Source organism: Chanodichthys erythropterus, chromosome 21, assembly GCF_024489055.1.
Source record: "Chanodichthys erythropterus isolate Z2021 chromosome 21, ASM2448905v1, whole genome shotgun sequence".
Lineage (NCBI taxonomy): Eukaryota > Metazoa > Chordata > Actinopteri > Cypriniformes > Xenocyprididae > Chanodichthys > Chanodichthys erythropterus.
Window position 1 is genome coordinate 34091944 of NC_090241.1, and position 60948 is coordinate 34152891.

General features: G+C 36.0%; 2 protein-coding genes across 4 annotated transcripts; both read right to left on the reverse strand.

Annotated features, from left to right (window-relative positions):
• Window positions 1-37468: 37468 nt before the first annotated feature.
• hyal1 (hyaluronidase 1) lies at window positions 37469-47127 on the reverse strand. Of its 2 annotated transcripts, none has more exons than XM_067374390.1 (4): window positions 47033-47125; window positions 43073-44018; window positions 42890-42979; window positions 37469-39253 (listed from the first exon to the last, which is right to left on the reverse strand). In XM_067374390.1, the coding sequence occupies exons 2-4, from the start codon at window positions 43991-43993 to the stop codon at window positions 38897-38899; spliced, it is 1368 nt and encodes a 455-aa protein (XP_067230491.1). In that variant the 5' UTR covers window positions 43994-44018; window positions 47033-47125; the 3' UTR covers window positions 37469-38896. The 2 variants fall into 2 exon arrangements, with proteins under 2 accessions (XP_067230491.1, XP_067230490.1); XM_067374389.1 differs by having other exon boundaries at window positions 37471-39253; window positions 47003-47127.
• An 854-nt stretch (window positions 47128-47981) lies between these two features.
• Window positions 47982-60466, reverse strand: hyal2a (hyaluronidase 2a). Of its 2 annotated transcripts, none has more exons than XM_067373510.1 (4): window positions 60215-60466; window positions 57435-58397; window positions 54721-54810; window positions 47982-51908 (listed from the first exon to the last, which is right to left on the reverse strand). In XM_067373510.1, exons 2-4 carry the CDS (start codon window positions 58374-58376, stop codon window positions 51519-51521), a joined length of 1422 nt encoding a protein of 473 aa, XP_067229611.1. In that variant the 5' UTR covers window positions 58377-58397; window positions 60215-60466; the 3' UTR covers window positions 47982-51518. The 2 variants fall into 2 exon arrangements, with proteins under 2 accessions (XP_067229611.1, XP_067229612.1); XM_067373511.1 differs by having other exon boundaries at window positions 57435-58400.
• Window positions 60467-60948: the final 482 nt, after the last annotated feature.

The following is a 60948-nucleotide window of genomic DNA, read 5'->3' on the forward strand; positions in this document are numbered from 1 at the left end:
CACCACTATAGTGTTGCCAGTGTGACTGAACTTGATCTGGCATGACTACTCATGCCACCAGCTACATTTCAATATCATTTATCACTCTCAGCCAAGTAAGGACCAGGGTACTACTTCATTTGTTTAGATTTACTGCACGGTATTACCATCAATTCCATTACCTTCACATTTAATTTTTATAAACTATATAACATTTGAATAGCAACAATATCAACCTGCTAGTAGCCCCTGCTAGTAGATGTTGTAATTACACCATTCTGCTGGCTAAAAAATAAAATAAAATAATACAATTTCATTATACTATAGCGGCTGACTATTTTTTCATTTTCATTTTAAACTATTGCTTTACCACAGCGACCAATATCACATAAAAAGCAGTTGCAATTACAATTCTAAATCAGCTCTGATGATTTCGGATGCCTCAAACCCATTATAACAGAGACAGCTGTTGCTCAGTTTTCTTACAGGCTAAGGTCAAACCGCCACAAAAACAAACACACACAAACAAACAAATAAACCTGAAGCTATGCCCATGGTTGGCCGCGGTACCCCAAGAGCCGGAGATCTGACAGATTGCACTCTGGGTTATGGAGCCATCAGCATCTCTCGTACTGGCTGGTGTAAGTAACACAATCTGGTGTCTAATTTCCACCAGCTGTTCACCAAGCCACTGGAGAGGAGCGGGTAGCGACCAGGGCAAAACACCTTGATGATCCGCGGCCAAAGAGATGACAATGAATTTTTCATACTGAGCAGATCGCATTAAAGAGAGACATGAGAGCGCTTAGCAAGAGGAGGAGTGGAACCCAAGCAGATGGATGGGGACAAATACACACAGCGATGTAAACACACACTGCTGGGTGTCGATACATACAGTCGCACACAACACATTAGCAAACAGCAGCTAGAGAACAAGAGATGTATGGAGGAGCTTGCACACATTCAGTCCATTGTTTATTTTGGTATATACTGATGGAATTGTTAATATAATTGAATTCAAAACACTTCAGCAACTGCATAGTAATGCCCCAGCAACCATCCATAACACCCTATCAACTGTTTAGCAATCCACTTCAAACGATTCAGAACATCTCAGCAACTGCATAGCAACGCCCCAGCAACAAGATAGCAATGCACTTGAAATTATTCAGCATAATTTAACAACTGTATTAAAAAAATGCTTGAGCAACCAATCAAAACACCAAAGGAATTGCATAGCAATGCACTTCAAATCATTCAGAACACTTCAGCAGCTGCATAGCAACACCCCAGTAACCACCCATAACACCCTAGCAGCTGGATGGCAATCATTAATTTATCAACTGTCCAAAAAATTGCCCTTGCTACCACCCTGAACACCCTAGCAACTGAATGGCAATGCACTTAAAACCAGAAAACTTCAGCAATTGCATAGCAACACCCTAGCAACCACTCTACAGCAGTGCACTTAAAACTATTCAGCCATTTTAGCAATATAAACCCTAGCATCTACTCTTAACAAACTAGCAATCATACAGCAATGCGCTTCAGAACACTTCAGCACATGCATAGCAATGCCCTAGCAACCATAAAACCCTAGTAAGTGTATAGTAATACAGTTAAAACAATTCTGAACACTTCAGCAACTGCATAGTAACACCATAGCAACCGTATGGACGTAAAACCATTCTGAACACTTCAGCAACTGCATAGTAACACCCTAGCAACCGTATGGACTTAAAACCATTCTGAACACTTCAGCAACTGCATAGTAACACCCTAGCAACCGTATGGACTTAAAATCATTCTGAACACTTCAGCAACCGCATAGTAACTCCATAGCAACCGTATGGACTTAAAACCATTCTGAACACTTCAGCAACTGCATAGCAACACCCTAGCAACCGTATGGACTTAAAACCATTCTGAACACTTCAGCAACCGCATAGTAACTCCATAGCAACCGTATGGACTTAAAACCATTCTGAACACTTCAGCAACCGCATAGTAACTCCATAGCAACCATATGGACTTAAAACCATTCTGAACACTTCAGCAACTGCATAGTAACACCCTAGCAACCGTATGGACTTAAAACCATTCTGAACACTTCAGCACATGCATAGTAACTCCATAGCAACCGTATGGACTTAAAACCATTCTGAACACTTCAGCAACTGCATAGCAACACCCTAGCAACCGTATGGACTTAAAACCATTCTGAACACTTCAGCAACCGCATAGTAACTCCATAGCAACCATATGGACTTAAAACCATTCTGAACACTTCAGCAACTGCATAGTAACACCCTAGCAACCGTATGGACTTAAAACCATTCTGAACACTTCAGCACATGCATAGTAACTCCATAGCAACCGTATGGACTTAAAACCATTCTGAACACTTCAGCAACTGCATAGCAACACCCTAGCAACCGTATGGACTTAAAACCATTCTGAACACTTCAGCAACCGCATAGTAACTCCATAGCAACCGTATGGACTTAAAACCATTCTGAATACTTCAGCAACTGCATAGCAACACCCTACCAACCGTATGGACTTAAAACCATTCTGAACACTTCAGCAACTGCATAGTAACTCCATAGCAACCGTATAGACTTAAAACCATTCTGAACACTTCAGCAACTGCATAGCAACACCCTAGCAACCGTATGGACTTAAAACCATTCTGAACACTTCAGCAACTGCATAGCAACACCCTAGCAATCGTATAGACTTAAAACCATTCTGAACACTTCGGAAAATGCATAGCAACACCATAGCAACCATATCGACTTAAAACCATTCTGAACACTTCAGCAACTGCATAGCAACACCCTAGCAACCGTATGGACTTAAAACCACTCTGTACACTTCAGCAACTGCATAGCAGCACCATTACACATTATAGCAAAGTGACAATGAGTTTTAAAAGGGCAAGTGCTACTAAAATATTTAGAAAATATCAAAATGAATGCATAGCAACACCATAGCAATTTTTGCAATTGCATTTGGTACTGCATGTAGAGAAATTGAACATAGCAGCTTTAGTACAAATATATGTTTTCTTTCTCCCTCTATTTTCTAAGTGATGGCATGTTAAATGCTGATTGAAAAAGTCAAATGCTATTTGAATACCGCAGGCTGCAAATTCAGTAACAGTCTGAGTGATTACTTGCGGAATTGCAGAAGGAGGAAATTGTTTAATGCGTGAGCAACAGTGTAAATTCATAATGAAGCTGTGTGGGTGCGTGCCCTTAAACACGAAGGAAATGGAATACTGTAGACAGAACGTGCTCGATGAAGCTAATCTGAATGTGATATTAGGATGGCAGGAAACATACTAAAAAGAAAAGCCTATTGCGTGTGGCGTACCCTAGTGAGTGTGTTTGTGTGGTTTGGTCCCTTGTTAAGTGTATTTCCAGGGGTAAATTGAGTGTATGACACTGTATAATTCACTCGCTGAGCGGTGGGCCGCCTGCTTGGTCACACCAATTCAGTGAAACAGTGACTGCACAAAATCCATTCCACTAAATTTTCAGTTTATACAGCAATACATCCCATTAGACCACATCGCCTAGCAACAGTGACAAAATGCACTTATAGTAACATTGACATCACAGCATACATAAATTACATGATATACAATAGCAAAATAACACTGTAATTGCCCAATATGAATGTGTAATACTATTAAAAGCTGGTCCACAAAATTATTATATCTAGTATATGACTTTGAAATAAAATGGAAAATTAGTACAGGAACACTATATAAAATCTGATGTTTGTGGTTTTTAGTCCATATTTGTTAGATCTGAAGTGGTTTTCTATAAGTTATTAAGATAAAATTAACTTTATATACAATAATGCAGCATTTTAGAAAAGGAAGAATTTTGAGAGTTTTTTTAGCGATTTTTGTTATTTGTATGACAAAAATGCTATATATGAATGGTGTACAGTACATTTATTAATAAATATTAGTACAAATATAGTACAATATATTCTACTGACTAACCTTTTCATATTACAGGAGTATAATATCAAACCACATAATCAGACCATGATCCATGTCAGAAAAATAATAAAAGTCATATTTATGGAATATTTATGGAGAAAGATAAACCAAACCTTTCATGTTGAAATCAAATAAATAGCAATACAAAGCATCTGAATCGAGTACATCTGCAGAGTCATAAACACCACAATAAACAATCTGCCATTGTTGATTATGCTGGATATTTTCCCATCAATATTGTGAAGGATTCTGGATGATTGGTGAGTGTATATGGGGATACATGGGTCAAAGGGTCACCATTAACAGCCACTCACACAAGTGACAGTGGGACGCCACCTACAAACGATCTCTCAAACATAAAAACTGTGCTATCACTTCACACGTCATTAAACTGCACTGTGGTTTGTTGGAGCTCATATCGATTTTGCAAAGGCTACTTGGGCAAAGCAGGAGACTGATGTGCTGTATCACTCTAAATCATGGGGTGAGCCGGACGCTTATGAAAACAGCACCATTTCCCAGTATTATTAGAGCTGTGGTGCTCCGCGCCCTGGTTGATATGTGTGGCAGAGAGCGGAGTGATGTGTGTCCGAAACTGTCCAACGTGAAAAACAATCAAGCTAGCGGTAAAACAAGGGTGATTAGGCAGCTGCTTGTTGATTATGTTCAAAACAAAATGAAAAAAGCTGCTTTCACAAGCAGTGACACAAACAGACATAAAGGCACAAACAAATCTCAAATTTGCTGCTAATCTGGTTTTGCATAGATGTATACTGACATTCACTGCCAATGTGATATTTCCCAATGCTATGTGTGCCATTTAGTAGCTGTTGAAAAAAGTGAAGATATAATGAATACCATGATCAGGGTAAATTGCACTTATTTTGTCTTCTGAGAAGCATTTCAGTATCTTTGAAAAAGTAACTTAGATATTTTGTTGTAAATTTAAAAGTAATGAGTTACTTTTCTAGTTACTTGAAAAAAGTAATCTGATTACTCGAGTTACTTGTTGCGTTACCCCCAACACTGACTACTGGAATCAAAAGAAATGGATGTCAATGGAGGAGAGGCTTCACTATGTTGAATAAACTGCTTTTGTGAGGAAATAGCTCATCATTTAATGAATCGACAGCCCATCAGCTAATCTTCAACATGTTTGCTCTTAAACATACACTTTAAAATTAAAATTTCCTAATAATTTACTCACCCCCATGACATCCAAGATGTCCATGTCTTTCTTTCTTCAGTCGAAAAGAAATTAAGGTTTTTGATGAAAACATTCCAGGATTTTTCTCCATATAGTGGACTTCTGTGGCCTCCAAACGGTTGAAGGTCAAAATTACAGTTTCAGTGCAGCTTCAAAGAGCTTTAAATGACACCAGACAAGGAATAAGAGTCTTATCTAGAGAAACGATTGGTCATTTTCGCCAGTCCCGTTTTTTTCCGTAAGTAGAATAGGGTAGGCGTAGGACATACAGCGTAAGCTTTTTGAAGAATACTGAAAGTGGAAGCACGTGCAAGGCGATCATTTGTGTTTCTAAAGCATATGCAGTTGTTTTCGCTAAATAAGACTCCTATTCCTTGTCTGGTATCATTTAAAGCCCTTTGAAGCTGCAGTGAAACTGTAATTTTGACCTTCAACCGTTTGGAGGCCATTGAAGAACACTATAAGTAGAATAATCCTGGAATGTTTTCATCAAAAACCTTAATTTATTTTCGACTGAAGAAAGAAAGACTTGAACATCTTGGATGACATGGGGGTGAGTAAATTATCAGGAAAATTTTTAAGTCATTATAATAACCATCAATGCCTTTTAAATTACATGCTTCATATACTAGTATATAACTGAAGCTATAGTTTGCAAAATCAAGCATTTCTTGTTCATCATTTCTACCCGATTCCTAGGAGGGGATTCGATTTCTCATGACAATGGCACTTCTCATTCATTTCTATGGTATCTGCAAACAGTGATTGACTGTCACAACTCTCAACGAAATTCAGTGCAAATTTTAAATGTAAAGGAAGCATCCCTATGCAGAGCCCTTGAAGTCGGGACTTTGGAGGGAGCAGGGCAATTGCATGCCATGATGGTTGCATTCCAATCCACTTTTAGACACGCACTCGCAAACTTCCCTAAGCACTTCCCCTTGGGGGAATCCCTGCCTCCATTTTGAAGTGCGCTTCACTTCGTGAAGTGGACGAGGGAAGTTTATATGGACGGACCTACTTCATATTTACACTTCAGGCAGCTCCATATACCACAATGCAACACAATTGTGACGTCACCGCATATGTAGCCATTTGGAATGTACTTGGCGAAGGGAGCAACGTAATTTCGTCATTATCTTCACCTGTGATGTTCCCATGACAATACAGCACAGTGTCCATCAGCTGATTAGCTGTTCTTATGACAGAAATGTCTTATTTTTGCTGTTAACACAGCTGTTGCAAATTTATATATGTTTTAAAATATGTTATATATGCGTGTGTGAGTGTATTTCTCTGTTGCCATCTCATCTTTGGACAATGCATTACTCAACACATTCCTAACCTATGAAACTTATATTTCACACATATCAGTCATGTTATGTTTAAATATCACAAAAAAAAACAAAAAAAAACAGCTTGAATTGATATGTTTGTTAACTTGAACTCTCCCACCATCTAGATTTAAAATGAATGAATCACGAGTAATCGCTGGTCACATGATCATAAATAATAAAATTACTTCCTTGAAGTGACCATTGCATGTACCCTTCGCTAACAGCCTTGTGCAAGGGCCCTTCATGAAGGCATTCAGTTGTTCACTTTCGTTTGGAACACACATACAAATGCCATTTCATTTTCAAAGTGCCCTTCAAGGGTGCAAAATACTGTTTAGAATTTGCCCTCAATGACATCAAGGCTCTAATGTGATTGGTTATCAAGGCACATGTGATCCAAGTTAGCCATTATGCCTTCTCCAATGGTAGAGCAATGGACCCCTCACATCTCCCAATAATAAGACCATCTCTGACCAGACATGGCATTATGGTCCCTTATAAGCCCTTCTGAATGCAGTCTGACAAGTCAGCAAGGCAGCTGCTTTCGTTTTCGGGCAGAGTCTGCGTCTCTAGGACACACCAAAAAGCTTTGTGTGTGTGCAGGTGCACCAGTGGACAAATGAGACACGCTCTATCATCGAGTTTCAAGAGCACTTTTGCAAACAGACATCTCTCCAGAGCATATGCCCGGATCCGGTTGCGGCAGATGGATTTACGTGTTTGTTAGCTGACTAATGTCGTGGCGGAGACTGTATTGTTTGGTGCTGAGGGTCTAATGACAGGTAATTTGTCACACGCTGACTGAAACTGTCAACCGCGGTCAGGTAGAACACTGTCATGGGGACAACCTTCTTTTTCACCATGGTTACCAGTCCCCAGAGCGAATAACACGGTGGTCTCGCAACAGAAAGTGTTCTCAGACGCTTCAGCAACTTGGTCAAAAGTCAGTTTGATATATATTCACTAGCATTGTTAACTGAAGGTGCAAACATTTTAAAACAAAAAAAGCCAACTGAAGCCATGCAAAGCAATGCAATATAATAAAAGACAACAATTTACCATAGATAATCACATTTAATAATATTAAAATTTTTATAATATTAGAATAAAATATTCAATACCTTCAAACGTTGCTCATTGAATCAGGAATCAAAATAAACCATAATGATAAACTACAAATCTAAAACCCAACATTGTAAAGGCCTTAATAAAAATATCATATTTTGTGTTCCGAAGATGAATGAAGGTCTTACGGGTGTGGAACGACGAGAGGGTGAGTAATTGCCATTACTAAATTGTATTAGAATAAATATTAGCAGTACATCAGCATCAACTACTGAAATCAAGCAGTAGCATAAACATCATAAATGCACCAATGTCAGTGTGAGCAGATAAAGGGCTCTATGAATGTTTCCAAGGAACATTTCAATCACAGTCTCAACTCTGACTGTGGTTTCCCAAGCATGTTAATCTCTACTCTGATTTGCGAGACATTTGGTATCAAACTGAGACAGTAATTAAAAGGGAATGAGTTTAATTGTGTGGAAATGGAGTCACACCTAGTCAGTTCTGAAATATATCACTGCCAGAAATGATGTAGGTCTATCCATAATTCAGAGCGGCAGGTGTGTGTGAGAGACAGAGAAAGTGAGACATGATCCAGCCTGACCTTTGTCTGTATACAGTACTGTATGTATATATACTATTGTTCAAATTATATTTTATTTTTATTCAGCATTTCACTACAAAAATATTAAGCAGCACAACTGTTTTTAACATTAATAATCGGAAATGTTTCTTGAGGATCAAATCATCATATTAGAAGGATTTCTGAAGGATCGTGTGACACTGAAGACAGGAGAAATGATGCTGAAAATTCAGCTTTGATCACAGAAATAAATTACATTTTGTTATGATCACCCTCTGTTCCTGTCAGTTCCTGGACTACATTACCCATAATCCTCTCTGCCAATCACCTGCACTCACTCCACCAATCACTATCACTAATCACCACACCCAGCTGCAGTACGTTAACAGGACTATAAAGGACTTTCACTCACACCACCTCACTGCGAGGTCCTGTTTACTATTGTAGCATTTCTGAGCGTTTCCCTGTCTGTTCTGCCTGTTACCGTTTGGACTGTTACCCTGTTTATCCCTGTCTGCCGCCTGCCTCGACCTCTTGCTTGTATCCTGACTACGATTCTGCCTGTCCCTTGCTATTCCTGTTTATTCCTGTTTAACCCTGCCTGTACAACCACGCTCACATTTAATAAAGCTTGCAAATGGATCTTACCATGAGTCCGCATTCGTTACACATTTTAATATATATTCAAGTAGACAGCAGTTCTTTTAAATTGTAATATTATTTCACAATATTACTGTTTTTACTGTATTATTGATCAAATAAATGCAGTCTTGGTGAGCAGAAGAGACTCCTATAATTTATCCTATAATGGCAGAACAGCCTAAATAAATGCTATATTCTGTCATCCATCATAAGTAAACTTCTATTCTGAAAGTGTACTTTTTATACAGCACACACAATTATGAAATTTATGAATACCCTATAACAAATACACAACAAAAGCTCAGAACAGGTGTACTAAGACCTGAAAACATCGATCTGGATGAGAACGGTTCAATAGGAAACAAAATAAATGTCTAATTTCAATTGAGATTCTCCAGCGGGAGTGTTCATAATGGAATTTTAAAAGGCGAAATGAAAAGAGGCGATGAATGACAAGGATAATCTCTATTGTCGATGCTTGTTGGCTGTATGGTTGGTTTCTCTTGTGTAAAGACATGACATGACCATCTGTCTCCTTACAGTGAACTCTGTACTGTATATAATGAGAGTTAGCCATGCAGTCAGAGATTATCAATCTGTGTTATATTAAGTCATTCCACATCTGAGCCTCTGCTGGGATGTGCTGCAGGGCTGAGATGGATTTAGTGGACAACAACAACCAATGATAAACAGTACTGTCTTACTACCATATTCATGTCATGATATTAACATGGTATTACCAGTATTACCAGTGTTGGGGAGTTGCGAACTACAAGCAGCGATGCTACTAAATTGACTACATTTTTCAGTAGCTTGACAGTTGCAGTTGATTTTAAAACAGTGTATCTTTTTCAGTAGCTAACTACAGCTAGTAGTGCTGTAGCGCGACCAAAATCTACATTCAGTTTTTTTTGTTTTGACGAACATGCATTGTATTGAAGTAGCAGTGTATGGAAGCTTTCACCGCCACCGAATAAAAAATAAAAAAGGTAACTTTTTAATCTCACAATTCCGACATTTTTTCTCCATTTTGCATGATATAAACTCGCAATTTTAAGTTATAAAGTCAGAATTGTGTGATATAAACTTGCAATTGCAAGTTATAAAGTCAGAATTATGAGACATAAACTCGCATTTGAGTGTTATAAAGTCAGAATTGTGAGTTATAAAAAAAATTTCCCTCAGAATTGGACTTTATAACTTGCAATTGCGAGTTTATATCTTACAATTCTGAGATAAGAATTCAGAATTGCGAGATTTAAACTCGCAATTGCAAGAAAAGGTCAGAATTGCGACTTTATTTTTCACAAGAAAAAGTCAGAATTGCGAGAAATAAATTATGACTTTATTTCTCGTAATTTTACATTTATATCTCACAATTCTGACATTATAACACAATTGCAAGTTTATATCTCGCAATTCTGGAGCAAAGAAGAAAGAATTATGTGAACTAGCAATTGTGAAAAAAAAAGATAAAAAGTCGCAATTACCTTTCTTATTTTTTATTTGGTGGCCGAAACAAGCTTCCATAGCAGTGTCTTCTTACTAGATTACAAACTAAAATTGTGCACTGAGAAGAGATTGTCTGTTGATTACATAAAGGACGGGTGGGTTGATATTTCACATGAATCGACAAGTAAAGGTTACACTTTTGTATGTAATCTATGGAAACCAAAGATAAAATGCTGAAGATTTTAAGCTCAAATTTCAGGACGCACATACAGATAATAGCCATTTTAAAGTGATTAATTATCCTGCTTTATTGCACTCTATAAAATGTCTATTTCTGTTTTAATAACAATTATGAATCAGTGTTTCCCATTAATTGCATAGAATAATCTGTGCCACTACGATTAGGTATTGAGCCTAAAAGATCACTAACACTGTGTTTTGCGCCATTGCTTAGGCAAAGCATCTGTCAATCAAACAGAAAATGAATTTGTGATAAAGTTTAGTGCACTTATCCCACTTCAAAGGCTATAATTTATTTTAAAAGGTATATAGCTTAGTTTGTTGCGGTAGGTTTCAGAGCATAATTTGTGTCTCAGAGCAGATTTGTTCACAGTAAATGCTGCGCACTCAATCACAGTTTAACATGCATTTTTGACTACTCCTGTATATCCAATTTAGGTTGCATACATTTTGTTCATGCAATGATGTTACATTTGTTGTGATTTTGCACTTTGACCTTGACAAACAGTCAGTTTGAGATATATATTTGAGTATTGTGTGTATAGGCTATCTTTGGATAGTTTACAAGATAAAACAATAGGCTACTCTTTGAAATCTCAATTGTATTGCATTACAGTTTTAAACCCCAAATATTTTATTTAAAACATTCATTAACAATTATTAGTATTGTCAACTTATGTTTACCACAGACCTTATTTTTTCTCATAAAATGTTAAAACACAATTGTAAAAACCCATAGAAAAATCTAGAAAAACCACTGGAAACCACATTATTCTTCCAGATTTGTTCCGTCATCCCTGCGGTACTCTGTACCATAGTATTGCCATCTATTACAATCACCACTGATGGGTAATAAAACCCCATATTATGGTATTTACACAGTAATCAAAAGGACTATTCGCATGGTACATCTCAAAAGATTTAAAGTATGAAGATCATATGCATAAGCAATGCTGTGTGTATATGTACTGGCATTGCTCTGCTCTCAGATGGACAGACCAGTGTCATTAGTCACAGCCCTCTGCCGCTCATTAACTCGGTCGGTCGCTATGGCAGCCACACAAAGGCCGTCCCCTCCCTGCCTGCACATGGAGGGTGACAGGCCAATTAGAACAGGGCACACTGACACACTGTGATTACCTCTCCGCAAGCCGAGGAGAAACCGACTGCGCAAAACAGGGGTGGCAGAAGGTAAGAGGAAGAGGTGGAGGCCATGTAAGACCAGACACATCTCGTGTCATTGAGCTTTCGTGTTTGAACACATAAGCTCCACTCCAAACCCTAGTGAGCTGCATGTCTACCTACACAGTATTTTAAGGCATCATAGGATTGCTCACCATATCTAATATTTAGGTTTCAAAATTCATACTCTCTATAAATGCTGGTTTAAAAACATCCGAAGTTGGGTTGAAAATGGACAAACCCAGGAATTGGATTGTTTTAACCCAGCGGTTGGGTTAAATGTTTGCCTAACCTGCTGGTTAGTTTTATTTAACTCAACTATTGATTACTGTATTGCTTGCTTAAAATGAACCCAAAATATGTTGGAAATGTGCATGTATTGATATGTTTAATTAATGAACATTTAATAATATGTTTAATGAATAATAATTAAAAAAACATTTATTAAATTGCTTATTAATAAATGTTCACCTTTTGATTGTTATTGTTGCCTCTTTTAATTATGTGTGTGATTTTTAATTTCCAAACTATTTTGATTTCATTTGCCAGCCATATAGTCATTTTTAAACAATAGTTAGATAAAACTAGCAACCAGCAGGTTGGGCAAACATTTAACCCAATCGCTGGGTTTGTCCATATTCAACCCAGCATTTTTTAGTGTGTAAAAGCTGCGTTTATGTGTGAAAACATGTAAGAATCATAAACATTTGTTAGTAACAGAGCTTATTTTCTGCAATAATCCTAAAGTCAGTGGAAAATCCAACAAGGTATTTGTCAAGGGAACCAGGGATATGGTAACTTCCCGGTTAACCTACAAATATCATTACTGCAGCTCTCTATTAGAGAAGACAATCCCAGAATGCATTGCAAATAGCACAGTGAAAAAAAAAATCCAAGATTACAAATGAGAATATATTTCATTCACTACCTAGAAGCATTTATCAAATTTGTTCACTCTAATTAAAAATTTACTTTTTCAGTTGTCATGCTGTGTATTTTCAATCACCCAGACTACATAAAAATTAATAATGCAAATTATTCTAATGCATCCAAGACAAAAGCAAAGCACTACCTTCTCAACTATAATTAAACCATTGCCATATAAAAAGGGTTTTAAAATTGTGATTACATGTGGCTTTCAAAAACAGTAATTAAAAAACAACCATCTGATTGGAAACTTTCGGAAAGTTAATGCAAATGCATGCACGCTTAATGCAAATTCACCAGTCAAAATGTTGCATTAATGGTGCAATTAAACTCAAGTATATTTGACTTTTTTGCACTTATCAACATGCAATAGTTTGTCACATGACTAGCACAGAGACCCTGAGGGAAAAACATCCAATGGCAGCACAGGCATGTTTATTGTCCATCTGTTTCAAGCCACGTATATTTAGATCCGCTATCAAATGAAGAAAAACAAATATATGTGAACAAACTATCACTAAAAACAGCGGGACATTCTAAAACGTATTAAGACATTGACCAAATTAAGATCAAATTCAGTACCTTATTACATTGCATACTACAGTATATACAGGCAAACAGATGAGTGCAACACGCTAAATTGCACATTCTGTAGAAAAGCACTTCATATTCTGGGCTCATCTGCTTGCACGCCTGCGAAGCATTTTCTTCATTATGGTTTTCTACGGGAGAATGCTTAATGTACAATTTAGTGCACTGCATTCATATTCTGGCCGCATCTTCTTGCCGTATATAGTATGCATCATCAATAATGCATACTAAATTTGCTCTTTTAATATCACTGTCTTAGTACATTACTTAGTAACCCTGGTTAAAATAACTGGCAGAGAGCAGAGGAAAGTCTTGTCTTGCCCTATTGGAAGAACAAACTAAACTAAAATAAAAACACCTGCAATTCAAGTGGTGTTAAAGGGTTATTTCAACCAAAAATGAAATATCTGTCATTAATTACTCACCCACGTGTCATTCCACATCTGTAAGAGCTTCGTTCATCTTTGGAACACAAATTAAGATATTTACTTCCTGCTACGCTGTTTACGTCCAGCTCTTCCAGGTTCATCAGAACACTGATACATTATTGTCCAGCTCCGGCGCTAGCATCACACATATTCTTGTCGCTTCATAACATTAAGGTTGAACCACTGTAGTCACGTGGACTATTTTAATGATGTCTTTAATACCTTTCTGAACCTTGAATTATGGTAATTACATTGCTTTCCATGGGGGATAAAAAAAAAACTCTAGGATTTCATCAAAAATATCTTAATTTGTGTTCTGTAGATGAATGAATGTCTTACAGGTGTGGAATGACATGAGGGTGAGTAATTAAATACAGAATTTTCATTTTTGGGTGAACTAACCCTTTAATTCAGCTTCAAATGAACACAATCCATGAGTGACAAAAATACTACAATGCTGGGGTGAAAACAACCCAAGTTGGGTTGAAAATGGACAAACCCAGCAATTGGGTTGTTTTAACCCAGTGGTTGGATTAAATGTTTGCCCAACGTGCTGGGAGTTTTATTTAACTCAAGTGTTGTATGAAAATGACTGTATTGCTTGCTTAAAATGAACCTAAAATGTGCTGAAAATTAACATTTATTAATGTGTTTAATAAATTAGCATTTATTAATAAGATAGTACATTACTTAGTAACCCTGGTTAAAATAACTGGCAGAGAGCAGAGGAAAGTCTTGTCTTGCCCTATTGGAAGAACAAACTAAACTAAAATAAAAACACCTGCAATTCAAGTGGTGTTAAAGGGTTATTTCAACCAAAAATGAAATATCATTTATTAATGTGTTTAATAAATTAGCATTTATTAATAAGATAATGAATAATAAACAATAAACATTTATTAAATTGCTTATTAATAAATGTACACCTTTTGATTATTATTGTTGCCTCTAGTAATTATGTGTCTGATTTTTAATTTTAATTAATTTTGGATTCATTTTAAGCAAGACATATAGTCATTTTTAATCAGTAGTTGGGTTAAATAAAACTGTCCAGCACGTTGGGCAAACATTTAACCCAAACACTGGGTTAAAACAACCCAATTGCTGGGTTTGTCCATTTTCAACCCAACTTGGGTTGTTTTTAACCAAAAACATTTTAGAGTGTACACTGTTAATCTACAAGTGCTTAACAGCCTTTTAGATAGTAGATAATAAAATGGGCTTCACCACCACATGAAAAAAGTGACTACTGCACTCATGGTCTTCAGCTTACAAGACCATGGCTGCGTTTAAAATCGCTTACTACTTCCTTACTACATAGTATGCGGAAAACAGTATGTGACAAAAGTATGTCCGAATTTACAGTACTTATAAAAGAGCAGGCAAAAAGTATCCGGAAGACCTACTACTTCTGGTGAGATTCTGAAGTGTGTATATGATGAATACTTTACTATCCCATGAGGCCTCAGGAGAGGATTTATGAATGGCAGTGAAGCGACGCAACTGACACTGGTAGGTCATGTGACAGTGACAACATGGCGAATGTAGTACTTCAGAATTTCATACTACACATATTCATAATATACATACATTTTAATGCTCACAAAGTAATTACTTATTCCAAACAAGTACCTTCTCAAGAGAGTATATGCAATTTCGGACGCAGCCCATCTGTAGCAACCAAGTATGTGCATGTAGTACACTTAAGGTTAGCAAAAATATGATTAGACATTCAGTGTGTTTTCAATTGTCTCTTTTCCATTTAAGGTCTAGCTTAGCAAGTACTGTAAATTCTCAACTACCTGTCTGGATAAAATTAATTAACTTTAAAATGAATTAACTTTTTTTATTTGTAAAAACAAGAATATAAATATAAATATATACAATATGCATTTCCCAAAGTGGTGATTACCAGCATCATATCATCATTTGCATTAATGCAAATTGTTAGTAAACTACTTCATATTTGATGAAAACAGATTTTTTTGAATCTATAACTTTGCATCACATTATTTTGTGCTCCTCTATTCTTATAAAGAGGGAGATATGGGAGCGCATGAGCCTGTAATGGTCTCAGTGTCTTGCTTTCATGTGCTAATATGCAGACTGCCTGTCTGCACACTAAATGACTAAAGAGGGTGAGAAATGAGATATGGAGAGTTATTGGAGTTCAAAGTGATGAGCATGCTTGCATTATGATAGCATTAGTTGTCAGCTATAATCTACCTTACTCACTGCTGCTGTCCCGGAGTATCTAGTTCATCATCCACAGTGCAAATGGATGTTGTGTTTTGATCTCACGAGTACAAAGGCGGCCTACAGGTCAACGTGTGAATCAAATTAACCAGTAATTATGGTAATAAGTCAGACGTTCATATCATACAACTTTTCAAATACACTATTACAAGAGTGACCCCAATGATTTTGGAAACATTTAACAATGTGAACTTTTAAATAAAACTAAAAAGTGGCATTTTGTTTATCCATCAAACTAATTTTACACGCAATGTTCATCGACATGTACAAATACGTTATTTACTGTTGCGTACAAACGTTTGGGGTTTAAAAGATTTATTTATGTTTTTGAAAAAGAAGTCTCTCATGCCCACTAAGGTTGCATTTATTTGATAAAACAGTAATATTGTGAAATATTTTTACAATAACTTTTACCAATTTATAATAACTGTGTTTTTCTTTGAATATTTTGTAAAATGTAATTTAACTCTGTGAATCAAAGCTGAATTTTCAGCATCATTACTCGAGTCTTCAGTGTCACATGATCCTTCAGAAATCATTCTAATATGATGATTTGCTGCTCAAGAAACATTCCTGATAATTATCATTGTTGAAAATAACATATTTTTATGGAAATTGTGTTACTTTTTTTCAGGATTCATTTATTTGAAATAGATTTTTTTTGATCAATTTAAAGCATTCTTGCTGAATAAAAAAAAAATCACACAAACACTTTTCTGAACCCAAACTTTTGAAAGTGTAAATATTTTCAAACCAACAAGCTTTGAAAAAGGGTCTGAAAAGTACAATAATACAAAAATAAAACCTGCAAAAGAAACCTGCAGCAATTCCCCATCATTGCTAAATAACACTGTAAAATGCCAGTGAAAGCAAATAGAAATGTGATTTACAGTATTACTCCATAAGCGTCACACACATATCCCAAGATTATTTACATTAGCACTGATAACCCCAGTACACCGATCAATAGCAGCCTGAGAGCGCTGGGATACATACTCATGCACTTTGACCTTGAGAAAGCTATCGAGTCAGTGTTTTACAGAGTTAGCGAGTTCATTTAATAGAGGAATCTGTGCTGCCTGTTACCGATGCAGATGACCTTGTCCGACCCGGCATTTCCTGGGGATCCTTTAGTTAGTGGAATCAAAAAAGACAACACTCCAGACACAAACAGGCCAATTCCCGGCCTCTCATCGGCCCTTAAACCCCAGAAGAAATCTCACTGCTCACTTCTCTGCCGAAGCTCATCTCGTCTCGCCTGTCAGGATGATGCTGCTGCTGCTGCTGCTGGTTTGTTTCTGTGATGGATCACAGCAAGTAAAAAATTTGTATAATGCATACATTCTATGCATCCATGTCTAAAACTATTGAATTAATAATAAATACATTGAGGATTTGATTTTAACTTAGAGTTACTTTGTTATTTAGTTAAGACTTGTTCACAAAAAGAACGATAACTATAATGATAACAAAAAAAAATATTGTTCTAAAAATCATTCTAAAGAATAGCAGAATCCACAACTATAAGGAAAATGGCACAATATCATTGGAATCACTCTCAGAACATTTATTTATTTATGTTTTTCAGCTGATGAATGATAAAAACATTGACAGTCAGTCAGAGTCCATCCTGCTTTAACGAGCTTGAGCATTTAAAGGTCCACTGAAGTGCCTTGGAACGCACAGCTTTATTTGTGGTGTTGACGAATTTTCCAGTGAAACAGGAAGACAGGGCGGGATACAGCTCCTTCTCTTTTTTCAAAACAGCCAATAGCGTTTCGCACAGCTCATCCAGAGCCGTTGAGCTCGTAAAACCCCATTTTCTTCATAATTTCTAACCATTTCTCCTCCATATTGTTTTAAAATATAGCATTGTTTGTAGAATTGTAGAACGTTTTGTGGTCTGTGCCGACTGGTGCGTATGATCTGCTCTGTGTTCTCGTCTCTCTGGACCGGAGCAGACTGTGCTCGTGCTGCGACAGTTCATGTGACACTAACGCAAAAACAGACTTCATTCATCAATGGAAAGCATATTTAAACTGTCTGAATCATTCCCTATGCCCTATATAGTGCACTATACACCATTCACCATATAACCTAGTAAATGTGTGAACAAATGACCGATTTCAGCCGCATCTTCAGCATCTGTTCATAGTGTAGGAGTGGGCGGGACTTCAGATTTTAGAGAGCATTTGACTGGACAGAAGATATGATATGATGTCATGAAAGTCTGTGTGATTCATTTTAGCGGAAGTGAAAGATTAAGTTTTGAATGCGTATAATCTTCTAAATGTGAGTTTTGCAGCTTATTCTTAACCAAATTCATACTAGAAGCTAAAAAACTTACATTTTGATTTCAAATAAACAGTATTTGTTTATGATTGTTCAATTTAATAGTTGTTCAAAAAAATTGTAGCAATGTTGACTTAAGAAATATTTGAAAGTTACATTATTTTAATTTCATATATATTAATATTTATCTTTTAAATAAGTTTGTTCAACAACATATCAGTTTTTGTTATGGTTTCAAAATTGCTTTTGAGAATCAAGAAAATCAATATTAGACCCCTAATATGGATACTGTATATAGATCATCAACAAAACACAAAAAAATATTGACTTTTTTGTTCTGTTTATGAAGGCCCAGGCCTAAAGACACTAACAGAATATGACTAGCCTTTAACGCACAGAGCACCATGTACAACACAAACAGGTTGGATAGCTCATTTTCACAAGGTACATTTGGCTTCTGTGTTTTTCTTAGAGAAATTGAGGCAAAGAGAGCGAGGGTGAGCAAGACAGAGACAGAACATTGTGTCCAGGCAGACGAAGGCGTTACCCTGTCCGCTGCTTCTATGGGAACGCTTCACTGCCTTTCAATAATAAAAAAAATCATGGGAAAAAAAAAGAAAGAGAAACATTTTATCCAGCATTCTCCAGGCAATTCTCCTCTCTCCAGACTGACCTCAACAAAATGGATCGCAAACACACCCACACAAAGGAAGCAAAATCAAGAAGCTCCGATCACATATGCCACATTTCTCAAACACAAAGACGCATTATTTTCATAATGGTTTCATGGGCATTTTTCCCCCTGTGGCCGAAAGAGAGAAGCTGAGAATGATGGGAGATCATTGTGGAGAAATGGCTGGGTAATAATTTAATAGCTGGTAAATTAAGTGTGAGAAAGCTGGGGGCTTTTCTTTCTTTTTTTTTTTTGCAGATTTTTATAAATAAATAAATAAAATATTCTTATACATTCACACATATACATTTCAACATTCATCAATGATTTGTGCACAATATAACCGGAAACACACATTAAGAAAGCATATCCATTCTGATTTCATGTTGACTCCTTATTTGTGAAACTTATTTGTGATTTCTCATTCCTATGGGAAGGATTAATGAGATTTTGAATTTCATTTAATATCTTGAAATCAAAACGGACGGATGTGTGGATGGATGGATGGACGGACATATGGATGGATGGATATATATATATATATATATATATATATATATATATATATATATATATATATATATATATATATATATATATATATATATATATATATATATATGGATGATTGGATGGATGGATGGATGGATGTATATATATGGATGGATATATATATGGATGGATGGATGGATGGATATATAGATATATAAATGGATGGATGGATGGATGGATGGATGGATGTGTGTATGGATGGATGGGCGGACGGACGTTTGTATGAATGGATGGATGGATGTGTGTATGAATGGATGGATGGATGTGTGTATGAATGGATGGATGGATGTGTGTATGAATGGATAGGTGGACGTATGGATGGATGGACGGACGTGTGTATGAATGGATGGATGGATGTGTTTATGGATGGATGGATGGATGGATGGATGGATGGACGGACGTGTGTATGAATGGATGGATGGACGTGTGTATGGATGGATGGATGGATGGATGGATGTATATATATGGATGGATATATATATGGATGGATGGATGGATGGATGGATGGATGGATATATAGATATATATATGGATGGATGGATGGATGTGTGTATGGATGGATGGATGGATGGGCGGACGGACGTTTGTATGAATGGATGGATGGATGTGTGTATGAATGGATGGATGGACGTGTGTATGAATGGATGGATGGATGTGTGTATGAATGGATGGATGGATGTGTTTATGGATGGATGGATGGATGGACGGACGTGTGTATGAATGGATGGATGGACGTGTGTATGGATGAATGGATGGATGGATGGATGGACGGATGTGTGTATGAATGGATGGATGGACAGATGAACGGATGCGTGTTTGGATGGAGGGATGTGTATGGATGGATGGATGTGCATATGGATGGATGGATGGATCTCATCATCCAGGCTGTATGAGTTGTTGGTTCATTTTTTTTAACAAAAGAAACTTTTTTATTTTTTTTTAATTTTAGCATAACAGCAACATTCATTGAGGATTTGCGCACAATTACCCTAGTAAATGGGGTCTATTTTTAATTCATGTTTTTGTTCAATTTGCTCAGTTTAATCTTAGTTCTGTCTATTAGGAGAATCATTTGAGACATTAGAAGAGATGTCATTTGTAATTTCTCACTCTCCTATGAGAAGAACTGGTGGGAAAGAAAAAAACAGAAGACTGAAACAGGTGATTCTGCCAGATGTGAATTGCCAGTGTGGCGCAGAAAGAGTAGAAAGAAAAAAGAGGGAAAGAGGAAGAAAAAGACCATAGAAAAAGAGCAGATTGGGTGAGCGGGGCGGAGGGCAGAGGGGTTACAGATTTGTGCAGGCGGCGCGGTGGTATAAAAGAAGAGCGCGCGGCACACAGAAGCTGTTAGTCAGAGACCGGCGTGGCATAATCGATTGTGAACACCGCCACCCAGTGCAGCCAATCACAGAGCTTCACACAGACTTCTCTGGTTTAGAGCACTTGCACTTAGGGAGGAGGGTAAAATGAACAAAAGATACGTGATGGAAAAGAGGGAGGAAGAAAAACAGACTCTGAAGATGGGATGGAGAGCGTAGCAGACAGAGAAAGATTGGCGGGGTGCAGATTTTTAGCGAGCTGCTCTGATCGACTGACCTTGAGACGACAAAGAGCATTTTACGCCTAATCTGAGACGCACATGCACTCGAGAAATCACACATTACGACAGCGATTCACAATGTATTTGAGATGAACTTGTCTCACTTCAGACTGTTCAATGCCCAAATGCGTCCAAAGGGCTTCCTACAAAGGCATATCTGTCATCTGAAAGCAGCAACAGATCAAGAAAAGGGTGCCAGCGAATGACATTTGTTTAATCTCCTTATCTCAGCTTGATGGCAATCCAAAGGCATGCAACACATCAGTTTTTAATCTAACCCTGAACAAATAAAAGTTAACACTTTGTCCGTACCAGAACTAATCCAAAGACACAAACTCAACATGCGTCAATATAAGACTAATGTAAAAATTGTATGACCAGCCTGCGTGAAATATTGGCGGGATTTCTGTAAAACGATATACTAATATAAATGGCATTTATTATCAAAATTTTCTTTGGTTAAATTTTATTTCTTGCATGACAACTTTCGGAGTGTTTGGAACCAATCAGCTGTGACCTAAAGATAATGATGTGATTATGAGCAGGTTTAGTTAAAGGAATAAAATATCATGTTATCATGGATCATGTCATTAATTATTGCTCCATCTGCCATTTTTCGCTATTGTTCTTGCTTGCTTACCTAGTCTGATGATTCAGCTTTGCACAGATCCAGACGTTACTGGCTGCCCTTGTCTAATGCCTTGAACATGGGCTGGCATATGCAAATATTGGGGGCGTACATATTAATGATCCAGACTGTTACGTAACAGTCGGTGTTATGTTGAGATTCGCCTGTTCTTCGGAGGTCTTTTAAACAAATGAGATTTATATAAGAAGGAGGAAACAATGGAGTTTGAGACTCACTGTATGTCATTTCCATGTACTGAACTCTTGTTATTTAACTATGCCAAGATAAGTTCACTTTTTGATTCTAGGGCACCTTTAAAAAATATCTATTTGGCAATTTTTATTCATGGTATCGATGTCAAAATTGTGGCCAGTGAAAATGCTGAGTGGCTAGTAACTTCGGAAAAATTCGCCATAGTGGCTTGTGAGTAAAAAAGTTAATGGCAAACCCTGATCCTCAGACATTGGATTCTTACACTTTACGCAAGTATGAAGAGAACACATTGAAAGTGAAGTCATCCCTATTTTGGATGTTTTGTTTGTCCAGTATTCTGAAACATGTTATAAAAAGCCAAATAGCCCAAAAGCTCAAAATTGACCAGTGCATGAAAACAAGGTTTTTGCCATTAAGTTGCTCCACTATGAGAGAAAACTGACCATACAAACAGACAGGTAAGATGCTGACACTGAAGATCTTTCATTTTTAAGTGTGTAAATGCATAACTATCATAACCAGCCAGACATTCTTGGTCAACCAGTTTCAACAGAAAGACCATGCTAGTCAACCAACTTCAAGTTTCCTGACTCTTGCACAAACAACCATGAACCCCTTGCTGAAAAACTCACCAGCCTATAGGCCTGTTCATAACAATGACAATAAATATAACGATAAAGATATATTTCTAAAAATAAGTCTAAATATAAAAGAATAACAGAATCCACACCACAAATATAACGACAGTGGCACAGAGAAACAATATCATTGAAATCACTTTCAGAACAATTTTTTTCCAGCTCGAATGAAAAACATTGAAAGCTTTTCAGAATCCATCCGGTTTTAAAGAACTCGAGCATTAAAGTGGCAGATAACAAAACTGCAGCGTGCTTATAAACAGAACAATACCGTGTGTTGGTGTGGGACTTTAGTTTCGCTATAGTTATCGTTCTTGGTGTGAACAGGCCTTTAGGTGGTCTGCTGGTCTAGGATCAGTGTTTTACTCATGCTCAGGTTCACAGCGATGCTTAGATACAGCTGTAAAACACTTCATCCATCTGTAGCAAAAGAGGAAACAACCAATTAACCAGCCCTCTCCCTGTGACAGGCACCATCTTCATTAATTTCCCATTTTGTTTTTTTCCCCTCTGAAAGAAAATTGCAGAGGTCGCTTAATAACGATGGAAAAAAGAGCAGAGAAAGCGGAGAGAGAGTCGGCAAGAGTGAGAAAGATCACATTCGTCACACTTGACAGACGTCACCTGTTCAGAAAAACAGTCCCAATTATGAACCGTCATTAAAAGATGGGTTGCCAGATTAAGCTGGTCTCCCTGGCCGATAATGTGAAGCTCGGACGCACTGTTACTGGACAAACACCAGGAAGACGGCGATGAAAATGGCAGAGAGAAAAAGGGAACATTGTGTGTTCAGATGCTCAGCAGGTGCTGGTAGAGCAAAGTGTGACAGAACAGAACAGGGGGAAACCATGTTGACTGCATCGGAGATGACGATGAGAGAATGATGCACGGGCATGTACACCTCCATACCTGTATGACTTTATTTCTTCTGTGGAACACAAAAGAAGATATACTCTTAAAAATAAAGGTTCTTTATTGGCTTTGATGTTCCATTAAGAACTTTAAACATCCATGGAAATTTTCCATTCCACAAATTTGTAGTGGAAAAGGGTTCTTCAGTTTATTATTTAGGTTCCAGAAGGAGGTTTTCACAGTGATTCCATAGAAGAAAAATGTTTGGTTCCCAAAAGAACCATTTTTTCTTAGTGTGAAGAACATTTTAAAAATCTAAAAAATAACCTTTTGTGCATTTTAAACATTCCCTAGAATCAAAAATGTAATTTACCTCGGCATAGTTGAATAACAAGAGTTCAGTACATGGAAATGACATACAGTGAGTTTCAAACTCCATTGTTTCCTCCTCCTTATATAAATCTCATTTGTTTAAAAGACCTCCGGAAAACAGGCGAATCTCAATATAACACCGACTGTTACGTAACAGTCGGGATCATTAATATGTACGCCCCCAATATTTGCATATGCCAGCCCATGTTCAAGGCATTAGACAAGGGCAGCCAGTATTAACGTCTGGATCTGTGCACAGCTGAATCATCAGACTAGGTAAGCAAGCAAGAACAATAGTGAAAAATGGCAGATGGAGCAATAACAACTGACATGATTCATGATTACATGATATTTTTAGTGATATTTGTAAATTGTCTTTCTAAATGTTTTGATAACATGTTGCTAATGTACTGTTAAATGTGGTTAAAGTTACCATCGTTTTTTACTGTATTCGCGGAGACAAGAGCCGTCGTTATTTTCATTATTAAACACTTGCAGTCTGTATAATTCATAAACATTTTCATTTATAAATCTCTCCAACAGTGTGTAATGTTAGCCCGTTACCCATGGAGCACTATCAAATTCATTCAGAATCAAATGTAAACATCCAAATAAATATTATACTCACAGGAATTGATGCATGCATGCAGCATGAATGACGAACATCTTGTAAAGATCCATTTGAGGGTTATATTAGCTGTGTGAACTTTGTTTATGCACTGTATAACTGCACTTATAGTCGAGAGCTCAGGGGGCAGGGAGCATGAGATTTAAAGGGGCCGCAGCCTGAATCGGCGCATAGTTAATGATGCCCCAAAATAGGCAGTTAAAAAAAAATAATTAAAAAAAAATCTATGGGGTATTCTGTGCTGAAACTTCACAGACACATTCAGGGGACACCTTAGACTTATATTACATCTTTTGAAAAGACGTTCTACGGCACCTTTAAATGTTGTCATAGGTTCTTTTTAGAACCACCAATGTCAATAAAGAACCTTTATTTTTAAGAGTATAATACTTCTTTTAAGGTTCTCGGGAACCCAAAATGGTTCTTCAATGGCATTTCCGAAAAAAAAAAAAAAAAAAACTTTTGGAACCTTTATTTTAAGAATTCTGAACAATGTCTCAACTGTTTGTCCATGCAATGAAAGTCAGTGAGGTGCAAAACAACACTGGACCCCACTGACTTTCGCTTTGTAAACAATTTTCAAAATATCTTGTTTGTTTTCCACAAGGAAGAACTAGTCAGTGGATTTGCTATGTAATAATTCTTTGCAAAACATTCAAGAGTAATCAAGACATCCTTGAGCAGTGCATCAGTAAAACAGACGGAACAAATGCGCCCCGTCCCTTCATTTGCAGACATTAGCAATCACAACTGCTAATGGGCAGTGTGTGATGAGCCCACCTGAAGTTAATAGCTAGTTACATTAATTTAGACTAGAGAGAGCTTCTGTTTGTTTGCAGTTTGCATTACTTTCACAGGCACGTCGTAACTTGGGCAAAGTAGTGATGTCTCAAGAATTATTTCTTTAGAGGTTTTAAACCTGCAAGTTTTTGAATGCAGGTTTTTTTTTTTTTTTTTACCACTAAGCTACCTGTGCAATGTTTCATATCACAACCTGTCATATTAAAATACACACCCAGGTCCAATCAATTTGCATCAATACTTCAGTTGCTTAAAAAAAATCACCAACAACTTCTATCTAAAAACATATGGGATAGGGATTTACATTTAGTACATTTAGTCCTGTAGCTTGTATACAAAGCAACAAATGAGGATCACAAGCATTTTATCATAGGAGGATGAAACCTGCAAAAATAATAAATAAGGAAATGTGAATGAAATAAATAAATGATCCAGTGAATCTGAGTTTGGGGTCTGTTTGTTAATGCACACCAAGACTGCAATTTTTTAATCAATACAGTAAAATATTATAAATATTATATTATACCATTTAAAATAATTGTTTTCTATTTGAATATATTGTAAAATGTCATTTATTTCTGTGATCAAAGCTGAATTTTCAGCATCATTACTCCAGTCTTCAGTGTCACATGATCCTTCAGAAATCATTCTAATATGCTGATTTGCTGCTCAAGAAACATTTCTGATTATTATCAATGTTGAAAACAGTTGTGCTGCTTCATATTTTTGTGGAAACTGATACATGGTTTTTGTGATTCTTTGATGAAAAAAAATGTTTAAATAGAAATGTTATCAATTTAATGCATCCTTGCAGAATATACTGTATATATACAGAACAAAACTAGATTGTTCCCATTATAATGACTGAAGCTGGCCTTCACAAGTTCTAAATCTGAGTTGTTGATATGGATGTTGTACCAACAAGGACGTTGATGCACATGTCCTGCTAGTGTAAATCACATTATGCTACGCAGCATACATCCCTCGGTGACCGAACCGTAAGCATGTCCACCTTTTGATTATTGATTTTGTTGACTGCAGTAAGCGTCAGTAAGACTTACCAATGACCGAGCAAAAGCTGTTTCAGCAACTTTACCCACTTCCCCCAGTGCCGCGTAATTCCTTGACAGAGCACGTTCAGCCCTATACGCCCAGATAAAGATGTGCGGAGACAGATAGCAACATTTGAAGCTTTCTCCACGGTGCCACGTGTGTGTGCGCACGCGTAAAACGGTGTATCCGCGTTGCTGAACTGTGAAGGGGAGAGCGCCTCAGGGCCAGACGCTGATGGGGACCTTTCAAATCCCATTGCGTTGTCTTCGTCCTCCATTTTCCCATTGCACTGCCATGGAGGCAGATAACATGCTCAAGTAAAGGTTACAACGCACGCTGACATTTCTGCTGAAACCAACAACTACTAGATTCTTAATAATAGTGCCCCACTTTGTATGTGTATGTGTGGTCATGTCTTTGGGTGAGGAGAAAGAATATAAAAAGGAGCATTTACCAGTTTTCTTTGCAGTACTTTGGAGTAGTTCTTCTCAAAAGGTGGGGTGTGACCCAAAATGGGAATTAGATCTGTTCTGATGCTAAAGGAAGTGTGAAATGCAAATAATAAAATGAAACTAGCCATATAATCATGCATTGTTATCATTGCAATTTACAGGCTCCTAAAAGAAAGGAGAAAAACTTCCCATATCTTTCAGTGTTGATATCAAAGGTCATGTGCTTTGGCTCGAATTCATTTGTCATTTGGTAGAAGCTCATCAAATTCAAAAGAAAATATAGCTGCGAGCAGCAATTATCAGGGCTGCGCACTTTAAGGCCTTTAAGCACATGCGTAAAAAGGTATAATGTTTTAATTAGCAAGCCTTGTGCCATCTCAATTATAGATGGAAAAGACCATTTACAGACAATAAAGACAATTAGCATAAGAACAATATGATTTATAATGCTTTTTAACAGTTATCAAGGTTGAGCCAAAAACCTAGGACTATTTCGCCAAAGTTGGTTTTTGAAACCATTTAACGAACAATTTGGTGGACGACGGCGGTCCCAGAGGCAAAGTTGCTCAGAATGAAGAGTTTTACCATGTGGTACGAATGTCACGTGAAAAATTGCATGATACACGATCCTTTAAGCACGTGAGTCAAACAGGCCCAGCGAGTTTCGTTCTGATCAGCCTCCGTTAACCTTGTCTGATAGCTGCATCAGTGTCCTCGTAGACAGTCATGGCACCTCTGGCGAAGACACTACATGCCAATTTTCAAGTCGATCGGACTAACGGGGAAGAAGTTATGGCCATTTTCATGTCGCCATGTCCATTTTCACACGACCACAGAATGAGCTCTTACATAGATGTTCTGAGTTTGTTGAAAATATCTCATTCCGTTCACCAGTTATAGCTATTTTAGTAAATAGCTCCGCCCCCTTTGAACGTTTTGAGACCCTTAGGGGCCGTGAATTGAAATTTCAACTTTTTTTTGATAACTATTAACAGTCAGACTCCAGAGAATTTTGCTGCACTGGTTTGGTTCCAATCGGGTCAAAAACCTAGGACTAGTTATTCAAAAAATCCAAAATACCTAAAAATTTTGCCAGAACGGCAAGTGAATCCAGCATCGTCCATCTTGAGCCAAGAATTCCAACTATATAGCCTAAGACACTGAAGCCTACACCAAATGGTTTAGGACAGGGGACTCCAAATTCAGTCCTGCAGAGTTTAGCTCCAACTTTCCTCAACACACCTGCTTGGAAGTTTCTAGTATAGAGGGTATGCAACGACGTCACTTTCCCGCCGAAAACACGCTCCCTCAGCTGGACTGAGTGGCAAAAGAACCTGCTGCATGACTGGATTTAATAGAGGAAACTGCAAAAACACGACTAAAACTAACGAATTACACTAAAGGTTGGACTCGAAAGTGTTCCTTATAACATGTCAAATAAACCTAATCCATGGATATTGACATGCAGCCAGGAGTCATGTTTCCGGACATTTATATGTGCCTGATTTCAACAGTGGGGAAATACATAAAGCAAATCTGCCTGTGAATATTTTATATAACTCCAATATCGGTAGGTCTAAATCCGCGTAATTACTTATATCAATGTTATATCGTCATATTGTCCAGCCTTAAAACATAGTTTTATAGTAAAGTTTTTGTCAGTGTTGTTTATTGAAAAACACCCAATTATGCAGAATATAAGATGGAAAATATTTAATTGATGAGTTGTCAACATAATATATAACAATACAATATAAACGGTATGATTTTACCTCAAAATCCAACAATTTGACACAAAATGATAACTGCAAATCCACGTTTCTCTGCTGGAGTCCAGTTGTTTCTGTGAATTTCAGTGATCCATTTGCTTATTTTTCTGTTGCTTTCTGCAGTTTTGAAATATAAACAAAGCTATTTGTACAGTCAATCAAAACGTTCTTTCCTGTTTTGGAAGTGTTTTGTGTGTTTTTTGCGACATTCACGCTGAAAACAAACGTTGCCGCTCAGTCTTTTGCCACTCAGTGGACGTGACCGCAGTCGTAACGGTTGACGGTGACGTCACGTGCATACCCTCTATGCCTAATTAGACCTTGATTAGCTGGTTCAGGTGTGTTTAATTGGGGTTGGAGCTAAACTCTGCAGCATTTACAGTAGGGTTTCAGCACTACGCTCTTGAACCCCTAAATCATATAAAAAACTAAACTTACAAATGTGCAAATTTCCCATTCGTTTTTCCCATTTACTTTCATATGATAAATACGGTTTTGTATTGGCACTCATATCAAATATAAGGAGTGAAAATAGGCACCTAATGAATTTGGCTAAATAAAACAATATTTTAATGAAAATGTGTTACTTTTTTATTTTAATGTTTTTATTTTATAACAATTGTCTTATAAAAACAATAATGCAACCCCAAAAGCCTTAAGTCATGACTATAACAATACAGTACAGCCTCAAATGGCTTAAAAATACTTCAGAAAAATTCATTCACTGCTCTTCAAAACAAAAAAATGTACACATTTCTAAGGCCTGTAAGTTAATTAAAAAGAAAGTCTTCCTGAATATCCCACAATGCACTGGGGTGAGTGATAAGAGCAAGCAGGCTAATTTGACTGTAACTGGGATAAAATTATGTGCAGAAAAAAGTGCAAATGGAAAGAGCTCTAATCTGCCCCAGTCGTGCTGTTTGTAAGTGTGTGGTTTGTTCACAGGGCATTAGGTTTGAACTTCAGATTATATCAGACCACAGACCTCAAGCACTAAGAAGTATGCCTTACATAATGATCATTATGCAGTAATCAATATGCTTACATTCCCATTACAAACTACTGTCAACAACAATACAAATGTGAGCCCAGAATGCAATCTAATATTGCTCAAGCAGTACATAAATAAGCACAGAAATCAAATATATGAATGACTGAGATGAAAACTGATATACCATCCCTAAAACGCCTGTCAACATAGAGCAAGTGGGTCAAATAACAGGCTACACACAGCAAATAAGCAATGCCTGTGATGTCATAGACTCTCTGAAGGTTGATTAGAGAGTCTCTCTCCGTGCAGATAAAAAAGTGTGGTTGCGAGAGCAATCACTGCACACTTTCAAATAAGTGACCATGGTGTCACTGCAATTCTGAGGCAAGGCGCCCCGATGGGCAGTGAAGCGACTCGGCTCCGATAGCAAACACACTGCTCCTGCGCTATCCAATTTATTAGCCAGATTAGTGTAGAGAGAGAGAAATGTTTATTCAAAACTGGTAGCGAGTAAATGCTGAAAGATAAAGAAAAAAAACATCTGAACTGGATTATGTGAATGCACAGCAAAAATCTTATTTAAATTAATTTATAAAAAAAAAGAAGAAGAAGGTTTTCAAATGAAATACTAATACATGTGACTGAGGGGGTAAATGGGTTGTTATTATTATTATTATGTCAGCATGTGCATATTAATGTTTAAATGGCTGTAATGAGCTAATTGTATATTTGGCTCGAGTTTCATCAAGTGCTTTTGATCAGTTGGCACATGAGACGAGACATGTTCATGGTGATTGAGTGGCTAAAGTTTGACAAAGACTTTGTGTCTTTTTGGTAAAAAAAAGTTTGGCAAAAAATGCCAAATTTGATCAGTCAAAATGAGTCATATCTGCCTACACTCTTTTCATTCCAAATGTGTCTTTTCCTGTGGAACAAAAACATGACATTCGTAACTATGATGGGATGCATGTTCAACTTTGGTTTGTGGGGGTGGGGGAGTGGGAGCAAATGCATTAATATTTGGTGCTCTTTTTTCCACTTTCTGACAAATACAGTAAGGTTTTCAGCAAATTATGCACTTGAGTTCTGCAGATGGTCCTTATGAATTATGTAGTTTTCCCCGCCAAAGTCCATTGCCTCCTAAACCTGGAAAATAAGTACTTCTTTGGCAAATTTTATAGATATTCTTTTTTAACAGTACATAACAAAACTTTGCAGTAGGGATGCACCGATACCAGTAGTGATACCAAGCTCATGTACTTGTACTCGCGAAAATAAAATTTCCCATATCATGATCATATTGCCCACTCGTCCCCTATTCCACCATGAGAAACCTGGTCATCCTAGGTTGTGTATACATTGGTTCACATTATGTTATAAACATTTGTTCTGTAATATTTGTTTAGCACTTTTTGAAAGGCAGGTTAAAAAAGACCTTTTGCAAACAATGTTTGTTTTTCATTATGACTTTGGTAATTATGCCCTTTGATGGTTATTGGACATTGTGAAATTTGTGCTTTAAGTTTGTGACAAGCACATAAAAAGCACTTTTTTTTTTTTAAATGCTCCAAAAAGATAAATTAAACACCATAAAATCTAGATGACTAATATGCAATATCACTCCAAAAAAGGCCTAAATTTAGGAATTGCATATAACATTTAAAGTTTTAGCATAAACAAATCAGTAAACTTACTGTGATGCATTTTGTCAGTTATATATAAATGAAACAGGTAAAAAGCAGGTAAGATTTCTTTAACTTCTAAACTAAGTGTGTTTAAAATACACAATAACCAGGTTTATACATTTATTATCAATTAGAAATTGGATTAATTTCTTTCAATCTCATACATTATGGAATTGAATATTGCTCATTGCACAACTAGCCATATTTAAACCATATTCATACTTTTTACCTGAATGAATGCAATTGTTTTCAGTTTTATGCTTATTCTAAGCAATCTGAATAAATGTATTTATGATTATTTAAATAAAATCAAGTACAGTTTCTAACCTGTTTCATTAATGTATGACTGACGAATATGCATCACATCAAGCATATTAGTTTGTTTTAAACTGTCTCATCCAAATGGACAGAAACTTTATATTTAGGCCTAAATATTTTGAGAGTGTACATACCAAGTTTTCTGGAGCATTACTATAAGGCTGAAATTTAAGTTATTATTCAATTTTCGGTTACAAGATACACTGGAATCAACAGAATCAAACTTAATTGAATATCTTTAACTAACATTACAGGCCAGCGAGGTCAAGAGCAAACGTTATGTGTCGTGCAGACACATCATCCCAAAAACATTTAACTCAACTCCAAAAGGCAATGACTGGAGAAAGAGTCTTGCTCAAATACAGAGTCACCCTGCATGCAATCCGTGTGCCCACTCTTTCTGAAGGACAGAGGCCGTGCGTGACGAACCGCTTATTAAAAAGCGGTGAGTGAGTGAGATGATGCTGGCGCTCGCCAGACCACCAAACAGCAGGGGAATGGAAAGCATGACCGAGGACGGGACTCGGGTCACGACACCAATAAAGAAAAAAGATGGGAGGAACAGAAGCAGAAAAAAGGTCTTGGTATCTTACTAATTAACAGTGAAGTCTGTAAATCTGTTGAATTGCGAAGGTTATGATTGTTGTTCATTCTTAACCCTCTGTTGCTCTTCACGTGGCGGTCAAAAATGACTGTTTTTTTATTGTTATTATTATTATATAATTGAAATGAATGTACTATATTTTACGTCGATAATGTTTTTTTATTTAATATTTTGTAGTTTTAGGGGATTTTATGGTACAAAATTATATTTATGTAGTAGTGATAATCCATTTATTCACTTTTTGAGCATAGACCTGAAAATGAAACTGTCATAAATCTTGAATGCTTTGGAGCACTTATGTTTGTTCTCTTTTTAAAGATGACACTTGGCAGATTATTGCTGAAGTGAAAAAAAGTTTTTAAAAATTTTACTTTTATTATGACTTTTTTTATATATATATATATATATATATATATATATATATATATATATATATATATATATATATATATATATATATATATTTTTTTTTTTTTTTTTTTTTTTCAAAACCCATTTTTGTCACGATCACCTGTGAGAGTGCCCTTCAGCCATTAGAGGGCACTCCGTCCCGGACTGTCATTTTCACCTGTCTCATGGACTACATTCCCCATACACACTTCCCGGACTAATTACCACTCATCATTACACCCAGCTGTTGTGTATTTGGTCATTAGTGTCTGTGTATTTAGTCTGAGGCTGCGTTCCAGTCCAGTTTTAGACACACACTCGCAAACTTCCCTAAACACTTCCCCTCCGGGGAATCCCTGCCGCCATTTTGAAGTGCGTTCCACTTCGCGAAGTGGACGACTCGAGGGAAGTTTATGGACAGACCCTCGCTCCCTCGATTTTGACCGAGGGAGCGAGTCTACTTCATATGTACACTTCAGGCAGCTTCATAACCCACAATGCAACACGATTATGACATCACCGCATATCACGTTTAATTTACTCCACCACAAACAACTCTATGATATTTTAATTATTTTTTAAACATTTAAAACACACATATATACATATAGAATGCTGTATTAAACAATTTTTAAGGGGACAAAATAAATAATAAATCAGCTCCATTGCGAATTCCAAGTGATGAAGGGCTTAGGACGTTCCAGTTCAGCCCATTGCAAGGTTCCGCCAGAAGTGGGCACTCGTGCAACGTAAGCAATGACGTACATCCGAGTCAACGAGACCGAGTGAAGTTAGCGAGGGAAGGGCATTTAAAAACTGAACTGGAACGCAGCCCGAGTTGTTTCTGTCTGTTCTTGTGGTTCATTGTTGAATGTCACCCTCCTGTTTGGTTCTCCGGGTTTCATGTTTCCTGTTTCTTGTTTTATGTTTGAACTGTTGTTTATGGATTCTGACCCCTGCCTGTATCTTGGACTACGTTTTTGGAATTGCCCTTATTAAATTATTGCTGCTATTGGATCTACCTTCTGTCTTTCTTCGTGCCGTGACAATTTTATTCTAAAACTGTGAGAAAAGCCATGAATCTAAACAAGTTGTGTTTGAAATTTGAGGTTGATATCTCAAAAAATGAGCTTTCAGTAAGATTCAGTACCAAATGTTTTGGCTAAATTAACTGCTACAATTTTCAATGTGGTCATTTTTGACCATGAGGAGTGAAGTGAGACTATATTTTTTTTTCAGGATCATTTAACTTTTTCAAATCTTTTTTTTTTTTTTTTTTCTCATAGCAAATGCCAAAACCCAAGTTTCGTACCATTCTGATGAAGTTAAAATAAATAAAGTAAAAGTTTAAGTGTTTTAAAAAGAAATCACCAAGGCTGCATTTATTTGATCAAACTGTGAAACTGCATTATTGTGAAATATTTTTATAATTTAAAATGTTTTCTGTTTGAATATATTTTAAAATGTAATTTATTCCTGTGATGAAAAAGCTGATTTTTCATCAGCTATTTTATTTCAATATTCAGTGTCACTTGATCCTTCAGAATTTTTTTTTTTTTTTTTTTTTTGCTTATTTCTACTCATTTTTATCGATCATTATTGGTGCTCACTGAACACTGAAGTAATGGTTTCTGAAAATGAGGATCTTTAGTTTTGAGCAAAAAAAAATAAAAATAAAAATGCCAAATTTAAATCGGTCTAAATGAGTCATGTCTATCTAAAATTTTCTCCAGTGGAACAAAAATATGCCAATCATAACTATGATGGGATGCATGTTCAATTTTGGTTTGGGGGGAAGAAACAAATGTGTTGGATAATTTCATATTTGCTGTGCTTTATTTCCACTTACTGAGAAAGTTTTCAGCACTTATGCAACAAAACAATGTTCAAATGATGCACTTTACTTCTCTAAATGGTGCTTATGATTTTCATCATGTAGTTTTTTCCCCATAGTCCATTGCCTCCTAAATTAGGAGACAAACTAAACCTGGAAAATAAGAAGTATATAACAAGTTATTTTGAATTGTAATCATATTTCACATTACTGTTTTTACTGCATTTTAATGAAACAATAGCCTCGGAGAGTATAAGAGACTTCTTTCAAAAACATGAAAAAAAATGTTAATTATTCCATACTTTGACTGGTAGTGTACATCTGCACCTTCAAAAACTGACCAGATGAAGACATCTCAGTTTTACCAATTCAGAACTGCTTGTAAAAGGTGCATTTTTCAGACTCCGGGTCTCTCAAACTGTGGCGAGCTGTCTTAAGGGACCGCTGTGCCAGGTTGGAGACAGATAAAACACAAAAGTTGCAAAGGGATGTCTATTATCATCCTCTGCGGCTGCTTATCTGTCTAAATGTGTGACTTTGGGTCAATGCAATCAGTTCTGGGGGAATGGAAGTGAGCCTAAATTTAACGGCCTTTGTTTACCTTATCTCATGAGCGTGGGTAATTCTCTCGCCCGCGCCGTTGACCAGAATGACCGAAATGTAAAGTTTCTCTCCTCTCTAATCAGTGACCCGGCCATTTTTGTAGGTTCTGTCTAATGTGATTTTTACTGGCAATCAACCACGAAAAAGACATTTGGATTTGGTAGTTCAACTGAATAACAGTCTGAAGACAAACACACTCTATGAGTTGCAAAGGATGATTAGTTATAGTCACTCAACAACCAAAGTGTCCATTTGTTTAGATTCAGATGAACTTAAGCAGATATTTATCCAAATGATTAGTCAATTCATCATATAGATTACAAATAAAAATATTTATTTTAATACCAGTTATTTAAAAGCACAATATTGCACATATTTATGCACCAAATAAGGAAAATAAACTTTGGTAACACTTTACAATACAGCCTCATTTGTTAACATTACTTAAAGGATGAGTTCACTTTCAAATTAAAATTTCCTGATAATTTACTCACCCCCATGTCATCCAAGATGTTCATGTCCATCTTTCTTCAGTCAAAAAGAAATGAAGGTTTTTGATGAAAACATTCCAGGATTTATCTCTATATTGTGGACTTTACTGGAGCCCAAACGGTTGAAGGTCAAAATTATAGTTTACAGCGATCCCAGAAGAGAAATAAGAGTCTTATCTAGAGAAACCATCGCTCGTTTTCTAAAAATATATTTTTTTAATTTTATACGTTTTAACCATAAATGCTCATCTTGAACTAGCTCTCTTCTTTTTCTTCTCCTCTATTTGAATTCCAGCAGTGTAGACACTGCTAAGTGTATTACTGCCCTCCACAGGTCAAAGTCTGAAATAAATTGTCATATACAATATGCTAGTGCAAGTATATAACAATTTAGTTCAAACTTTGACCTGTGGAGGGCAGTAATACACTTAGCAGTGTCTACACTGCCGGAATTCAAATAGAGAAGAAGAAGAGAGCTAGTTCAAGATGAGCATTTATTGTTAAAACTTTTTTTTTTTTTTTTTTTTTTTTAGAAAATGAGTGATGAGTTTCTCTAGATAAGACCCTTTTTCCTCATCTGGGATCATGTAGAGCTCTTTGAAGCTGCACTAAAACTGTAATTTTGACCTTCAACCGTTTGGGCTCCAGTGAAGTCCACTATATGGAGAAAAATCCTGGAATGTTTTCATCAAAAACCTTCATTTCTTTTCGACTGAAGAAAGAAAGACATGAACATCTTGGATGACATGGAGGTGAGTAAATGATCAGGAAATTCTCATTTGAAAGTGAACTAATCCTTTAATGCATTAACTAACATTAACAACGAGCAAAATATTTTTACAGCATTTACTGACCTTAATAAAAATGTTCATGTTAGTTCACAGCACATTAAAGTTATCAGATACAACTGTTGATCTTAAAAATTGTATTAGTAAATGCTGAAATTAACATGATTAAATGATGGAGAAGTATTGTTAGTTCATGTTAAATGAACTTTTTTTCTATCCATGTGTTTTTCAACTACTGAATCAGCTACATTTGGTTACATCCTTGTTCAATTTACTGAGATATGGACCCTGAAATCTGAATAACTCAATTATTTTGGTCAAATTGCTGATTGGATGAATCTTCTGTAGCCCTTTTCAGCTGGGAAATACACCCTTAATAGTGTGCTAGGTCTCTCTGACCCCTACAAAGGTCAAACCAAACAGCTTAAAATGATTTCAATTTTCACGGAGATAATGCAATAATGATAAGATTACCATTATCATCTATGATTGCAAAGATTTTTTTCTGCTCACTCTCTGAAAGAGAGTCAAAACTCACAAAAAATAGGCTAATAATACTATGGTAGTACCATGGTAGTCTTGGAAGTACCTTGTGGTACCATAGAAATACTATGGTATATTTCAAAGTATAGTATTACCACACAATATCATCACTGTAGCATGGTATCACCACAGTAGGCTACTTTTTTTGTAAGATAAATAAACCTACATATTCTGAATAAGGTCTAAAATATCGGAATGTGACCACGATCCTTCAAAATGTCAGTGAAATTATCAACATTATGAGCAAAATGTTATGAATATTCAAAGTTTTAATACATAATAATGAGGCCTACACATTCGGGTGAACAAATCCGTCATACAAAAACAAAGCCATTTCTAGAGACCATCATAGACCAGGCTATACGTTCATCATGATTCACGCTATAAGTTAACTGAGTGTTTCTAGCCCAGACCATTAGAATTAAACAAGTCTTTCATGCTCGTTGCCTTCACACAACATTTGAAGTGTTTTGAGAGGGATTTTACCACAGCCATCACAGTACACTTGACAGTGTGCTTCTACTGCCCTCTAGTGACACTATAGAGTGTATGATTCCAGACAGTTTATGTTGCTTTTCTCTAACAGTGACATGATGGACAACAAAAACGTTATCTTACCTTTATATGAAGCTTGCTGGGCTGTATTGTAACTTTATTTATATTCTTCAAACATTGTGTATCACAGTTTTCTGCAATTAATTTAGTTCTCTTTCCTTTGCTGATGTATGTCATACTGGAACGCAAAGTTTGTTTTGGATATATTAAACTAATTTAAAAAAATAAAATAACCAACAGCCTCGTCAGAGCAGGTGGTATTAGGGGGAGGAGCCACTGATCATTTATATAGAGAAGTGGGCGGGGCAGACTCGAACTAGAGAGCATTTTATTGGACAAAATTTACATATGAATTTGCAATATTTGTTTTCCTTGAAAAGATAATATTGCATACATCTGGTTAAAGTTGACATTGTTCAATTTAAAATCATATATCTGCTAAAAAATTGACTGTTTAATTTACATGCATATATCTGCTAAAGGTTGATTTTATTAAATGTATGTGCACACTAGTATTAAAATGAGCTCAGGAGCGGTTGCATAAACCACAAAGACTAGTCTTACAAGTTAGTCATCAAATTTTGTTCATACATTTTTAAGTCGGTTACATAAAAACGTAGATTTGTCTAATTTGATATCGAAAAGTAAGACTGATCACCCCTAACTAAGTGCTAGTTGGTCATTAGTTCTTAAGACAAAGTCATGACTTAATGGCTATGTTTATGCAACTGGTCCCAGATATAAAAGACATTAAAAAAGCCACATTTTGATTTAATGTGTTTCATTGATTTACACTGTTAACAAGTTTTGCATTCAAAATCTAACCAACAACAATGATGCTGTTATAATATAATTGTGATATTTTTGCAATTATCTGCATACTAAATTGTGATTAGTCTTTTGTTTCTTGCATGCATTTATTCATCTAGAGCCGTTTTTACACTACAAAGATGGTGTCAAACACAGTTTTGATCTAAAAGAAGATGCTCGCCGAGTGTAAAGAGCAACAAAGCGGCTCTGATGTGCATTTCTTTTGCATATAATTAAAGACTACAGCCAAAAAATAAAACCTGATTTTAACTGTATTGTTTCTGCTTCAAAGACACTGGTATTTGAAAATGCAAGTGTATTATCTACTAAAGGTAAAAAGGTATTTTAAATTAAATATGCAAATTCAATAATTCTTAACCATGCATACATAACTATTTGTATAACAGACTTTAGGTAATAAAACCCTATAAAAATGCAATCATAAAAGAAATCAAGAAAAAATGTACACCTGTTGATGTGACATAATTTGTCAAAATCATTTATTCCATATAGATTTCAATCATTTATTTGATTTTTTGTGGTGTTTATAAATGAATTTGATTCATATTAATTAGATCAATAGATCATTTGCATATTCTCAGGGTTTTGCATATGTTTCAAGTAAACATTCAACCAACAAACACTCAAAATAAACTGCACCTTGATTGTTACAAACTCATCGTTTATCTAGCAAGTATAAAAGCACATATTCATTTGGCATACTCTTCATCAAGTACTTTGGTAAAGTGACAGTCACCCTGGTTAGTCAAGTGCACAGTGCTGATGGGTTGTATTTGTTAACCCAGCAAAACTGACCCTCCCTTTAAGTTTTAACCACCGCAGTCTATTTTCTGTCATGTAAAAGTCTCTACAGGCACTGGTTTCTGACACTGGTCTCCTTCCCAGCCTGGGAAACACTGGCACCTAAAACTGGCTGTGAATCCTCTCGTTTCATCTTCAGCCGTCCTCAACCTCCTGTGAGCTACATAAGACGGACCTGCGGTCACAGGCCCAGGCAGCTCCGCTCTGGGAACGATGAGCCATGCTGCTGGATCCAGGTGAAGGTAGGCCGTGCCGCTCGGGTCTCGTCTGACACACCGACCCCGGGACGAGCACACGGTCTGGCTGCAGAGAAACGAGGCCTCTGTCACGTTCACGATGTAACGGCCAAGAGTGCCAAGCAGGTAGTCCTGAACCGCTACACAGGCTTCCTGCACAAAAGGGATACGGACAGGACACAGTCATTGTTATGTTTATGTGTGTATGTATGTGAGTTCTGCACTCTTAAAAATTAAGTATTTTTTTAAATTCATTCATTTTTTTAAAGTCTTCGTTAAAGAGTTATAAGCCACGAACCAGGCCAATCAGCTATGAGGTGAATAATAACATTACAAACTATGATTTGAAGCAAAAAATAGTTTTTGAAAATTGGACTGTACAAGACTGTGAACTTAACGGAAAGAACTACAATCCTGAACAGGGAAAGAACTACAATCCCAAGAAGAATTGTGAATAGCAAAATATAATTAAAAACTACGGAGAAATATAATACTGCTCATTTACAGATACATTATACATATAAAAACATATTCTTAGTTAATTGCAAAAATATGTACATACATTTAAGTATTTTAAGAGTGTAGAGAGATCGACTCGATTATGTTATTCGCAGTGCTTCATGGGAGTAAAGCTGCATTCACGTCACCTCGTATTTACCGGAATCTTGAAATGACAACACGTGACGTTATATTCGGAGCTGTTCACGTCCTTTTGGTCCTTGGATTGGGAATTATGCGTTTCCACGGCACCACTATCAACGCTTAATAAATCAATCTACAGCGGTCAGGTGGTACAGCGGCCACGTGGTACATCTGGGAGCTTTCAGAAAACTCCCAGCTTACAAGCTGTAATTACGAGCTCTACGAGGACGTGAACGCTTTTTACAAACTAGAATCTCGTAACTACAGGAATTACGAGGCCGCGTGAATGCACCTTTAGATCTCATTGATGTCAAAATCTGTACAGCATCATGGGTAATGTAGTTTTTCACCAGGAGTTTTTACTTCCGTAACCCGACTGCTGCACTCTATCAGAATATGAATCATCTTATCACAAAAACCTTATAATGTTAGCTAATATTGTCTCTGAACCAAATCATGTATTGTATAATGAATTTGTACTTTTGCCATCTAATCGACAGTATAAGGTGCCAAGATATAATCGGATTAGATTAAGGAACTCCTTTGTACACCAAACCTTTTAATAAAATGTAATCTATAGCTGGAGCCCTGAATGTTTTGTTGTTGTTGTTGTTTTTTAAGGTCTTGTCTGTGTGATCATGTTTTTCTTATAATTGTGCGTGAACCTGCTGTAAATGCAAGACAAATTTGACAATAAATTTCATCATCATCATCGTCATCATCTATTGGCATTGATGGTTCCAAAAAGAACCTTTAACATCCATAGAACCTTTCAAATGCACAAGAGATTCTTTAAAACATAAAAAGGTTCTTCAGATTATTAAAGGGATAGTTCACCCAAAAATGAAAATTTGATGTTTATCTGCTTTCCCCCAGTGCATCCAAGATGTAGGTGACTTTTTTTCTTCAGTCGAACGCAAATTATGATTTTTAACTGCAACCGCTGCCGTCTGTCAGTCAAATAATAGCAGTGATTGGGAACTTGAACAATAAGAGTCGAAAAAACTTCCATAGACAAATCCAAATTAAACCCTGCGGCTCGTGACGACACACTGATGTCCTAAGACACGAAACGATCGGTTTGTGCGAGAAACCGAACAGTATTTATATAATTTTTTACCTCTAATACACCACTATGTCCAACTCCGTTCAACTTCCGGTTAGTGAGGTCTGATCGCGCTCTGACAACGGAAGTGATGTCTCGCGCTCATTGAAGTATATACTTCCGTCATCACAACGCGTTTTTAGACCTCACTAACAGAAAGCTGAACGAAGTTGGACATAGTGGTGTAAATTTTGATTTGTCTAAGCAAGTTTTATTTACTGTTATAGTTGAAGTTCCCATCTACTGCTATTACTTGACTGACAGACGGCAGCGGTTGCAGTTAAAAATCATAATTTGCGTTCGACTGAAGAAAAAAAGTCACCTACATCTTGGATGCACTGGGGGAAAGCAGATAAACATCAAATTTTCATTTTTGGGTGAACTATCCCTTTAAGATGTTCTTCACACTAAGAAAAAATGATTCTTTTAAGAACTGTTCACTGAAATGCTCTTTTAGGAACCAAACATGGCTTCACTGTGAAAACCCTCTTTAGGAAACTTTATTTTTTTATTTAAAGTGTACTGTGGCTATAAGCTGTAGCTTTTATCAATATTTTTTAGGCTAAAAATTAGATGAATGTGTAACGGAAAGTGTGTATCTTAGGTATGGTATTTGCTTTGTTTTTAATTATTTCACTAGTTCATTTAAAAAAAACCTATGCTTTATTTTTTAATTATTGTAATGATGTATAATTTAATGAGTCAATAATTTAATTAAGAATTTATGTTTAATTATTTAATGTATATTATTAATATTTTAATATAATTTATATTCAATTAATATTTGGTGAAGCTTATTGATTATAAAACAACAAGCAATCAAAAAGCGGTTTAAATTAGTTTTAGATGGAGTAAAGCATGTTGCAACATAGGATTTCAACTTCCCAAAAGCATTTAATGTTTGACTACTGAAAATACAAGTGCATACGAATGCTGTAAATTACTGCTTGACATGTCATGAGTTCACATGAGTATGAGTCTAGTGTGACGGCACCTACAGCAGATGTTTCCCTACACACGTTCCAAATGGGGGGTTTCGCAGTGATGCTATAGAAGAACCATTTTTGGTTCCGCAAAAGAACTTTACATAAAGTTTATAAATAGATTTTTTTTTTTTTTTTTCACAAAATCTATAATTTTTGTGTTGCTGTTTGGATGTAGTAAAACACCCACAGGTGTAGCAGAAAACATCTGGGTCATGTTTGCATTTTCTGTCAGTGGCAATAATTCTAACCTTAAAATCAGGATTAGGCTTAAAATAATGTCATACATGGGAAAATTGGCTGAGAATTGAATAGAATAGAATAAATAGAGGACGAAAGGAATCATGACATTGTGGCAGTATTTCTGGTGATTAAGGGATAATACAAGACATCTTCACCTAACGAAAATGCTACGAAATACACACACACCATCGTTCAACAGTTCAGGGCCAGTAAGATTTTTTTTTTAAAAGAAATTAAAAGTAATTAATGCTTTTATGCAAGGATGCATTAAATTGATCAAAAGTGCAAGTAAATACATTTATAATGTTACAAAAGCTTTCCGTTTCAGATAAAAGTTGTTCTTTTGAACTTTCTACTCAAAGAATCCTGAAAAAATTGTGTTGAAAACAGTTTTCAACATTGATAATAATAATAAATGTTTCTTGAGCAGCAAATCAGCATATTAGAATGATTTCTGAAGGATCATGTGACACTGAAGACTGGAGTAATGATGCTGAAAGTATACTAAAATAGAAAACAGTTATTTTAAACTGTAAAAATATTTCACAAAATTACTGTTTTTGCTGTATTTTGGATCAAATGAATGCAGTCTTAGTGAGAAGAAGAGAATTATTTTAAAAACATTTTAAAAAAGTTCAAAAACTTATGAATGGAAGTTTATTTTGCGAGAAAGTGTGACATGCTAGAGCAAAACAGGCACTATCTTTGGAATCATCACCCTAAAATGAGTAAGAAGCAAGTAATGGATTTCCTTCAGCACATGTGACGCAGGTGGAGTTAGCAGAAGTGGGTGATTTCTCTATTAATCATTCCGACCTTCGTTCTGGAGTAGTTTCCATTGCCCCACAGCACGATACCAGAAGCTCCTAGAGCGACGCTCTCACCAATAGTGTGCACCAAGTCCTCCTGAAAACACAAACGAGTGACATATAAACCACATTTTCTATCAATTATATATTTTAATCCTTTGATTTTTGTTCATAGATCATGTGTGCTGACCTGTGAGAGAAACTCCATGGAGTAAGTGTATGCGATCCGGGCATAGGGGAAGACGGGTGGAGGGCGACGGGAGGTGTGTTCCCCCACCCTCATGGCCTCCAGGATTCGATGCCGGCTGTACAGCAAGATATCCCGACCGCGGCCCCGGAGCCCCAGATCCAGATAGATATCAGGGTACAGGGCCGAGCTGACGTTCCACAGCCAGTCCAGTTTATCATTCATTTTCATGTCCAGAGCAGGACACTCACCCGTATACGTCCCGTTCTTCTTGTACTGATAATTATAGCAGCCGGGGAAGCCATAAAACCCCCATAATCCTCCAGGACGCTCTCTGCGGCCCAGTTTTAAAGTCTCCTCCATAAAGGCCCGTGAAGCATTCTCGAATTCCTGCACAGCTTCCCTTTCTATCTGTTCCGGATTCCAGCTAGGATGTTTGGCTTTCACTAAGTTCCTGGAGCCCTTCCAGTACACTTCTTTAGTGTCCCAGTTACGTTCCCACAAGGGCCTCCACTTTTCCCAATCGACGACGGCCAGCCCGTGAAAGCCACGATCTGGGATGTCTGTCCGCAGGTCACCATCGGCCTTGTGAAGGTGCTGGTTCAGGCTGGCGTTCTGAGGAACACCTCCATACACCGGTTCACTTCCAAGGCCATAGTAAGGATACTCTCCCAACTTATCCGAGTAGAAAATAGTGATGTTGTTGCCCATAAAGCTCTGGTTGCGGTTGTGCACAATGTCAAAGACGCTCAAGTCCAGCTCGACCCCAAATTGAGACATGCAGCGCTCCGTCGGCGCGTTCCATACGGAAAAAAACGGGAGATTGTTGAGGAGACGGGATGAGATCAGGGAACGGCCGAGAACAGACGCAAAACATATGCTGAACACCAGCAGAGGACATGTTCGAAGTCCAAGCTCGTCCATCCCTGGAAAAGGTGACACGTTGGACCTGCAATGACGGGAACGTGGAAGGTTAAGCATCCAGCTCCACACCTGATGTTGCATGAGCCGAAGCAATTTAAATGGAAATGAAGCCGAGCTACAGTCTAATTTCAATGATGAGAGGCAATTTTTTTGAACAAAGGTATACTTTGTCCTGAACAACTCATTATCCATAATAATCATCCACTTCAGGAAACACTACATTAAGTGTGTGTGTGTGTGTGTGTGTGTGTGTGTGTGTGTGTGTGTGTGTGTGTGTGTGTGTGTGTGTGTGTGTGTGTGTGTGTGTGTGTGTGTGTGGACGTCTTGGGCACATTATATATATATATGTGATATGTGATACTACGGTACAGTAAATATATTATACATATTATATATATATATATATATATATAATTAGGGCTGTTCATCGATAACTGTGGTTATCATGTACAAAATAAGAGTCAATTGTTTTGTGTATAATTATTATGTTTATATAAATACACACACATACATGTATATATTTAAGAAATATAAGCATGTATGTATAAATATATAAATATATTAATATTTTTATATATTTAAATTATATATAAATGTAAATATTTGTATAGAAATATAAGATATTTTTCTTAAATATATACATGTATGTGTGTATAATAATTACACACAAAACAAACACACATATATTACGTAGACAGACTCTTATTTTGTACACGATAACCACAGTTATCGTTGAACAGCCCTAAAAATATATATATATTACAATATACACTACCAGTCAAAAGTTTGGAAACATTACTATTTTTAATGTTTTTGAACGCAGTCTCTTATGCTCATTAAGGCTGCATTTATTTCATAATAAATACAGAAAAAACAATAATATTGTGAAATATTGTTACAATTTGAAATTATGGTTTTCTATTTTAATATAATTTAAAATGTAATTATTTTCTGTGATCAAAACTGAATTTTCAGCATCATTACTCCAGTCTTCAGTGTCACATGATCCTTCAGAAATCATTCTAACATACTGATTTGATACTCAGTTATGATCAATGTTGAAAACAGTTGTGCTGCTTAATATTATTTTATAACCCGTGATACTTTTTTCAGGATTCATTGATGAATAAAAGTTTAAAAAGAACAGCATTTATTCAAAATATAAATATTTTCTACCAATATAAATCTTTACTATCACTTTTTATTAATTAAACATATCCGTGCTAAATAAAAGTATTAATTTCTTTAAAAAAATAAAAATAAAGAAAAAAAAATTACTGACCCCAAACTTGAACGGTAGTGTGTATTGCTACAAAAGATTTCTATTTTAAATAAATGCTGATATTTTTTAACTTTTTGTTCATCAAAGAATCCTGAAAAAGTATCACAGGTTATAAAATTATATTAAGCAGCACAACTGTTTCCAACATTGATAATAAATCATCATATTAGAATGATTTCTGAAGGATCATGTGACACTGAAGAGTGGAGTTAATATTAAAATAGAAAACCGTAATTTTAAATTGTAATAATATTTCACAATATTATTGTTTTTTGTTTTTATTGTTATTTGTTTTTTTATACAGTACAGTCCAAAAGTTTGGAACCACTAAAATTTTTAATGTTTTTAAAAGAAGTTTTGTCTGGTCACCAAGGCTACATTTATTTAATTAAAAATACAGTAAAAACAGTAATATTGTAAAATATTATTACAATTTAAAATAACTGTTTTCTATTTGAATATATTTCACAAAGTAATTTATTTCTGTGATCAAAGCTGAATTTTCAGCATCATTACTCCAGTCTTCAGTGTCACATGATCCTTCAGAAATCATTCTAATATGTGTACAATACAAAATATTTGTGTACAATATTTTTTTTCAGGATTATTTGATGAATAGAAAGTTCATTTCTTTAATTTCTTTAAAAAAAAAAAAAAAATTCTTACTGACCCCAAACTTTTGAACGGTAGTGTATAATGCTACAGAAGCTTTGTATTTCAGATAAATGCTGTTCTTTTGAACTTTCTATTCATCAAGGAATCCTGAAAAAAAAGTACACAACTGTTTTCAACATTGAAAACAATCATAAATGTTTCTTGAGCAGCAGATCAGCATATTAGAATGATTTCTGAAGGATCATGTGACACTGAAGACTGGAGTAATGATGCTGAAAATTCAGCTTTGATCACAGGAATAAATTACTTTGTCAAATATATTTAAATAGTACACAGTTATTTTAAATCGTAATAATATTTCACAATATTACTGTTTTTTACTGTATTTTTAATTAAATAAATGTAGCCTTGGTGAGCAGACGAAACTTCTTTTAAAAACATTAAAAATCGTAGTGGTTACAAACTTTTGGACTGTACTGTATATATATATATATATATATATATATATATATATATATATATATATATATATATATATATATATATATATGAAAAAAAAAGCAAGACAATACAAAAAATAAACATACAATAACAAAAAGAAGAATATATATAACTTTTATATATATATATATATATATATATATATATATATATATATATATATATATATATATATATATATATTCATTTACCATCAAAAATATCCTGACAAAAAACAAAAGTACTAAAAAGTACTCTTTTACCACCATCTTTTTACATGAATTTTAGTACCATGGTATATTTTAAAGTACCACAGTATTGCCATCGAGACTTTTGTAAGGTACCACAGCAACATGTCCAAAAAAGTATAGTATTACCATGGTATTTTTATGTTAGTGTTGCACAAAAACTTTAAGTTAAATTCACGCAATTGGCAAGTTGTGTTTAGATTATTATGATAATCAGAAAAATGATCGTGACTTTCTGGGACAGAACTGACTGTTCTCAACAGCGAATGGGTTAAAAAGAGGAACCAGGACTTTACGCAAGAAAACCGTCAAACACTGAGAATGTACATTCTGAAGCGGTTTATAAACACGCATTCATATCATATGGACATAAATCGTACTTACTTATTCAATAAATCTTTATGAATCACTCACGAAATAACAAATACTGTAGTTTCAGCTTCACTCGTGATCTTCTCTTGTTGAGTCTCCTGTCTAACCAATGGGAAAAGAGGGCGGGGTTTAAGGACGAGCGTAAGGACGTTCACACAGGACGTACAACGTCGGTTTTAACATAAAAGGGCAAAACACAAAACATGGTAGTACAATGGTACTTTCTAGATGTTTTATCACATATTTCTTTTTTAACAAATGCCTTTTTAAGGATGAGACTCAAAATGCTGTACTAATAAAAAAGTATATGATTGCAATACCACAGCATTATCATATATTGGGTTAAATATTTCAAATACCTTGAATTATCATTGTAAAGCTTCCACATAAATATGGTAATCATTCAGTGCCATGCATATCAAAATATTACTTTCTGATACCATCACTGTACTATGGTACCACTACAGTACTGAACTGCAGTAATAAAGTTATAATTGTTCGCTTTCTGTGCAGATGGTGTGTCATTTATGGCCATGAGGGTAACAGCTTTTCAAGACGATGACTTAATTTCTCGAAAACAAGGAAGCAATTTTGAAATCTGTTATCTTGATACTCACAAAAAAAAAACTATACACGCAAAGAGCTAAAATTAACAAATGAGGAACTAAGTGTTAGATTTGTGGGTAACACCACAGCTGCATGCAAAGCAGATGAACTACTGAAGTCATTTCTAGAGTAATTAAAGGTTAACAAACATGCATATTTCATATTGCTTCATACTGGTAAATGTCTATTTTGAGTAAACGTTCACAGAGTTAAAAGCAACAAATATAACTTTGTGGTTTGTGAACCCTGTAATTTGGGCTGGTCCTTGTGCTGAGAGGATCCGAGGGTTTAGTTCTTTTTCTCAAGTTACACTTACTGAGAAACGCTGAATGGTCACTGTGAACTTGATTAAGTACGATGCAGCGATAACTGAGAAAAGAAATTAACACTCTTTAAAATGAATGCACAATGTTACCAGTAAAAATTTATTAATCAAATGCAGAAAACATTTTGATCAAATACTGTGTGCATCACAATTTCAGAAAATCAAATTCACAATTCGAAGATGCAATGCAAATGTTTCTCTCACTGTCCAGTGCTTGTGAATATGAGAGCTGTCACATAACTCTCATAACCATAACAATCAGCTGACAGAGATGCCGAGCGAAGCAAAAAGTGTGCATAAATGCTGATTTGGCACATCTGTGAAATTAGTCCATGAAACAGGAAAAATGAAGAGGATGTAATCCAAAGTTGCAAAATATTTTTAAATAACAGGATATAAATAACTGTCAGTTCTTGAGTAGCATCTTCTTTATTTATTTTAAGGGTTTTTGCCTTATAGGACAGGATGGGAAACGGGGTTGTGATCAGGAAATGACATATGAACCAGATTCAAACTCAGGTCAGCCAGCATAAGCGTCGATGCACGACATGTGTCCACATTTAGTCCTCTCATCTTAATTATTTGAAGTGGTTCGCACAACTCATGCACTATATACCAAGTCTTTTTGAGTCATTTCAGGAAATTTAAATGATTATTAATTTAAAGAGGCCATATGATGCAATTTTAAAAGGTCATTACTGTGTTTACTGGAACAGGTTAACATGCTTTAATGTTAAAAAAAACAATATTTTTCACAAACTATAGATTATTGCAGCACTTCCATTTCCAGTCAGTCTGAAATGCTCGCAATTCAACTGAACTTGCAACCATAGTTGGGTAACGATGCTTTTGGGAAACGTACCCCAATTAAGTTCTGGTGTCATGACAAATCGAGGAATCGAGTCTCCTTTAAGACCCAGGCGGTAATTCCTGATCAAAAGTTGTTATCATGATGTCTTGACTAATTATAAACTATTTCACAATTGTATGATGTTTAGTACATTAAGTGCACAAACAACATGACTGAAATATAAAATGAATGCCTATGTATTGCATCATAAAATGAACTGGAAACAGATATTGAAAGCAAAAAAACATACCTAATATAATATAAGCTAAGCTAAAAGGCTAATCAGATATATTTGTGCTATGCATAAACTACATAAAGTTCATTAACTAAAAAAACAGTAACAACGAGAAATGCTTCATTTCATAACTTGGCTTCAGTTATATTCCTGTATATGAACCATGTCATTTAAAAAAAATTAATGGTCATTATAACACATTTTAAACGATATAAATCATAATGTGATTTTGCAGGAATTATAATCACGTGATAAAAATACTACCCATTAAAAATTTGTTGAACCAATGGTATCACTCGGGTCCCTAAAGGAGACTGATTCTTGAGGGGACTCGATTTCTCACCACACCAGTTTCTACAACACCCATCCTTCCAAAAAGCCCAGATTGGCCAGTAGACCCAGTGCATTCTGATTGGCCAAACATCTCAAGAGTGTCAAAATGTAACCCCCCTTATCATAATCGCAAGCTTCAGCTTCCAAGTGCAACAGTTCCCGCCCCGATTTTCAGCAGCGTCTGTTCCAGAAGCATTAATTTTTTCCATAGGGATTTAAAGGGATAGTTCACCCAAAAATGAAAATTTGATGTTTATCTGCTTACCCCCAGTGCATCCAAGATGTAGAGGACTTTTTTTCTTCAGTCGAACGCAAATTATGATTTTTAACTGCAACCGCTGCCGTCTGTCAGTCAAGTAATAGCAGTGATTGGGAACTTGAACAATAAGAGTCAAAAAAACTTCCATAGACAAATCCAAATTAAACCCTGCGGCTCGTGACGACACATTGATGTCCTAAGACACGAAACGATCGGTTTGTTCGAGAAACCGAACATTATTTATATAATTTTTTATATTTTTTATAAGGTTTTAATTTTGATTTGTCTAAGAAAGTTTTATTTACTGTTATAGTTGAAGTTCCCATCTACTGCTATTATTTGACTGACAGACGGCAGCGGTTGCAGTTAAAAATCATAATTTGCGTTCAACTGAAGAAAAAAAGTCACCTACATCTTGGATGCACTGGGGGTAAGCAGATAAACATCAAATTTTCATTTTTGGGTGAACTATCCCTTTAAAAAGGTCTTTGTTAAAGAGTTATAAGCCATGAACCAAGCCAATTAGCTGAGTTGAATCATAACATTACAAACCTTAATTTAAAGCTTTTTGAAATAAAATCACAAAGGTACAAAAGAGACTGTGAACTTAAAGGCTATAGTGAGGGAAAGAACTACAATCCCATGAAGCATTGCAAACAGCATAATCAAATTAAAAATGCTGAAGAAATATAAAACTTATTTACAAATGTTGATTATATATAAAAAAAACAATATTTTATTGCAAAATATGCATTATATATTATATATATATATTATATATATATATATATTTTACATATTTTGAGCTTAGAGAGATCAACTCACGATTACCTCACGATTACCTCATCTTCATGGGAATGGGTGGAACTAAAGAGCTAGTTTACATGGGTAATGTAGTTTTTCACTAGGAATTCTGCTGTTAAATACAATTATTTAAAAAAAAAAAAGAAAGTGTGCTGACGGCTTCAACAGAAGCAAATACCATTGATTAACAAGCTCACAGTAAGGTGGTCTTTAAAGGTTTAAAAGTTATATTCAAGATTAATTTCCCTATGGAGAAAATTAATGGAGTTTTTACTTCCGGAACCTGAATGTTGCACTCTATTGTAAACACACAGTTAATAATGTCATCAATTTACACAGTATCAGTTCAAGACAGAGTCAGATTTTGAAAATGCAGATCAACCGAACCAACATCAGAACGCCACAACATGACCGACTACATTACAACTGCCTGTAGTTGTCTTGGGGCGGGCATGATACATGGAAGCAATATCTGGACTTGGACCAAGGCATTGGTCTGGAGCAATGTTCTCTTTTAGAATAGATCCTTTTTGTGGGCGACTATGAGCTTTGTAACTTTGCAGATCTTAAACATGCACAAACAGATAAATTACACACTAAAGGAAAAGATTAAATAGCATCATATGGCCTCTTTAGTATTAAGTAAACGATGACAGAATTGTCATTTCAGGATGAACTGTTCCTTTGAGGCTTGCTCAAATCCACTAGTTCCACCTATTCAAATAATACTTGTGTATTTGCTTAACTACATTTGCACCCTACACTGTTGTGTTAGATAACCAGCATCTTTATAGTCGCATGTCTTAAATTCAGACGGACACAAAAATCAATGACTCAAATCAAGACTAAACTATCGGAGTTTGGGATAAAATGTCTTCTGAATGAATCATAAATTTTCATGAGATTTTCCTGTTGCACAATATCATACATCTGGCTTAAATTGTGAGTAACGTGTGACAACAAACAAAAGTGCTTATTTAAACTCCAAGGAACTTTGAGTTTTCTGTGTTTGTACTTTCAATTTCAATTATGTTTCAATTTCAAGCTCACCCACTTTTCAGAACAGCATTTGGAGACATTTCATATGCAAGAAAACCAGTGCCAGTTGAGGTGTGTTCATGTCAGTAAATGAAGCAGCAACGGACTGAGAAGGTAGATCCATATTGCTTTTAGTGCATGTCCGTCTCCCTGCTGCTGAAGAGGGTCCTCAATGTCACATCTCTCGCCCTGATACCCGCTATAACACTGGCACTTAAAGTCTTCCATCATCCGCCGCAGCTCTTCCACGCTTACTTCTCCCTTCACTTTCAAGTCACTTCCCTGGCCAACTATTGTGTGCGTCTGTGGGTCAAGATGGAGATACGTGTCCGTGTCCGGATGTCTGCGCAGACACCGGCCATGGAAACCGCACAGGAAGCGACTGCACTGCTCGGCTGCTGTGGAGACGTTGAGGAGGTATCGGCCCAGTGGACCCCGCAAGAACTGGTTTATACTGGAACAACTGGCCTAAAAGAAGAAAAAATAAAGAGATAGAAACTATGTCAAGTAAAAACTAGATTTCTACATTTTCTGAAAAAAAAAAAAAAGTGTACCATGCCAAACTCACTGCCGTGTTTATGGGTGGTTGGCAGGGCATTCCTAGGCAGGTGTTGTAGGCACTTTAATGTGTTATTATGCAGCTGCTAGGGTGTTATGGGTGGTTTCCAGGGTGTTGCTAAGGTGTTGTATGTATTTTTGTGTTGCAGCTATGTAGTTGCTAGCATCTAAAGGTAAAAACACACTGGTCTACAAAAAGTTGTTCAATTCCAGCACAGAAATCATACATGACTGTAGCACAATCGACGCAAAACAACTTATGTGCCAAAATTAATACTTAAATTTAGGGAACTTCTAACCCTAACTTAGATTCAATCACTCATCCTAAACCATCTAAAGCTGGACATAATATTTAGAAAAACTGAACCTTTAGATTAAATAATAATTTCATTTAGATGGCAAAACTGAGCAAAAATATGCAATTTGGTGCATATGTTATTTATATAGTCAAAAAGTAACATAAGGTTTGATAGCTTGTAATGTAAATCAATTAAATCTTTATAATAGACTTACGGAAGAGGATTAGGGCCAAGCAATAATAAAAAAATAAAACCATCTTGAGATTAAACTTGTTAAATTTCGAGAAAAAAGTTGAAATTAAATGTTCAGAATAAACTTGTTAAATTGCGAGAAAAATGTCGTTAAATTGAGAAAAAAGTCGAAATAAAATGTTGAGAATAAAGTCATTAAATTATGAGAAAAAAGGCGTTAGATTATGAGAACAAATTCGTTAAATTATGAGAAAAAAAGTTGTTAAATTATGAGAACAAATTCGGAATTTAACGAATTTTTTCTCATAATTTAACAACTTTTTTCTCGTAATTTAATGACTTTATTCTCAACATTTTATCTCGACCTTTTTCTCGAAATTTAACGAGTTTTTTCTCGTAATTTAACAAGTTTATTCTCAATGTTATTTAGACTTTTTTCTCGAAATTTAACAACTTTAATCTCGAGATGGTTTTATTTTCTTATTATTGCTTGGCCCTAATCCTCTTCCGTCCAGACTACTTACATAAAATGCTTATATATTTCAGTCATCACTCAACATCTCCCAATGACACGTCTTAGTAAGATGATATTTAAATGCTTAGTTTTATGATCAAAGCTTTGTATTTTTTATTGTGGAGGGCAAAACATAATGCAATGCAATAACCTGATGATTGAGAGATGAACAAATAAACCTTCCTCAAAAGCCTGATGATCATATTTAATACTCACATAAATAAATAAATAAATAAATAAATAAATAAATAAATAAATAAATAATTATGTATGGATAATCAAGTAAACTTAAGTTGCTTCAGTCCAGCAAGTGTTCATCTTAAAATATTTCTAACAATATAAACATCAGTCTTACATTTACTTTATAAAAAACAGCAAAAAGACACATGAACCACAAGCTGAAGGTTATAATAAAAGGCCTTTTACTTTTACTAAAAGTATCAATCAGATGACAGAGGACATGCAGTAGATTGTTTACAACAGGTTGTTCAGCAGAGTTTTGATCATGTTGTTCATTTAGAGCAGGGTTTCCCAACCACATTCCTGGAGGCCCTCCAACACTGCATGTTTCCCATGTCTCCTTAATCAAACACACCTAATTCAGATCATCAGCTCATTACTAGAGGCTCCAAGACCCGAAATGGGTGTGTCAAAATATGCAGTGTTGGGGGGCCTCCAGGAACAAGGTTGGTAACCACTGATTTAGAGGCCTGAAGGCTGATTTATACGAAGCCCCGGACATGACATGCAGGAAAAAAATAGCATGCTAAATTGTGTGCACGATTTAATTTTTTTTCTTGCATGTCATGTGCAGGGCTCCGTAGATTTATACTCGACGCTTCTGCAAGTCCGCTTGGGTGCGTGCGGAAAAAACGAACCTATGCGAACCTATTTCGCATGGCAGTCCCTGCGGTCCATTCGAAAGGGCTCATCCCTATGCCCTAATCCCTTCAACACTTTGAAGGGTGTAGGGGTCAATAAAACACCTTTTTTGGAACGCACTTCTGTCTCACCTTAAGGAGATAATCAAGGAGGCTTGTACTTTTGTTGAAGTACAATGTCGTTTTGACCATAATAATGTACCAAATCTAACTCGTATAAATATTACAGTAGCATAGAAAAATACTACAAATACATTTATAGGTAAAATCGAACTCCGAGTCTCCTGTACCCATTCTGTGACACCAAACAACTTCCATGTGCCCATCGGGGCCTGAAGTGTCCAAACGCGTCAAGTATAAACACCTCGTTCGTTTGGGGAGGAGCTGCGGAGCCAGGCGAAAGTATAAATCAGGCTTTAGACATCTCCATAACAAATAAGATATGTAATGTTAATATGAACAACAGAAGCTCTATTAGCAAAATAACAATTATCATTGTGGCAAGCAGGGCGGGGCCGAGAGCTGTGGGAACGGAGCGAGGCCTTTGTCGCGAGCGTTAATGAGCATCACCTGCACGCCACACCGGTCTTGAGTCACACGGAGGAGCTCCGGAAGGATAAAAGGAGGAGAGAGGACCAGGCCTGGACTTTATGTTGTCCTTTTGTTTTCATTTCACTTTACTTTCGTTTTGTTGTTTATATATATCTTGTGAATAAAGTCATGTTGAACATTCCCGCCTTTAACTTTGTTACAGTTATTATTATCAATAGAAACCACTAAACAAGTACTAGTATTAATGATTAAAATAAGATATAATGTGATGTGTGAATGCTTACATTGCTGCTGGCATATTTGGCATCGCCCCAGAGCACGATACCAGCTGCGCCCAGGGCCGCACTTTCTCCAATGGTGGACACCAAATCAGTCTGCACAAACACAAATAAGGGAATCAGTGATTGGATCTTGGACATTTTTAAAATAATTAATTTAGCTCATTTAAAAGCTGTGTGTTGAGGCCACAAATAATGAATAGATACAATTCTGTAACAGTATCTTGGAAATAATCTAGGAAATCAGCTGTAACGGTGTGGTGTGTGAACATGACCCGCACCCTTCCTGTTCCACTGCGCACAAACATTCAGAGATAAAAAGCAGAAATTATGGTTATGCAAGAAAGAGCTTTGTGATAAATCACACAAAGACCAAAAACTCACTAAAACTGTTCAAACAAACAGAGCAATGTTATGAAAGCGCCACATATAGTTGTCTCTGCATATTAAACTATAGAAGAAGGTATAATAACAACAAAAATAAAAGTACACACTTTACAATCTTTATGAATAGATCTTGTTTTAAAGATGTTTTTTTTTTTTTTGTGCATTAAACCTGAAGATCTTTAGGTGGAAGAGAACAGTCAGGCATGTGAACTTTACTAATGAACACAATAGAAGAAATATTTGCAGACACTCAGAAGACGTCTCTTTGGCAACTGAACAAACAGAATGGAGAGTCAGTGGCAGTTGAATGGAATATTTTGTCCTTTAAGGTCAACCTTCATTTCCGCACATTCTGTTAGATGTCAGAGGTTAGCTTTAGTGACTTTACATAACTTTAACTGGGTGTTTTCAAATGTTACTGAGCACTGCTATCTTAGCAACTGTTGCTTTTGCTTTAAATCTGTGTCTTTGGATAGGTTTAAATAGACTTTCACAAAAATGATCCCATACTATGGTAAAATGTTCTATGGACTTTTATAAATTAAATAAATAAAACTCTGCCATTGCCAAATGAGAGCATCAGTTCAAGCCCCCTTTAAAACAAATGTAAGAAAATATTGTAAATGTAAATAAATATTGTAAATGCATTTATAAATGTAAAAGTGCTAATTTAATGTCAATTCATTTACATATTCTTTCAGATTATTAAAGCCATAGTAAAAAGTTCATTCGAGCCTACGTAGGAATAACTATTTTACCACTTTTTTTTTTGCAGCCTTTTGTTTCCAAAATCAGTTAATTTAGTAATGGGATTAATTGCTTGGAAAGTCCAGTCATCATGTTGAGCGTATAGGACTCAACATGTTCCAACATGACTCAGATGTTTTTCTGATAATCTGTCTCCATCACAGAAGTGTCTCGAACAATGCACAGATTCATCAAGATACAATCTTAATTTTAAATCTTTGAATCTGCAAGGTCAGAAATCCAAAATAAAATAACATAACTAACTTAATATAATTCATTTGAATATTGATTTAGATAAGTCGTCTTAGCAAAGAGTTCTGTAGAGTAATTTAAAGACCCCCTGTGGTGACAATCAAGTCTTTTAATGTTGTTTATATGTGGTGTTTTTAATATGACAAACCATGTGCAAATTCATAAGTCAACACCATTGCTGAGTATTTTCTCCTTAAAACTGCAGTGAAAAAAAACCCTGCTGGTTTCAGTGACGTCACAAACTACCTTGTAACCAATCACATCAATGTGAAGGTGGGCTTTAGCATATCATTAACACTGAACTAGCAGGGGAGTCTCGAGAGAAGTCAGGTAATTCCAGAATATTTTTCTGTTGATATGACAAATCGGGTAGATTTAGCAATATGGCGGGTATATGATGTATATTACTATGTTATGATAAACTATATGCCTTTCTCCACTGACATTCTGAGTTGTTCAAAGCGTTTTTAAGGATAGTTATTGAGAGAAAGCAGCTGTCTGACTCGTGAACGAAAACATGGTTTGTGTAACATTAGCAACACATTATTAGCTGTTTGATAACATAGTCAAGCAAAAGACTAAGCAAATTAATTACAGTTACGTGTCTGATGTTGTAAACAGCTGTGCCATTGTGCAGCGTTTGCCTCAGTAAGTTGACGGAGCTGGCTAATTTGCATATTCATTGATCCACGTATATTAAATGAGGCAAGGGTGTAGAGTTACATTCAAGATATTTTAAGGCATGAAGAATTTTTTTTCACAGGAAAAAAAAAAAACGTTTAAATGTGTCATTTTGGTGATCAAAGATGAGCTTTAAGGGATAAAATTATTGACTACAGGGGGACTTTTTCTTTTTCATCTTTCAGGGGGACAATTTCTCCGAAGAAAATTACCTAATGAAAATGCTTTGCAATGCAACACTTAATTCCAGCCTATATAATAATAATATCCTTCTGTCAATAATATCACACTTCTGGTCATTTGTTCTGCAATTTTGCAGAAAATCACACTGCTTCAGTGTATTCCTAAGGAAAGTTCTATAGAGGCCAATTTACTGTGCATCGACAGACGCAGACCAACACAGACAGTCACCAGATTACAGCATGTCACTTCTCAAAAATTCTAACGCTAATTCAGCATGTTTAATCGACGAAAACAAGCTGCTAACAAACAGATGCTAAGAGACTCCAACAGGGGTATCACACCCTGACAAAACCAGACGAAGTGCCTGTTGCCGTCTGCCGGTGCAGGGTTAGTGAAGGGTCAATCTAGCAAACCCAATAAGCTGAATGTTTTTTTGACAATGCAAATTAAGTTCATTTCTACAAACTAACCTCTGTAAGCAATTCCAGCTCTTTGGCATAAGTAGGGCGGCTGTAGACGAAAACAGGACGTGCCAGTCCCTCTCCCACTGATGCCAATCTCATTCCCTCTTTCACCCGGTTTCGGACAAACTGCCGCCCGAAGGATGTTGAACGCAACACAGAGCTCATGTATATTGAAGGAAACAGGGCTGTGCTTTCAGTCCACAGCCACTTCAGCTGGTCGTTCCGGGCCACCTCAACATCCGGGCAGCGGCCCGTGTAGTGATCCAGGCTGTTGCGATAGTCGTGGTTGTAGCAGTCAGGAAAGAGGTAGAAGCCCCACAGCTGGTTGGGACGCAAGCTTTTGGCCAGCCGCAACGTCTCTAGCATGAATATGCGGCTGGACATCTCAAACTCCTGCTGGGCCACTCTGTTTATTTGGGTAGAATTCCAGTTCGGATTTTTCCGGGCCACTAAGCGAATCGATTGGCTCTTGTAAATATTTTTGCTTTCCCAATTACGTATCCACAGCGGACGCCACTCCTCCCAATCGATGACGGCCAGACCTCGTGCGGACGGGTCGCGAATGTACTTTTCAATTCCCTCTGGCATCTTCTCTCTGTGGTGCGTGACACTGGCGATCTGCGGTAGTCCATCATTGATGGCGATACCGTGCTCAAAGTGTGGATACAAGCCCAGGCGGTCTTTGTAGAAAATGGTGAGGTTCTGCTTGGTGAAGCCCTCGTTAGGAGACGCCACGATCTGAAACTGATTAAACTGGAAAGTGACTTTGTGGCGAGTCCTGCAGTCTTCTGTCGGGGCGTTCCAGATGAGAACCAAAGGCTTCTGAGGGTAAAGAGGCCATCTGGTGGGCTTCAGATCTTCAGCATGAGTGAGATGATCCAGAGCCAGAGGAACCAACAACCAGATTCTCCAATTAAGTAGGATCTGGGATGCCATGACTTCAGTCATTCACGATAAGTGCCTTCACTCCTGCTTAAATAAAGTCACAATTTTCATTATGATCAGAATTTTGAGTCAATAAAAATCTTTTCTGATATCAGTGTTTATTCAAAAGGGAAGCAAGAAGACACTAGTTTTTCCATGCAACAAATTGGACAATTGTAACACGGTAAATTTCGTCAGTTATAAATCAATGATACTTTGAAGTGAGTTTTTATTTGAAATAAAGTTAAATAATAATAGTATACAAAATCCAAGTGTTACTGCTATTGCCACTGTTAAAATTATATTCTTACTTCCTAATTGAATATTAGATATCCATGTTATTTTTTATGTGAACATTTATTTGTAATAATTTATTATATTAATTTAGCAAATATATACATTTCTTTTACCTAAAGTAGTCTGTGAGTTATGAAGGAAATGTTAAAAAAAAATGTTGGGTTAAAAACAATCCAAGTTGAGTTGAAAATGGACAAACCCAGTGGTTGGGTTAAATGTTTGCCAAATGTGCTGGGTAGTTTTATTTAACTCAACTATTGTTTAAAAATGACTTTATGGCTGGCTTAAAATGAACCCAAAATAGGTTGGAAATTAAAAATCAGACACATAATTACTAGAGGCAAACAATAATAATAATCAAATTAATCAGAAATCAAATTAATCATTTATTAATAAGCAATTTTTGAACCCCAACATATTTTGGGTTCATTTTAAGCAAGAAAATGTTAATTATAATTATAATTACAGTAATTTTTAAACAATAGTTGGATTAACTACCCAGCATGTTTGGCAAAAATTTAACCCAACCGCTGGGTTTGTAAATTTTCAACCCAACTTGAGTTGTTTTTAACCCAGCATTTTATAGTGTACTTTTATGTAACATTGTTTTAAGCAACACTTTTACTCAACGCTCATATAATTCATAGAAAGACACATGATGATATTTCAATTTAAGGCAGAATGGCCTAATCAGACATTGATTTTACTGACCCATAAGAAATACCTACACTCTAAAAAAAATGCTGGGTTAAAAACAACCCAAGTTGGGTTGAAAATGGACAAACCCAGTGATTGGGATGTTTTAACCCAGCGCTTGGGTTAATTGTTTGCCTAACCTGCTGTTTAGTTTTATTTAACTCAACTGTTGTGTAAAAATTGCTGTATTGCTTGTTTAAAATGAACCAAAATTATTAATATTAAACATAAGAATTAAATAATAAACATTTATTAAATTGTTTATTAATAAATGTTCAGGTACTGTTGTCTCTGGTAATCATGTGTCTGATTTTTAATTTCCAACCTATTTTTGGCCAGCCATAAAGTCATTTTTAAACAATATTTGGGTTAAATAAAACTACCCAGCACACTGAGCAAACATTTAACCCAACCACTGGGTTAAAACAACCCAATAACTGGGTTTGTCCATTTTCAACCAACCTTGGGTTGTTTTTAACCCAACATTTTTTAGAGTGTAATCGTAATCTTATACCTCTTCTGTGTTGACAAATCTCATTTATGTCTATAACAAAGAGACTTTATTAGTTGATGTTTAAATGAAACATAACTGAGAGTCAATTAAATCCCTTGTGCTATTAAAAAGCAAAATCTCATCAATAAAATGTAGACTAATACTATGGTACTTTGAAATATACCATGGTACTGAAATTCATGCTACTATTTCCAAGTTAGTACCACAGTACATACATATGTCAATGAAGTACCATGGAACTTTTTTCTAGTGTAAAAAGTGTTTAAAATAATCAAAAACCAACATCAGCCTGTTCACATCATCCACAGAGCAACTCTAATGAAAACAAAACAATCTTTTCGTGGAAAAAACTCACCTTTGACATTAAAAATAACAGTCATTCCCAGATAAATAACTCCATCCTGTGGTTGCGATGTAAATCATTGCCGTTTCCACGTCGCCTGTTGCCTCCTAGAGAGACTTTCGCGAGTGTTTGTAAAGGGTTCAGATGTTGCATGCAACGTCGCGCGGAGTCTGATGAGAATCTTCTTGTCACGTTCTTCATCTGAGACGCTTTTATCACTGCAGCAGCGAAACTACTTCAAAGCGCCGCTTTCAAAGTTTCATTGATTTGTTGCATGGGCGGGGTTTATTACCAGCTCACCGGGGGCGTGTTTTCCTTTATGCAAATGAGTGTACAATGCAGTTCCAAAAGAACGTTTTTTTATTGAATAAACATTAACATCATACATTTTTGTTAAAACGCACTTTTGTTCAAATGCAAATATTAAACATCACTAAATTATGCATACAATAATAAACCAGAAAAAAAAATAGAAAAACTATTGAATTAATTAATTTAAAAGAAAATAAATGGTAATTCTATAATGGTAAATACTTTAACAAATGATAATATATACTAGACATGTACATATAGACATGTAGCCTATCTATCTATCTATCTATCTATCTATCTATCTATCTATCTATCTATCTATCTATCTATCTATCATATAAAATGTTTTGTAAGGGCCCATTTACAAAAAGCCATAAAATTGTTTTTGAACTTGATACTATGGTACCACGACACTATCATAATACTGTAGTATT

Excerpts from the sequence above, each read along its gene's own strand:
- hyal1 (XM_067374390.1), bottom strand. The coding sequence starts at position 43,993 with ATGGACGAGCTTGGACTTCGAACATGTCCTCTGCTGGTGTTCAGCATA. Across the intron at positions 42,980-43,072 it reads CCATGGAGTTTCTCTCACAG|GAGGACTTGGTGCACACTAT; the intron begins GTCAGCACACAT and ends TTGTGTTTTCAG. Across the intron at positions 39,254-42,889 it reads GAAACTACTCCAGAACGAAG|GAAGCCTGTGTAGCGGTTCA; the intron begins GTCGGAATGATT and ends CCTTTTGTGCAG.
- hyal2a (XM_067373510.1), bottom strand. The coding sequence starts at position 58,376 with ATGACTGAAGTCATGGCATCCCAGATCCTACTTAATTGGAGAATCTGG. Across the intron at positions 54,811-57,434 it reads AGCTGGAATTGCTTACAGAG|ACTGATTTGGTGTCCACCAT; the intron begins GTTAGTTTGTAG and ends GTGTTTGTGCAG. Across the intron at positions 51,909-54,720 it reads CCAAATATGCCAGCAGCAAT|GCCAGTTGTTCCAGTATAAA; the intron begins GTAAGCATTCAC and ends TTCTTCTTTTAG.